Source organism: Boleophthalmus pectinirostris, unplaced genomic scaffold (assembly GCF_026225935.1).
Source record: "Boleophthalmus pectinirostris isolate CB_2022bp ecotype Guang Dong unplaced genomic scaffold, ASM2622593v1 HiC_scaffold_9, whole genome shotgun sequence".
Lineage (NCBI taxonomy): Eukaryota > Metazoa > Chordata > Actinopteri > Gobiiformes > Gobiidae > Boleophthalmus > Boleophthalmus pectinirostris.
Genome location: NW_026571541.1, coordinates 2,464,993 through 2,534,887, shown reverse-complemented (window position 1 = coordinate 2,534,887; position 69,895 = coordinate 2,464,993). Strand labels below are relative to the sequence as shown.

Below are 69,895 nucleotides of genomic sequence, written 5' to 3'. Positions count from 1 at the left end.
TTTTCAGGGTCAGGGAATCAAATGGTGCTAGTTTCAAAGCTATAAGACCTACCCACATGAACCCTTCGGTGCATAAGTGGGTCAAAAATGACCCAGTTTGGTTGTTTTCTTGCAATTTCATTGTAATATTTGCATGTAATACTCCATGTTCCTCCAAAAAACATGTTTTTTTTTTTAATTATCCTGTTGAAATACTTCAACAATGTGGGTAAAACAAACTATAAACATCACATGAAGTTGGTCAGAAAACTAAAAGAGTTTAAAAGTAGCTAACATAAAATTTGGATGTTGAATGTCAACAAACACATTTAGACACAATATGATAAGCCGGAGACTTCTGGATAAGCGGAAGAAAATGGAATAGAATGGAATAATATAAAGTCTGGCTCCATATTCACTCCTGTATTCACTCCTGTCTATGGGTGTATATATATGGGTGGGATCATATCACAACATCTTCAGGGCCATTGTATTAAGTACATGTGCAATTTGCTTTACTTAGTTTTCTTTAAATAAATGATATCGTGATAGCAGCAGTTGGTCCGATGCACTGACATGTGTCAGTGCAGCAGCTAGTGCCAGAATGATGATGATTCCCAAGCCGTGTTGTTGCATAGACTGTATAAAAGAAGTGGACTAAGTGAGTGTGACCCACAGAGTTCAGCGCTGCTCAAATGAGGCTCGTGATGCTCACGGTTACAGGAGCCAATCTGGAGCTAGACTCTATATTATGAATAGGATTTTTTTGATGGACAAAATAGCGAAAAAAAAAACAACAACAAAAAAAACTAAATCATGTAAAGCGAGTTAATACAAACATTTTAAGACCAAAATGGCTCACTGCAGCAGGTACAGAGAGAGGAGCCACAAGATCCTAATGTAAGTCAACTGGAGCCAGAGTCTGAAGGAGCCGGAAGAGCCTCCTGGAGAACTTCCTGATTGGCACACAGCGGCTACAGCATTGGATCTGTCCACTCGTATATACAGTCTATGGTTGTATGAAAGTGATGATGATAGTGATGATGTATAGAAAATGTCTAATTAAAAAGTTGAGTAATCATATTGTGTCTAAATGTGTGCGTTGACATCCAACATACACATTTTCTGTTAGCTACTTTTAAACTCTTTCAGTTTTCTGACCAACTTCATGTGATGTTTATAGTTTGCTCTCCCCACATTGTTGAAGTATTTCAACAGGATAATTAAAAAAACAAAACATGTTTTTTGGAGGAACATGGAGTATTACATGCAAATATTACAGTGAAATTGCAAGAAAACAACCAAACCGGGTCATTTTTGACCCACTTATGCACTGAAGGGTTCATGTGGGTAGGTCTTATAGCTTTGTAATTAGCACCATTTGATTCCCTGACCCTGAAAATGTGGGTTTAGCAGTTAAAATCAACATTTCAACTTATTCAGAGGCTGAGATATTCCAAAAAGACTTTTTTGGCGGCCATTTTTTTTTTAAATCAATATGGCTGCCATATAGACATCTGGGCAAATGCAAACATAGATTTTCTGACTCCATAAACTATAACCTTTCCAAAAATATATAGTTTAGCAAATCCCCCGGAGGATTTAACCTGTTTTAGCAGGTGGTTAGGTCACTATAACATGTCGCCAGGTGTGCTCAGAGCTCATCCTGAAACATGAAGAGAGACTAGGAGGTCTTAACTATAGCAGGAGGCACTTTACAGTTCAAAATAAGAAAATAAGAGAGGATATGCTTCAAGAACAACAGTACATGTGTAATCCAGACTGTTACACTGTGAAACACCCTCGTGCCATGGTCTTTGGTTGGCTTTGTAATATCACATTTACTCTGATGTCATGATATGTTTCCAAAATCAATGTTCTGCATGTTTCTTTTGTTCTAAAAATGGCACAACATAAGAGTCATCCTCACCACACTGCTGTCCAGTCCAGGTGGAACTCAACACTCTCCACTTCCCTCACTTCAGCATTGACCTGTGAGACTTGACTCCTGCCAACACCTGACTGCAGTCTACACCTGACTGTACACTAGCACTGCAGACTAGAGCCTGTGCCCTATGCCAGTGTGTGTATAGAACACTGTGTGTATAGAACACTGTGTGTATAGAACAGTGTCTGTATAGAACAGTGTGTGTATTGAACAGTGTGTATATAACAGTGTATGTATATAACAGTGTGTGTGTGTATAACTGTGTGTGTATAACAGTGTGTGTGTATAACAGTGTGTGTGTATAACAGTGTGTGTGTGTGTGTGTATAACAGTGTGTGTATATAACAGTGTGTGTGTATAACAGTGTGTGTATATAACAGTGTGTGTGTATATAACAGTGTGTGTGTGTGTGTGTGTGTGTATATAACTGTGTATATATATAACAGTGTGTGTATATAACAGTGTGTGTGTGTATAACAGTGTGTGTATATAACAGTGTGTGTATATAACAGTGTGTGTGTGTATATATATAACAGTGTGTGTGTGTATAAACAGTATACAGTGTGTGTATAACAGTGTGTGTATAAACAGTGTGTGTATAACAGTGTGTGTATATAACAGTGTGTGTATATAACAGTGTGTGTGTGTGTGCAGTGTGTGTATATAACAGTGTGTGTATATGTGTGTATATAACAGTGTGTGTGTGTGTGTGTGTGTGTATAACAGTGTGTGTATATAACAGTGTGTGTGTGTATATAGTGTGTGTGTATATAACAGTGTGTGTGTGTATAACAGTGTGTGTATAACAGTGTGTGTATATAACTGTGTGTGTGTGTGTGTATATATAACAGTGTGTGTGTGTGTATATAACAGTGTGTGTGTGTGTATATAACTGTGTGTGTGTGTGTGTATACAGTGTGTGTGTGTGTATAACAGTGTGTGTGTGTATAACAGTGTGTATATAACAGTGTGTGTGTATATATAACAGTGTGTGTGTGTGTGTGTATAACAGTGTGTGTGTATGTGTATAACAGTGTGTGTGTGTGTGTATATATATAACAGTGTGTGTGTATAACAGTGTGTGTATATAACAGTGTGTGTGTGTGTGTGTGTGTATATAACAGTGTGTGTGTGTGTGTATAACAGTGTGTGTGTGTGTATAAACAGTGTGTGTGTGTGTATATAACAGTGTGTGTGTATATGTGTAACAGTGTGTGTATATAACAGTGTGTGTATGTGTGTGTGTATAACAGTGTGTGTGTGTGTGTGTATAACAGTGTGTGTATATAACAGTGTGTGTGTGTGTGTATATAACAGTGTGTGTGTGTGTATATAATAACAGTGTGTGTGTGTGTGTGTATAACAGTGTGTGTATATAACAGTGTGTGTGTGTGTGTGTATAACAGCGTGTGTATCAGTGTGTGTGTGTGTGTGTATATAACAGTGTGTGTGTGTATAACAGTGTGTGTATATGTGTGTGTGTGTGTGTGTATAACAGTGTGTGTATATAACAGTGTGTGTGTGTGTATAACAGTGTGTGTGTGTGTATAACAGTGTGTGTAACAGTGTGTGTGTATATAACAGTGTGTGTGTATAACAGTGTGTGTGTGTGTATATAACAGTGTGTGTGTGTATAACAGTGTGTGTGTGTGTGTGTGTATATAACAGTGTGTGTGTGTGTGTGATATATATAACAGTGTGTGTGTGTGTGTGTGTATAACAGTGTGTGTGTGTGTGTATATAACAGTGTGTGTGTGTGTGTGTATATAACAGTGTGTGTATATAACAGTGTGTGTGTGTGTGTGTGTGTATATAACAGTGTGTGTGTGTGTGTGTGTATATACAGTGTGTGTGTGTGTGTGTGTATAACAGTGTGTGTGTGTGTGTATAACAGTGCAGTGTGTGTATATAACAGTGTGTGTGTGTGTGTGTATATAACAGTGTGTGTGTATATAACAGTGTGTGTGTGTGTGTGTATAACAGTGTGTGTATATAACAGTGTGTGTGTGTGTGTGTATAACAGTGTGTGTGTGTGTGTGTGTGTGTGTATATAACAGTGTGTGTGTGTATAACAGTGTGTGTGTGTATAACAGTGTGTGTGTATATAACAGTGTGTGTGTGTGTGTGTGTATAACAGTGTGTGTGTATATGTGTAACAGTGTGTGTGTGTATATATACAGTGTGTGTGTATATAACAGTGTGTGTGTGTGTGTGTGTGTATAACAGTGTGTGTGTGTGTATATACAGTGTGTGTGTATATAACAGTGTGTGTGTGTGTGTGTATAACAGTGTGTGTGTATAACAGTGTGTGTAACAGTGTGTGTGTGTGTGTGTGTGTGATAACAGTGTGTGTGTATAGTGTGTGTGTATAACAGTGTGTGTGTATAACAGTGTGTGTGTATAACAGTGTGTGTGTGTGTGTATAACAGTGTGTGTATAACAGTGTGTGTGTGTGTGTATAACAGTGTGTGTATATAACAGTGTGTGTGTGTGTGTGTGTATAACAGTGTGTGTATATAACAGTGTGTGTGTATAACAGTGTGTGTATATAACAGTGTGTGTGTGTGTGTATAACAGTGTGTGTGTGTGTATATAACAGTGTGTGTGTGTGTGTGTATAACAGTGTGTGTATATAACAGTGTGTGTGTGTGTGTGTGTGTGTGTATATGTGTGTACAGTGTGTGTCAGTGTGTGTATATAACAGTGTGTGTGTGTGTGTATAACAGTGTGTGTGTATAACAGTGTGTGTATAACAGTGTGTGTGTATAGTGTGTGTATAACAGTGTGTGTGTGTATAACAGTGTGTGTATATAACAGTGTGTGTGTATAACAGTGTGTGTGTATAACTGTGTGTATAAACAGTGTGTGTGTATAACAGTGTGTGTATATAACAGTGTGTGTGTGTGTGTGTGTGTGTATAACAGTGTGTGTATATAACAGTGTGTATGTAACAGTGTGTGTGTATAACAGTGTGTGTATATAACAGTGTGTGTGTATAACAGTGTGTGTGTGTATAACAGTGTGTGTATGTGTGTGTGTATAACAGTGTGTGTATATAACAGTGTGTGTGTATAACAGTGTGTGTGTGTATATAACAGTGTGTGTGTGTGTGTGTGTGTATAACTGTGTATATATATAACAGTGTGTGTATATAACAGTGTGTGTGTATAACAGTGTGTGTGTATATAACAGTGTGTGTGTGTGTGTGTATATGTGTGTGTATAACAGTGTGTGTATGTGTGTATATAACAGTGTGTGTGTATATAACAGTGTGTGTGTGTATATAACAGTGTGTGTATATAACAGTGTGTGTGTGTGTGTGTATAACAGTGTGTGTGTGTGTATAACAGTGTGTGTATATAACAGTGTGTGTGTATATAACAGTGTGTGTGTGTGTGTGTATAACAGTGTGTGTATATAACAGTGTGTGTGTGTATAACAGTGTGTGTGTGTATAACAGTGTGTGTATATAACAGTGTGTGTGTGTGTATATAACAGTGTGTGTGTGTATAACAGTGTGTGTGTGTGTGTATAACAGTGTGTGTGTATATAACAGTGTGTGTGTGTGTGTGTATATAACAGTGTGTGTGTGTATAACAGTGTGTGTGTGTGTGTGTGTATAACAGTGTGTGTGTATATAACAGTGTGTGTGTGTGTGTATAACAGTGTGTGTGTATAACAGTGTGTGTGTATAACAGTGTGTGTATATAACAGTGTGTGTGTGTATAACAGTGTGTGTGTGTATAACAGTGTGTGTATATAACAGTGTGTGTGTGTATATAACAGTGTGTGTATATAACAGTGTGTGTGTGTGTATAACAGTGTGTGTATATAACAGTGTGTGTGTGTGTGTATAACAGTGTGTGTATATAACAGTGTGTGTGTGTATAACAGTGTGTGTATATAACAGTGTGTGTGTGTGTGTGTGTGTATAACAGTGTGTGTATATAACAGTGTGTGTGTATAACAGTGTGTGTATAGGCAGCCTTTACACAGAGGGGGAGGGAACCTGCAGCTCGCGCACTTCCGTACGCACCCACGTGAGTCCGCTCCCCCCACAGAGTCTTGTCGGGGGTCCTCTCAGCGCAGCGGACCAGGAGCAGTTGCGTCGGACAGAGCATCTCGTGGGCGCATGGCTGGAGAAGGAGCGGCAGGCCGCGCGGAGTGGGCGGCAGAGAAGGCGGACGTGACGGTGTCGCTGGCGCTGCTCTCGGTGGTGGTGTTACTCAGTGATGCGCTTCGGCGGATGCTGGCCAGGGTCCTCGCGCACAGCGGACTTGAGGTGCACGCGGCGGAGTTCGTATCCACGCTGCAGCTGTGCTGCTGCACGCACGAGCTGCGCGTGCTCTCGGACGTAGGGAAGATCGAGCGCCGCCTCGCGCACACCCTGACGTACGTCGCGGCCGTGGTGCACGGGCTCACGTTCAAAGGCGCTGTCGGGAATCCGGCGTGCACGCTCGTGCACACGTATCGCCAGAGGCTCGTGCCCGGCGCAGCTCTATGGGAGATCGCGTGCCAGTTCGCAGCTGCTGCAGCCGCGCGCGCCCTGATGCCCCTCGCGTGGAGCTTGGGCATGTCCAGTCTGCACGTTCGGCACCGGGCGCGCGAGTTCCAGTGCACGAGCCCCGTAGATTCTCCGCTCATCGCTACTGCAGTGGAAACTGCGTGCGCATGCGCGGTGCAAACGGCCATCACGCAAACGCGTAGCCTGGAGGAAAAATATCGCGTGCACGCTGTGGCAGCAGTCGTCACCACCGCAGTGTACGCAGGTGACGCGCACTACTGTCACGTACATGCATGTTTGTCCTGCCGTGACAATAATAGTGTGTGTGTGTGTGTGTTGTGTGTGTGTGTGTGTGCGTGTGTGTGTGTGTGTGCGCGTGTTTGTGTGTGTGTGTGTGCGCGTGTTTGTGTGTGTGTGTGTGGGTGTGTGTGTGCTCGCAGGGGGCCCGAGCACAGGAGCCGTGTTTAACCCCGCGCTGGCCTTCTCCACACAGTTCCGCTGTGAGGGCCGCTCGCTCCCGGAGTACTGCCTGGTGTACTGGCTGGGCCCGGTGCTCGGTGCGTATACTGTCCATGTGCGCACACGTGCACGCGCTCTCTCCTGTTCAGTGTGATGACTTCTTCTGTGTGTGCAGGGATGCTGGGCTCCGTGCTGCTCTGTGATTGGCTAGAAGGATGGAGACTGGTGCGCAGGAGGTGAAGAGGGCTCTGGAGGTGCAGGTTCCTGGGAGAAGCGTCAGGGGCCACTGGAATCTCACTGGAATGAGGCAGATACCACGGGGTGTGAGCCCATGTTCTACAGAGGGACCAATGGTTTTGATTCACACGTCAGTGAAACTTGTGCAGATAGGAAGATAGACAGAAATATGTTGTGTGTAGCAGTGGGGCCCCACACAGCCCCATAAAGGCCCCTGAGTACAGGTTGATTTTCAGGAGACACGTGGGGCTCCAGGAGCTGATTTCAGATCATTCAGACATTCTTCATTTCTGACCTCTAACAAAGACAGTGACTCCATTGTTCCAAGCACAGATGTTTCATCTCATTCACATTTTTGAAGAAGGTCTAATAAGTATTTTTTGCTCTGCATGGACTTTGTTGTTATTCTTTGTAAGACAAATAAATTAGTATCTGGGGTTCATGTGTTGCATCCAGTGGTGGTCCAGGTCAAACAGACTGAGGCTGCATTTGAGTTTCAAAAGTGTGCAAAGGCAGTCGTGTTAAATTAAGTGTCATTATTTACCCCATCTCAAATGAGGGTGCAACTCTTTATAATAAATGAAGTTGAATTCTCACGTTTGGTCCAGTGGACCCAGGCCTGGTGGCGCCCTCATGAGGTCAGTGGGAGCTGGTGTAAAATACTTACTGATGACTTCTGCTGTAATACCTCCATCTTCTGTCATGTTCAAGTATTGAATTTAACCTGGTTTATTCTTAATATCATATCTAGGTTTGATCACATGAAACAAAAACATTTCTGACAGTATTTCAACTTTAGTTAAATTACACATGAAAGTGGTGCCATTATTCAACCCCACAGTGAACACAGTGAATCTTACAAAACAAGTGCTTTTTATTTAAATTTCCATACAAACTCGAACAGAATTTATTCAGGCAGACTCAAAATTGTCCTCAAATACAAAACATTCACATGGAGCACTCAGGTCAGAGGTCCAGTGGGCCGGCCCTCAGAGCTCGCCTGGGCTCAGTGATCCACATCTGCATCCTCAAACTGCCCCACCTCTGCCTCCACCTCCATGCCATCTGCAACACAGCACACATGTCACAAACCTCCCGCGCACCTGCCAGTCCTACCTGTCATATCTGCCCCATACACCTGTTACTCCTCTTACATCTTTTTCACAAAGTTATCACTCAACCTGTCTGTCCAAGATTTTTCTAGAATCTAGATTCTTCTAGAATTTTCAATCTCTACTGAACTCTGGTGGAAGATGTACTCAATTTTGTTGCTTGAGTAAAAGTACAGATACTGGAACAACAAAAATCATTGCATAAAAGCAAGAGTACATTTTAAACAAGTGCTTTAATACTTTAAGAAAAAGTATTTATTCTGAGATCCAGTGACGTGCAGTGATTCTGACAAAGATTTGTGCTGAATTTTGTTAAAAAATTAAATAAATAAATAAATACACACATACACACACACTTTTTTTTTTTTTTTCCTTCGCAGTTTTTATTTGTACTTTTCAGTCCTGTTAAAAAACTGTAGTAGAGTAGAAAGTACAGATACCTGATCTCAAATTCTCAAATGTGGTGAACTTTAAAATCTACTGAAGTTAAATAAATAAACACAGTACTTTAATACTTTTATTTTGTTATGTCCACTGCTGACTGAACTAAATGTAAAAAAGGTAACTAAACTAAGAAAAACTAAGGTAAAGGTAACTAAAGGTAGCTTGAATGTTAATGAAACTAAACACAAGTTTGGGTCTGTTTTTGAGGACATAACATTAAAGCTCATCAGAGTCCATTTTGTGGAATACAAGAGCATTAAACAGACCTTCAAACTGGCCGGTGGACTCATCTGTGCGGACCCCTGCCATGTGGTACTGTTGTGCCACAGACTGGGCGAGCATGCCCTCCAGTCTGTCCAGTGTGGCCTGTCCCTCTGGTGTCAGCGCAGACAGACCCTCCTCACACGTGTAGAAGGAGGGCACGTCCCCCTGGCCCTGCTCTGGACACACACAAACACACAGCACAGTTAAACAAGACATGAGACAGTGAGACACATGGGGACAGAGACAGACAGACAGGAGGATACAGGGACATATGGGTAGGGCTGAACTACTTCTGAATCAATGTTTAATGGCATGTGAGGTTCAAAGTTCAATCTCTTTACAAGACTCAGTTCACGGTATATTTTTGAGCATTTGAGAGAAGACTCAAATCTGAACGGCTAAGCTACTACTGGAATCCTCTGTGCTTCAGAACACGTTTCTACAATCATCATCAACCCCATGACCAAACTTAAAATCCTTAACTCACTCTGTCCAACACTGTCTAACAGAACACCATTCCTCTACTGAGTGAGTTCAAGTTTAGAATATATTTTTCCTATGGTTCCTGGAGGTTTGCCAATCAAAGTGTTTAATTGTGAGTACGTGAATTATTGTAACCCTAAACCTGGTGGATTTTCAGAAAGGTCAGACCCATTATATAGACTAGTGTGGACATTAACAGTAGATTTAGACTCACCTGCCTCTGAGACCCAAACCCAAATGGGAACGGAGAACAAAAACATGACAGTATGAATATGAGAAAACAGATGCCCCCCGCCCTATTTTCACTGGCCCCATCCCATTCTCACCCGCCTCCTCCACATCGTACTCATCGCCCTCAAAGTCCTCATCCGAGTCCTGGTCGTCGGGGTCCGGGTGCAGCGCCTGGCATTCGCACATGGCACTGAACATGGGCTCCACTGCACAGACAGACACTTTTAAATCACCAAAAACCAACAGGACTGTGAACGTTTAGCTAGATCTGACTATGTTGCACTAGCTTTTATATAAGATACATTTGAGTCACATTGAAATTTTACACCAACAATTAGAAAGGCGGAGTTCAGATCAGAGACTTAAGTACAATCCTGCTTGTTCATTGGCAGCTGAACAAAGTTTTGAGCTTTTGGCATTTAGTTTGGATTATTTTACTAACAATATTATTGGATTTCCCATATTTGACAAAATAGAGATGATGGTGAAGGAGCAACTAATGATTATTGATGAATCTATACGTAAAAAGTATTTGGCTCATAGTTTTCCGTTTTCTACCCTGGCTCAAGTCAGACTGATGTGTGTGTTCTACACATTATCCATCTGGACGCCTCTCGCTCAAAGTGATCAGGAAAAGGCAAAACGTCATGATGACTGTTTGAATCTTATCTGTTTTGGTTCGTGTAGGCGATTAGGCTTTGGTTTCCCCACAAACCCCAATACTGTGGCATGACGGACATGGAGTTTATACATCCATCTTGCTGTGCAATGTTACACACATTATGTGATCTCTTAACAGGTTTCTTTTCCTTGTTTGTAATAAAAATTCCACCCCTCATGCACACATGCTCACACACTCACATGCACTCTTGTCTGAGGGCACAAATCGGATCTCTGTGATGGCCTTGACCTCTTCACTGTCGCTATCGTCATCATCGTCTGCAGGCATTTCCGATTCATTTTCTTCTGAAACAAAAAGTGCAAAGTTCAAGGTGAAGCTAAGCAGTTATTCTATATTGTGATGTGTGAGCTACTGTGTCCAAGTCATTTCCCTTGTGGATCAATGAAGTTTCTCTAAAGGGCCGTTCACACCACGGCATCAAAGCGTCCAGTTTCAATGTAAAGTCTATGTGGACGCGCGACTAGAGCGTCCTGCGTTTTTGCGGCGCGTCTTCAGCGTCAGCGCGCCGCGTCAACCAATCAGGGACAAGTATCCAGAGACGCAGCGACGTTATTATCAGGAAGCAAGACCCGAGAACCAGAACGAGAACCACAAACATGAGCGGAGAATAAGTATATACGCCACAATCACCAAGCCGATCGCGAGGAATACACCAGGAACGGACCAGGACCAAACCAGGACTAGACCGGGACTAAACAAGGACTAGACCGAGACTAGACCGAGACTAAACAAGGACTAGACCGGGACTAGACCGTGATTAGACCAGGACCAGACCGGTATTAGACCAGGACCAGACCGGTATTAGACCAGGACCAGACCGGTATTAGACCAGGACCAGACCGGTATTAGACCAGGACTAGACCGGTATTAGACCAGGACTAGACCGGGACTGATCCAGTGTCATTAGCGGAGTAGAAATATATATACGCCCCAGTCGTCGACCCGATCTCCTCCGCTGATGTTTTATGTCATAAAAACACTTATCAGTCTGGTCTGACATTGTTTCGGGAAAAGAGCGGGACCGGGCTCTTATTTCCAGGGCAATGGACGCGCGTCAAGTATTTTTGTCCCGTTCGTCCACGACGTCAAAGATACGCGTCGGGGGCGTCTGAACTCAAATGCAAAGGCGTCCAAATAGAGGCGTCAAGGCGTTATTTGACGGTTTGGTGTGAACGGCCCTTAAGAGTCTAAAGCAAAGCTAACTGTGTGAGCTTCCTGTAGAGTAGTTCTTAAACACGTCTCACCGTTGAGGTTGCCATTGACCATCACATAGAGGTGTTCTTGGGGGTAGGCGCTCACGTCTCTGGAGATGGCGTGCAGGCCAATGGAGGGGTACTCCAGAGAGAAGCCAAGGCCGGAGCCGTCAAACCACGACAGGCGCCTGCAGGGGCGACAGGGACAAGTTTGGCTGATGTATTGGGACTAAACCAAGTCCAAGTGTCTCAACAACTTTATGGTGTTTAGTGCACTGCAATGCTCTGATGAGAGTTTACACTAATTTCACTAAAACAGTCAAAATAATTCATTTAAAATTTTACAAAAAAAGATCTTGCCAAGAGTATTACTTTACTTCCTGATTTCTAAGCGGGGTACAGATAGGACAGTTCCATAACTGTTACCAACCAGGACGTTATCAAGAGCCCAAACATGTCGAAATTACACTATGAATATGATTGGACAAATAAAAAGAATGAATGTTTACATGGGTCAGAAAAATACATTCCTTTTGCATAAATTGATTTAAAAAAAAACCCAAAAAAACCCAAACAAACTATGATTTAATTATTGACCACAGGTGCTATCCAACTAAACCAAATGAGAATTAGAAAAAGCACGAACACGTGTCCTGTGCACTTTAAACTCGCTCTGTGGTGCATGTATTTGATTCATGTCAAATCCTTCTTATGAATCATTACTGAGTCTAATCTGAGTCACTCACGCTTCTGCTATGTAAAGGGTCCCGCAGCCGAGCCGCTGTCCGCCCAGCACCGCCGTGGTGTCGCTCTGTTCGTGCCGCACACCCTCGGTGGGTGGAGGAAGGTGTCTGAGCACCACCATCGTGACCGGGACTCACACCGGGACTCACACCGGGGCTGTGATGGGAGTTCAGGAGACCGCAGGCTCCGTGACCTGTTTGGAGGTAAACGCGGGCGGATAGATGAGCTGTGGCGTGGAAGTGTACACCGAAGCCAGTCCCGGAGCAGACACCGGCACACTGGGGTACAGATGATGAATGTGACGGTTTGGTGGATGGAAAAGACAAACTAAAGCTCCATGTGAAAAGCTTTCAAACTAGGGTCGCGGTGGCGGCCTGGAACTTCCGCATACGTAATATCCGAGAGCGAAATTCCATTTCCTGTGTTTTGAATAACTTGACTTTTCCTCCCTTTAAAATAATTTTTGTTTTAAATTGTTAGTTGCTATGGCAACAGTCTTTTCATTATTCTGAAACCCATGGATAGTTCATAGTCAGTTCCATCTTTAGTATTGATACTGACATTATATATTTGTAACACATTATCATTTTCATCCAACTGTCACGGTGCTTTCATGTATTGTTTTTACTGCCTATATAGTGGTTAATAATAAAATATGCATTCATAATTATAGGTTTATTCATTGGCACAATTCATCAGTCAAACAGAATAAAAACAAACATATTCCAGACAACAATTAAACATAATCTTTATTTCTTTGATTGCACACTTTTAATGTCTGTGAAAACACATCTCTATAATAGAATAAAGCAGTGTTATAGATACTCTTCAGAATCCATCTGTACAAACCCCTGTGCCCATTCCCATGTGTTACAACTCCAGAATTTCATCATTTTGGTACTGCTAAGGAACTACATGGTACAGCTAATTAGTAAAAAATAGTATAAACATGTTGTAGGGATGGAAGTCACTGAGCACAAAATGCACACACCATCTCCACAGTGAATCGTCCATATGTAGAGTATGACAGCAGATCAGACTTGTATACAACAGTTAGTGCAGTAACACGTGTGCTGTGTACACACAGACATGACGGGCCCCACACACATGGGCCCGAGTCCCCGGCCCCAAACAGAAACGCTCCTAGGGCCTGTTCTGTAACACACAAACTTAATTCCATGTGGCACTACAACAGTTTAAAGGAGACATATGATGCTTCATTTGAATCTCTCCTGTTTGCTAAAATGGTTAAACAAAGTATAGTAGTTGTGTTTTGTATTATTTTAATATACATTAAATAACTATACAATTGGAAAAAGTAAAGTGCTTAAAAATAAACCAGTAAATCAGACAGTTGTATCCCCAAATTAGCATATATATATATATATATATATATATATATATATATATATATATATATATATATATATAATATTTCTATAATATATATATATTAAATTTCTTAAATATGGATTGGTTATACCACCATCGTCTTATCAAAAGTGAGTGCTGATTTAAGTATATGTAGTCAATTGAAAATGAACTTGGTGAATCATCATTTACAGCAGGTTGGATACCCTCTGCTGGCATAGACATACTGGCAGCCCAGCTATTAGCAACATTATGCTAAGACATGAGTCTCCAGACAATGGATACCTGGAATATTTCACTGCTCTGATAAAAAAAAAAAAAAAAAAAAGCCCTGGAATGCCGCTGAAACTCATAATACCTATTTGGAATATACACAGCTGGGAATATGAATTGAACTGACTTATTACAACAATGCTACTCACCACAGACAGTGGATCAAAGAGTTGAACCAAGTAAACACGCGATCCATCTGACAATATTCTGTTATTTGACACATCAGAGACATGTACAGCATGTTTAAGAACATGTAGGAACATGTTTAACCTACAGTTCAGCATTAGCCATGTTTACAAGTTTACATAGTTCATTCTCTGAGGCCAGAATTTGGAACGTTCCAGTGGGTAATATCCCAGTTACCAGTGGCCTGGAATGCATTAGTCAAGGCCATTTAAGGTGTAATCAAAACAATAAAAAACTAACTAAGAATACATTTGTGATTAAAAAATATACTGTAACATGGATGGTTTAGCTTAATGTCTCCTTTAAAATCACAGAAGACACACACACAGAGTTTTCAGTGGTGTCAAGACTGGGCATAGCCATGGTGTTTGGGGCCCTTGTGTTTGCGGCCCCTTGGTCTGCCTGTCCTCCCTGTGCTGTGGCCCTGCTCCTCCTCACCAGGGGCCAGGCGCTGGGCTCTCTTTCTCAGAGGCCCCTCCTCCTCCTCCTCTGACGTGTCGGGGTCGGTGGGGGGACAGTGCCGGGACCTCTGCCGATGCCTTCTCTTCTTCCGGTGCCTGGCCTGGGGTCTCTTCCGTCTGCTCTCCTCCTCCTCACCACAGTCCTCCTCTGAGTCTCTGGAGAGTACAGAGACTGACACAACAAGAGGAGGGGACCTTATTACTCAAATTAAGACGAAATCAACCTTTGACTAGAAGACAAACCTTTAGAAAGATTTGCCATTAAAGACACTGGCTGCCAATGAAAAGATCTGATTTTCCAAGTACCACAATATCTACAACAGGACTATTCCAGATTTAAACCAGGGCTAAACTAAGACATGTCTAAAACAAGGGCAAAAAGAACCCTTAAGCTAAAGAGATCAGCTGATACTCCATTAGTTTCAGTAGTTTTCAGTATAAATACTAAAACTAGTATCAAATGAGATACTCATTTGAGCAGGTACTGATCCTAAAAAAGTCCCATTCACAGGACAGAAATGGACCTTTCCTGAGTAGCTTTAGAATGATCTGTACGACCAAGAGACAGAATTATCTTAAACTGAGGGATGACATAGATATATGGACAGATGGGAATATAAAAGAAAGTACTAACATTTAATGCTGGTACTTTCTATTGTGTAAAGAATTATCATGTATAGGAATTGACATGAAATCGAGTTTGAAATTTTTGCATTGTGACATCACTAATTAGTTCACATAATCAAAATCTGTGATTTTAGTCATAGATTCAGAAATTGCTTAAGTTTTTTCAACAATGTTTTGTCATATAAAAATATGATTCGGCATATTGGTTGATGAAAGACTGTAAGTGCATTGCAAACTGTCACTCTAATCCGACGTTTAGCATTTGCATCAAAAATGGGTGTGAGTGTGAGAGTGCTGCTGACCATCACTGTAGTCACTGGACACTGGCTCTGGGCGCCTCCTCACACTCTTGACAGCAGGAGGTGCTCCACTGTCTGAGCTAGAGTTCTCACAGTAGTTGACCTGCTGCTGCTGACCTCTGCGCAGAGCCCTCCTGGAGCTGTCCTCTCCACTGTCACTCCCACTGGAGCACCCTGCAACACAACAGGGAACGTTCACCCATACACTGCACTGTGGGCACAGCACTGGGCGCTGTGTCAGGACTCACAGACTTTTGCACTAGTATTGTTCCAAATTCATAACATAAAAGAGACAGACATAAATATTTATAATTATTTTTAAATAATTCTTCCCATAAAGACTTCCCCCCCTCACTCTCCCCTTTAGTCCTCAGGTTCTGTCCAGTTTAGGTCAGTTCTGTCTGAAACACGGTTGTGGCTGGAGTTTAGGTCAGTTCTGTCTGAAACACGGTTGTGGGTGGAGTTTAGGTGTTTAGTCCCACTTTAAGTGCAGAAATATCACTTTACGTACATGCTTTTAACACAATTACACTGTAAGTTTGTTTGTTTTATCATTTAAGTGTTACAATAGATCGGATACTATAGATTCTATATTCTTGTTTTATTATGATATTATTTTGAACATCTCGTAGCTTATCTACAGTATATAAGCCACGTGTTCTTGTAAAGGTTTAAATGTGAGATGAGGTGTTTTGGTGAGGAGCATACCCATGTGCTCCGGGCTGTCCAGCTCACGTGTCCTCTTCCTGGACTGTCCTCGAGACTTGGCCAGTCTCCTAACGGCCCTGTCCCCGCTCAGACTGTCCCCGCTCAGACTGTCCCCGCTGCACATCTCACTGTCCACTTCCTCCTCCTCCACCCCCCAGGCAGCCAGCTCCTCCTCTTCCTCCGAGCTGAAACACAACACATCATCTGCACTAGGACACAAGAGTGGACCATGTGAACTTCTATTGTTGATGGAAAAAACATGTACAAGTTCAATATTTTGACAGAGCTCTGAAATACTGGGAGAGTAAAGTCTGGTCTTGGGTTGCCAAAAATGGATTTCCAGATAGCAGTCACTAATAAACCTAGTATCAGAACTAGTTCCTCATTTGAAGTATTGAAATCATGCTATGTCTGAACTAGTATAATTTAAGTCTGTATTACACTTCTGTGGGTTTTAGCTGCTAGCATGTACAATATTTATAACACCATGTTACCTGTTATTGTTTTGAAAATACTATTTTCACTCAAAAAACATGAACATGAATGCTCCCCTCCCTTTGCTCTAAGGGTCACGAGAGCTCTTCACAACATAATTTTGATAATTAAACTACTGCACGTCGCATCAGGTTTGTCAAGATGCTGTGTAAAGTTTTCTATCATGTTTTTATATATTCATGGAGAAATGTTGTGTGGGAGCATGGGTGATGTAGGCTTGTGTTTGGAACAATGCACAGAATCTTACAGCCTATAGTAAGGAGGATACAAATAGGGCCCAGGAGAGTTCGTTAAAATACACAAACATGCATGGATGACCCAGAGGCGGACTCGTCCATCACCCTGGCTGAAGTCACTGAGGTGGTTGGCAAGCTCCTTGGTGGCAAGGCTCCAGGGGTGGACGAGATCCATCCTGAGTATCTTAAGTCTCTGGATGTTGTGGGGCTGTCTTGGCTGACATGCCTCTTCAGCATCGCGTGGCGGTCGGGGACAGTACCTCTGGACTGGCAAACCGGGGTGGTGGTCCCTCTGTATAAGAAGGGGGACTGGAGGGTGTGTTCCAATTACAGGGGAATCACACTCCTCAGCCTTCCCGGTAAGGTCTATGCCAGGGTACTGGAGAGGAGAATCCGCCCAATAGTTGAACCTCGGATTCAGGAGGAGCAGTGTGGTTTTCGTCCTGGCCGTGGAACACTGGACCAGCTCTACACTCTCCATCGGGTGCTAGAGGGTTCATGGGAGTTTGCCCAACCAGTCCACATGTGCTTTGTAGACTTGGAGAAGGCATTCGACCGTGTCCCTCGTGGTGTCCTGTGGGAGGTGCTCTGGGAGTATGGGGTCCGGGGCCCTTTGCTAAGGGCTGTCCGGTCCCTGTATGACCGGAGCAGGAGCTGTGTTCACATTGCCGGCAGTAAGTCAGACCTGTTCCCGGTGCATGTTGGACTCTGCCAGGGCTGCCCTTTGTCACCGGTTCTGTTCATTGTTTTTATGGACAGAATTTCTAGGCGCAGTCAGGGGTCGGAGGGGGTCCGGTTTGGGGACCACAGGATCTCATCTCTGCTGTTTGCAGATGATGTTGTCCTGTTGGCTTCATCGAACCAGGACCTGCAATGTGCACTGGGACGGTTTGCAGCCGAGTGTGAAGCGGCTGGGATGAAGATCAGCTCCTCCAAATCCGAGGCCATGGTTCTCGACCGGAAAAAGGTGGTTTGCCCTCTCTGGGTGGGTGGAGAGTCCCTGCCCCAAGTGGAAGAGTTCAAGTATCTCGGGGTCTTGTTCACGAGTGAGGGGAGGAAGGAGCGTGAGATTGACAGGCGGATCGGTGCAGCTTCAGCAGTGATGCGGTCGCTGTATCGGACCGTTGTGGTGAAGAGGAGCTGAGCCGAAAGGCAAAGCTCTCGATTTACCGGTCAGTCTTCCTTCCCACCCTCACCTATGGTCATGAGCTCTGGGTAATGACCGAAAGGATGAGATCGCGGATACAAGCGGCCGAAATGAGTTTCCTCCGCAGGGTGGCTGGGCGCTCCCTTAGAGATAGGGTGAGGAGCTCAGTCACACGGGAGGAGCTCGGAGTAGAGCCGCTGCTCCTTCACATTGAGAGAAGCCAGTTGAGATGGCTCGGGCATCTTTTCCAGATGCCTCCTGGACGCCTCCCTCGGGAGGTGTTCTGGACATGTTCCACTGGGAGGAGGCCCCGGGGAAGACCCAGGACACGCTGGAGGGACTATGTTTCTCAGCTGGCCTGGGAACGCCTTGGGGTTCCCCCAGAAGAGCTGGAGGAAGTGTGCGTGGAAAGGGAAGTCTGGGAGTCCCTGCTTAGACTGCTGCCTCCGCGACCCGGCCCCGGATAAGCGGAAGAAAATGGAATGGAATGGAATGCATGGATGACATCTAAAACCTCTTCAGGCATGTATTTGATGAAAAAAAAAAAAAAAGATTTTGCATAATTCCCCCTCTTTAATCAAAAGGCATTATAAAAATATATTATTTTGTCTTGAATGCTATTGTCAGAGCTGTTGTCTAAAAGTGCTTTTTTTTTTCTCCAAGAAGTACAGCAATACAATAGATTCAACAAAAATAATAATTGTTATATTACCATTTGACTAAACGGGGGTATTATGCAAAATAGATTTTTTTTCATGGATACATGCCTGAAGGGCTTTTAGATGTCATCCATGTATGTCTGCATATTTTAACAAACTCTCCTGGACCCTCCTTATGATTAGCTGTAAGATTCTGTACAAGGCTCCACCCACAACCCAGTACAACCCAGCCTGCATCACCCAAGCTCCCACATGACATGCTCCAGAAATTAATGTCAACTGAGATTATTGTTGACTTCACCCACATATACACCACCCGCCTCACCCCCATATACACCACCCACCTCACACACATATACACCACCCACCTCACACACATATACACCACCCACCACCCGCCTCACACACATATACACCACCCGCCTCACCCCCATATACACCACCCACCTCACACACATATACACCACCCACCACCCGCCTCACACACATATACACCACCCGCCTCACACACATATACACCACCCACCTCACCCACATATACACCACCCACCACCTGCCTCACACACATATACACCACCCGCCTCACACACATATACACCACCCGCCTCACCCCCCATATACACCACCCGCCTCACCCCCATATACACCACCCACCTCACACACATATACACACCCACCTCACACACATATACACCACCCACCTCACACACAATACACCACCCCCTCACACACATATACACACCCACCTCACACACATATACACCACCCACCTCACACACATATACACCACCCACCTCACCCACATATACACCACCCACCACCCACCTCAGACACATATACACCACCCACCTCACACACATATACACCACCCACCTCACACACATATACACCACCCACCACCCACCTCAGACACATATACACCACCCACCTCACACACATATACACCACCCACCACTCACACACATATACACCACCACACCACCTCACACACATACACACCACCCTACACACATATACCACCACCCGCCTCACACACATATACACCACCCACCTCACACACATATACACCACCCACCTCACACACATATACACCACCCGCCTCACCCCCCATATACACCACCCACCTCACACACATATACACCACCCGCCTCACCCACATATACACACCCACGCCTCACACACATATACACCACCCACCTCACACATATACACCACCCACCTCACCACCATATACACACCCGCACTCACACACATATACACCACCCCCGCCTCACCCCCCATATACACCACCCGCCTCACCCCATATACACCACCCGCCTCACCCCATATACACCACCCACCTCACACACATATACACCACCCACCTCACACACATATACACCACCCACCTCACACACATATACACCACCCGCCTCACCCACATATACACCACCCACCACCCACCTCAGACACATATACACCACCCACCTCACCCACATATACACCACCCACCTCACACACATATACACCACCCACCTCACACACATATACACCACCCACCTCACCCACATATACACCACCCGCCTCACCCCCATATACACCACCCGCCTCACCCCCATATACACCACCCGCCTCACACACATATACACACCACCCGCCTCACCCACATATACACCACCCGCCTCACACACATATACACCACCACCCGCCTCACACACATATACACCACCCGCCTCACCCACATATACACCACCCGCCTCACCCACATATACACCACCCGCCTCACCCACATATACACCACCCACCACCCGCCTCACACACATATACACCACCTGCCTCACACACACATATACACCACCCACCACCCGCCTCACACACATATACACCACACCCGCCTCACCCACATATACACCACCACCCGCCTCACCCACATATACACCACCCACCACCCACCTCACACACATATACACCACCCACCACCCGCCTCACCCACATATACACCACCCACCACCCGCCTCACACACATATACACCACCTGCCTCACACACACATATACACCACCCGCCTCACACACATATACACCACCTGCCTCACACACACATATACACCACCCACCACCCGCCTCACACACATATACACCACCTGCCTCACACACACATATACACCACCCACCACCCGCCTCACACACATATACACCACCTGCCTCACACACACATATACACCACCCACCACCCGCCTCACACACATATACACCACCCACCACCCGCCTCACACACATATACACACCACCTGCCTCACCCACATATACACCACCCACCTCAGACACATATACACCACCCGCCTCACCCACATATACACCACCCACCACCCGCCTCACACACATATACACCACCCACCTCACCCCCATATACACCACCCACCACCCGCCTCACACACATATACACCACCCGCCTCACCCACATATACACCACCCACCACCCACCTCAGACACATATACACCACCCGCCTCACCCACATATACACCACCCACCACCCGCCTCACACACATATACACCACCCACCTCACCCCCATATACACCACCCGCCTCACACACATATACACCACCCACCTCACACACATATACACCACCCACCTCACCCACATATACACCACCCGCCTCACCCCCATATACACCACCCGCCTCACACACATATACACCACCCACCTCACACACATATACACCACCCACCTCACACACATATACACCACCCACCACCCACCTCACACACATATACACCACCCACCTCACACACATATACACCACCCACCTCACCCACATATACACCACCCGCCTCACACACATATACACCACCCTCCTCACACACATATACACCACCCTCCTCACCCACATATACACCACCCTCCTCACACACATATACACCACCCTCCTCACACACATATACACCACCCGCCTCACCCACATATACACCACCCGCCTCACACACATATACACCACCCGCCTCACCCACATATACACCACCCACCACCCGCCTCACACCACATACACCACCTGCCTCACACACACATATACACCACCCACCACCCGCCTCACACACATATACACCACCCGCCTCACACCCACATATACACCACCCACCACCCGCCTCACACACATATACACCACCCGCTTCACACACATATACACCACCCGCCTCACACACATATACACCACCTGCCTCACCCACATATACACAACCCGCCTCACCCACATATACACCACCCACCACCCGCCTCACACACATATACACCACCTGCCTCACACACACATATACACCACCCACCACCCGCCTCACACACATATACACCACCACACCACCCGCCTCACACACATATACACCACCTGCCTCACCCACATATACACAACCCGCCTCACCCACATATACACCACCCACCACCCGCCTCACACACATATACACCACCTGTCTCACACACACATATACACCACCCACCACCCGCCTCACACACATATACACCACCCACCTCACAAGCAAGTCTATCACAATTGTGAATGGTGCAAGGACTTTTCCTTTAATCTTATTATTTTTTAATATAGAAGATTCAAAGTGACAACATGATTAAAATTAAAGCCGCCAGTGGCGTCAAACGGCCCTCGCCCACAAACGCCGCGCCCTGCAAACGCTGCGCCCTACAAACACCAAGCCCTGCAAACGCTGTGCCTCACACTAACCCTAATATCTGTAAACCCCAACCCCCCAAGTCTAACTCCTAGCCCAAGCCCAAACTCTAGGCCCAACCCTAAACTTAAACCTAACCCTAGTCATAGCTCTAACCCTAGCCCATATCCTAACCTTAACTCCTCATCTAATCCTGCCATTTATCTAAATTTCTGCATGTGTTTATTAAAAAAAATATATTAAAAAAAATCAAAGATGGCAGACTTCCGGTTTGGCCACCCAGGCCAACACATCATCCACCAGAAAATTTACATAGTGCACCTTTAAATGTTTTTAAATGTCTTTGCACCCCTGCTGTGTCAGAAATATATGTTTTGCTTCTAGTCAATCATAGAATGTAATTCACAAATTTGGTACAAATCCGATAATGTTGACTTTTCATGTGTATGGTAGGGGACGCTATAGTGTTCACTTTCCATATGCTTTATAGAGGATTATATTTAGGCCAAGATCATGCATTAGTGATTCAAATTTCAGCACAATCGGACTAAGCCTGTGCAAATGAGAGTGAATCTTGTTACTGAGAATTATCCAAAATTTTGATTGAAATTGCGAACAAATTTTCATATGTTCTTATGGAAATTCAACTTTTTGAATTTGAATTGAATTAAATATTCAAAAACATGATACAAAACTGTACACAACAACTTGACAAACCTGCTGTGATGAGCAGTAGCTTCATATGTGATGCATGCTGTGATAATGCTCTGAAGAGGGAGTGACTTAGCATGAAGAGCAAAGGGAAAGAAATAAATGGTGCATGTGTGTGTGTGGGGGCAGGTACCTGTGCTGGTGTGGGGGGTGGGGGGCTGTACCTGTGGCTGAGCAGGTACTCATCTTCCTCACTGTCCACTGCCGTGCTGTCACTCTCTAGGTCATTAAGTCGTCGTCTCCTCTTCTTCCTCACACGACCAGCGGGCCAGCGGACCGGCCTCTGGGGGTCCGGCCTCTGGGGGTCCGGCCTCTGGGGGTCACGTCTCTGGGGGTCACGTCTCTGGGGGTCAGGCCTGTGTGACAGCCCTGAGAGCCCGATCTCGTCTGACACCGAGCTTATGGCTCTGCTGCATCTTCCTGCAGCCAACAACACCACAAGGTTAAAAGGCACAACTTAAAGAGGGGATTTGGCTTCTAGGGAACAACACATAACATATTTAGACCACCACGTTATTCATTCTTTTATTGTATTTAAAATGCTATAGTTACTGGAAACAATGTATTAACAAGTTTTATAAGTTTCACTTTTGTTTTGGACAACCTGACTCCCCCTTCAGAGTGACATCATCCTGCTAACTTAACTACTGCACATCACATCAGGTTTATTAAGTTGTTGTGTAGTGTTGTGAATTGTATTGTGGGAGCATGAGTGATGTAGGTTTGTGGTCAGAACACTGCACAGGATCTTACAGAAATATAGTTCTGCGTCGACTCAACGAGCACTGCCGCGGTCGCCTTGTCACCGTCGATTTTTATTTATGGATCTGCATCGAGGTCTGTGCACCGTGAAGTAATTCACTGCCAAAACGCTAGGGGGCGACGATATATGTCCATTCATATATACAGTCTATGCGTGTAACCTGCAGACGTATAATCTCTGAAAAGTTCCATCTCCGACACGATAAAAGCACAGAACAGACTCATTATTACATTATCCTTCTGTCACAGAAAGAACACTTCACTGAGTCGTGTCCTTTTAAAGTCCGACAGAAGCTGACCGCGTCAGGACACAATAGCGATCTGTTTTTTGAGCGCTTAGTTTATGTAAGTTAGCCATGCAGTTTTAAGTTTTGTTTCTGTAAAACGTAAACACATATGCGCAAAGCTGCATACTGAAAGAAAGGAAAGCCGAGTACAGGAAATGTCTACAGAGGCCCAATCACAGCTCTTATCGTCTGCGTCGCTTCTCCTGCAGTCTGCGTCGTTTCGACGCGTAGTTAGAAAATTTCGGAGGTGCACGTCGGTCAACGCAGAGGCTCTGCGTAGGGGGTACGCGTCGATGCACTCGCTGCGTCGTGACGCAGACGATTTGACGCTGGACCGTAAATTGGCCTTCACTGTAAGAAAGATTCACATAGGGCCTCGGAGACATTGCAAACATTCATGAATGACATCTAAAACCTCTTCAGACAGGTTTTCGATGACAACACAACATTATAACTTGCTCTTTAAAGTGCATATCACAGGTTTTCATCATGATTTTATCATTTTATGAAATGATAGAATGGTCTATTTTCTAACTTTTTTCCACAAATAAACCACACCGGACTGTAAAGGAAATACAACAGTGTGATGGGTGAGTGGTTTTGTTTGTTTGTGGCGTTCACGGTGACTCTGGGCTTTGTTCAGTTGTGGCGTGTAAGGAGGGTGCTGTCTGGGACCAACGGATTGTCGGCGTGTTCGCAGTGACTCAGTTGTTCACTTGTGTCTAGAAGTGGCACATTGCACTCGCTTTTTTGGTTCATTCCTTCGTTCCGTTCCTCATCGGCGTGGAGTGATGAGTGTGTCTGTGGGTGTGTTTCGCTGTGCAGTCGCTGTCTGCTCCGTGTGTGTTTGCGTGTTCTGTGGGTGGTGCGGCTTTGTACTTTACTTAAGTCGTGCTGGGACACCTGAGTGGATTCGTGTATAGGGCGCTCTGGATTGTGGGGCGCACAGTCGTTTTTTGATGGGGTTGGAGGTTTAAGAGGCCACCCTATGGTCCAGAAAATACGGTACCACTCTCTATATCATCGCTCAACTCACCGCTCAGGTCTCTGTTGTCCTTAATGGCCTCATTTATGGCATCATCAAAGTCATCAAACCTACAAGACATCAGCACAAGAAGTCAGTATTAGCCACTATTAAAAAGACTGAGGTCTACTCCCATGCTAGACTGGACCGACGTGGTCTGGGCAGAAGTCCATCAACCCAGCAGTTCAGTTCCAGCTCTGAACACTGCATGCTACTGTTGTGTCCTTGGGCAAGAGACTTCACGCCCAAAGCCTACAGTTGGCAGGGAAACGAGATGTCAAAATAATTTGGTAATTGTAACCATTCAGGTCACAATGCAGCTGTTAGAAGTAAAATATCATAAACGCTCAAAATGCCCTGTTCCACCTCGCGATGTCATGTAGTGGAACTTTTCAAGTGAACAGCTCCTTTTATCTTTTGTTCAGTAGAGATTGGCAATATAAGGGCTGAAATGATCCAAATGATTCTAGTGAAGGTGTGTTGGGTTTACACACTTGTGGTGAGGTGATTTCACTGTTGTATGTTCACTGTGCCAATCATTTTGAATAATTGTAAAACTGTGGATTATGGATATTGTGACATCCCTAATGGCAGTGGATGCTTACCAGCACCCAGTGCGGAGAAGGAATGACAAAAGCATGAAATCATAAAGTCTCTGAGTGTCTGAGTAAGATGCTCAGAGACTGGGTGGAATAGGGCCACCTGTAGCTGATGAGCTTCCTGGTTCTGGTGGAACGTCTCCCCAGGCGACTCCTCCGGGCGTCCTTCTTCTTTATGTTCTTCTCTTCCACTTTGTGTTCCTCCTACAAACACACAGAAGCATGTCACTCAACATAAAGCAAAGCAGAAAAGTGCTCATTCAGTGACCAGACTATTGACAATTTGCAGCTGATGTCATAAAAGGTCCCAGGGGATGTAAAGCTATAGGCACTGCTTTCTCTGAGGCTTTGTTAGACTTTGATCTGAGCTTTATTTGAACACAATCTGACCACAAAGCTGAGCTGATTTGTGTGGTTAAACATGTTAAATTACAGTGTACAGGGGGGAGCAGGTGAACACAACAGAAAAGGCCTTGTTCTTACTCTGCTCTGGTGATTCAGTTGGTGATGAAATGATTCATTCCCTCAAAATATTTCCTCTAGAAGGTCTTCTGCCACATTTGCTGCCACATAAAAAAGCCCGCTGCTTCTACAATGTCTATACCATAACTGGCTTCTTAGCCTGCCTCTTGCACAGTCTCCATAGATGCAGGAAAAACAAACAGCTCATTTCACATAATCCAGCAGTCCCTTACTTGTGTCCCGATAACTGAACAAGGTGCACTTCTTAGTTGGTTAAAATCCCATGATATGATGTTAAAAACTGAGCTAAAAAACTAAGTTTCAAAAACTTTGTGTATGAGCCATGTAGCCACAAAAACAGGTAACCGTAGGAATTAAATCCTAACAGGAATCTAATTCTAATCCTAAAATAATCCTAACTGTGGTAACAGTTGAACATTCCACCATACAGATACATGTAGAACACCTCCAGAGTGACGTCACTGCACAATGTCAATTGTTGTAGGCCAATGTGGTTGAAAGGAAAAAACAGGGATGTAAAAGCAGCTACTTATAAATACTCATGTTACTGTAATACTGTAGCAGAGTTTGCACTTTTTTGAGTACATTTTTAAACCTTTCCTTGTACTGAGTTACTGTGTACACACGTCTCAATCGCCTGCTCTGATTGACCATAGCTCGAAGAATATGCAGATTGTGGTTTTAAACTAATTAATTCAACAACCATTTAATTATCGAGTTTTATATATAAAAAAAGGCTGATCTAATGCAACAAAAATGTACTTTTTAGCTGTAGTTTTAACAGTACATTTTAATCTTATTTTTTACTACAAAAGTACACATTTTCAATACAATCCTCTGATTGGACAGAAGACATGTTTGACTGCTTGTCTACATTTTGGAGACCCATACGAGGCATCCTTTAGACATACACACATATGTACAGGTCTATGTGTCTCACCGGTATGATGTTCTCCAGACTGATGCCCACGTACACCAGGCGCTCCCTCCTGAACACACACACGGCTCAGGTCAGATATGAAGGAGCTACAGGAGTGGCTGGAGCTTTGGGTGAAGGCTTACCGTCGGTCAGCCAGCTCCTGCCTCTTCAGGGCACAGTCCAGAGTGGTCAGCTGCTCCTCCAGACGCTCACACAGCTGCTTCTGAGGAGAATACACACGTACTCAGTAGTCAGCTCCAAAGCTCCATCAGCTCCATGTGCGTTTTAAAAGACATTTTAACAATTGAAAGGCAAAGCTCCAGATTTTCCGCTCAATCTACGTTCCTACTCTCACCTATGGTAATGAGCTTTGGGTAATGACTGAAAGAGCAAGATCGTCGATACAAGCGGTCGAAATCTGTTTCCTCCGCAAGGTGGCTGGGTGCTCCCTTAGAGATAGGGTGAGGCTCAGTCACACAGGAGGAGCTTGGAGTAGAGCTGTTGCTCCTCCACGTTAAGAGCAGCCAGCTGAGGCTCAGGCATCTGTTCTAGATGCCTCCTGGACGCCTCCCTGGGGAGGTAATCTGGGCATGTTCCACCGGGAGGAGACCCCAGGAAAGACCCAGGACAGGCTGGACAGACTACATCTCTGGGCTGACTTGGGAACGCCTTGGGTTCCCCAGGAGGAGCAGGACGACGTGTGTATGGAGAGGGAAGTCTGGACCTACCAGCTCAGACTACTGTCCCCGCAACCCAGCTCCAGATAAAGTGGAAGAAAATGGATGGATGGATTTTAACAGCCTGATGGTTCATTTTAAAGCCCTTTTTAAAGACCATGCTATCACATAATGATCAGTGTGCATCCCACTAATGAAACTACTGCACATTGCATCCGGTTTGTCAAGTTGTGGTGTATTGTTTGGTTTCATGCTTCAGCACATTTATGAAAAATGGCCATGTGGGAGCATAGGTGATGAGGGTTTGTGCACGAAGCCTTGTACAGACTGATACTGTTAACCATAAGGAGGACTTGAATAGGACCCCGGTCTAGGTCATTAGAGGCAGGGATGACAGATAAAACTCCTTCAGCCATGTTTTTGATGAGGTAACAATGTTATAACATGGGACAAAGCTCCAAAAAGTTGATTTTGCATGATAATGCCATCTTTAAGCCAATCAGGATAAAGAGCTACCGGTAGTACAGAAAGAATATAGAACACATGGATACAATCTAGTTGCAACGTCAGACTCACATGTTGACAGGGAGGACAGAACCACTCTCCCTCTGGTACCAACATGAGTGGAGGGCGCAGACAGGCCGTGTGGTAGCCAACGTCACACGCGTCACACAGCAGGATCTGAGGAGCACACACACACACGTACACACACGTACGCACATGTACGCACATGTACGCGCATGTACGCGCATGTACGCGCATGTACGCACATGTACGCGCATGTACGCGCATGTACGCACATGTACGCACATGTACGCACATGTACGAGCATGTACAACTGAATTGAAGTCCCTATTTGAATGGATGCAATTAGCAAATCTTAAAGACTGCATTTTCTGAAGTACCATCATTTCCTTCACAAACAACAAAATCTTCTGTCTGATTCTGCATAAAACCACTAACCCTGTAGTTTAGATCTGTACAAACATTCTGAAATGTGACTCTTCAGCATTCAGTTTGTTCATAGTCTTTTTGTTAATGTAAGTGTTGAAAATGTGAACTTTGAACAGAATCCTATAATTAAAACATAAATCATAGATCTAATTGAAATGCTTGACTGAAAAATCACAATGTGATATCTTTCCAAAATAGGGCAGTCCTACTTTAGGCATTTATGTATTGTCGGTAAAATCACAGGTGTACCAGCTCAGGATGGTTGGCCAGTCCACAGTGTGTGCATGCGTCTGCCGTGCTGGACTCTGCCTCTCCCTCCTCCACCGGCTCCTCTGGCTGCTCCCTGTACTCCTCCTGGGGCTCCTGCTTCACTTTGGCTTTTTTGGACCACTTTGGACGCCCCTGAGAAAAAGACTTTGGGTTAGGGCTGGACTACTTTACATATTATAGTTTGTCTTTTTTTCCTTTCCGGTTTTCCTATTGATGTTGTTTTTATTTTATTTTATTTTGATGAAGTTTTTCATTTTACCTTTTGGTGGGACATGTACAGCAGTATGTTACCTAGCAACCATTTGTAAACAAGTTCCAAAACCTTATTTGATTTTTAATATTTGGCTTTTCAAGTACCACCAGATCTTCAGATCTTAACCTGAACTTTATCAAGCCTAAACATGGTCTAAAATTAATTCAACAGATTCCTGTAGTTAGCCTTACCCTCCGTCTCCTGGTCTGCACAGCACACCCTGGGGGATGGACTGGACTGGAACTCTGTCCCACAATCTTCCTCTGGCTCTCCACAGCCTTGGAGCTGGGCCTGAGATCACATTCAAACACTTTACTTCTTTACTGGTGATTCTCTTCAAACAAAACACTAACGCTCATCTATATACTTGAAGAGGTGCATTTGCAAGAAAAAGCTCATTGAAAACCGAAAAACTGCACAACAATTTGCCTTTGTCTGTGTATTTTAGTATTTCTATTGACTTATTTGTATTTATGCTGTATTTTATGAAATGTACTGATGTTGTGTTTTCTTTGTGCAGCACTTTGGAGACTTTGTGTTGGTCAAATGTTCTATATAAATAAGGAATCAACATTGAGCAAACCAAAACAAACATGTTGATGGAGGTAGGTGCAGAGGGAGGCACCTTGTGCATTTGTGGACAGGGAAGATTGTTTTTCTCTCAGTTGGATGTAACAAAAGTTAGATTTTTCGGTTTGTTCCACTGTTGTAATGCTTCAACCAATCACTCAAATATTAGTTGCAATGTTTAGTCTTTTCTCAAGCTGTTTCAGGTTGATAAACATGTAGAACTCAATTCCGGGTGCTGCACATACCTATCAGGTGAGACCCAGGTTATCTGACAAAGGCTATTTGCCACCTGCCAATCTGCCACCTGAGTGTGTGATGCAGTTTTTTATATTTTCATTTTGGATGCTGCGTCCTGTGTCAAACCCACCTGCAGATCCTGGCAGACCTCCTCAGCGGGGCCTCCCCCTCCCCTCCCTCGGGCTGCTGCTGCTTGGCACTTCTGGCACGCAGCTTGTTCTGGCGGTGCGGTGGGATTTTGATTTTGAGCCGGATGCCTTCTTTCTGAAGCTCAGATGAAGCTTCCTCCATAGGCGTGTCCGAGACTACAGAGCCATTGAGTTCCGCTTTGTCCTCCTTTTGGTCTGGAGTACTCTGTGTTCCTGCACCATCCTTCTCTAAAGTATCTGTACACTCGCTCCTGTCATCTTTCTCTACCATTAATTCTACATTCTCTTCCTCCTTAGAGAAATGAGGAGGCTCTGAGGACAGCACTGGAGCTTGGCAGTTGATTTTGACAGCATGTGTCTTCTGAACCAGCACAGACTCCCTCCTGGCCTCCCTTTGCTCCTGTGCGCACCGGTCAGTAGGCTGCTGAGACTGTCTCTCAGTCTCATGAAGGTTTCGGATGACGCCCACATGTTCTACGGGGGCCCCAGACTCTCTCGCATGGGGCATAGTGAGAGGAGCACTCCCATTGGTCAGCTCGGGCCCGGAGGAGCTTGGACAGTCTGTGGATTGGATGACAGAAGGGTTGACCACAATGATGCTGCACTTGCTGTTGTTGTTCAGGAGGAGGTTGCTATGATAGTCTTGAGACAGTTTGAGCTCTCTCTTCTTCAGGGGGATGGTGGCCTGCTGGCTGCTGCTCTTCACGGGGCCAGGATGTATCTCCGGTCTGAGCGCTCCGGGTGCTCTGAGGACGGACACGGTGTTCTGACTCAGAGTGGTCACTGCAGTGATGGTGCGCACATGATGATCAAACACAGGGGGCTTGCACTCGTTCGGCTTCTCTGTCTCTGCCAGCACAGGGCACGGCTGCTGGAGCTCTGTGCACACACACACAAACACACACTCACAGGTCAAGGGACAGGGCTATAGAGTTGTAAGTTGACTTAAGATACAGATTTGGACAACATTTTCTGACTCCTACTCTTACATCTAGTAATATATTGTAAGGTGTGAGTTAAGGTAGTGGTTACATTTTCCACTTTGAGTCTACAAGTGACAAAAATATGAAATTATTTGAACACTGATTTTTGTTTCTTGCACCGTTTCTTGCACCAGTTAAGAATAAATCACCATTAGAATTGTTATCAGTAAATGCATTATTAGATTAGAGGATGCATCTAGAAATAAAGATACAGTAGATCATGACTATGAAATTTGAAATGCACTCTCTCAATCAAGTGTAAATTATATAGTTGTTTAAATTTATGGTTTTAAAATACTACTTTTTGATTGTTAAATTAAATTGCATTTTGAGAAGCTCAGCAGTGCTGGGCCTGGTTAGTGCTTGAATGGGAGACCACTGGGAATTCCAGGTGCCACAGAGAGGCAGCAGTGGCTCTAGTGGACACTGTAATTGTAACACATAGGCAAAACATTTGAGTAAGTGATGGGTGGTGGGAGGAGCCGATGGTGCAGATTGTCTGTTTCGCTTCTGTCAGTCTGCCCCAGGGCACCTGGCACCTGTAACTGTTACTATGCGTACAGAACAAATGAATAATGCACACACTTGTAAACTTTGAGGGTTTTGAAAAGTGCTGTATCAGACTAATGCATTGGTATTATTATAAGAATCTCACTACACCAAACTGCTCTTATGCACTGAGCCTCACAAAGCTCACAATGTACTATAGGTGGTGTGAGAAGTACTGTGGAACAGAAGTACCTTTGGGAAATGGCTCTTGTTTGATGTAGTCACCTGGTTTTGTTTCTGAACTGCAGTGGTTCTTCTCTGTGGGAGGAAAGGAGGACAATGACATCACAACACACAAACAGTACGGAATCTTGTAGGTTCTGCAAACGCATAAGATGTTCACTTTTCTATAAAAATACATTTCTACATTAAAAAGAGCTCAGCAAATAGACATGTAGGTGTGAAGCCTACCCAAAGTGGCAGTGCAGTCATGGTGTGTCTGCTCTGGTTTTGTCTCCACCTGGGCCTTCAGGAGCTTCAGGGCATCCTCCAGATCCTTCCGAGACCTGTGTGTGGTAAAATATCACATGCCTGAGTCTGAAGATCTCTGCTGACTTTATCTAATAAACTGTGGAGTAGGGCAGCTACAGTTTTCAACCAAACTATTACTGTACTACTGTGGTATGGAAAAACAGTGAGGTACCAAAAATATATAGGTTTTTATGCCTGGTGGGTCCTGAGACAGGACTGTAGAAAGTTAGCAAGCATTCCCAAGAAATACATGATACTAGTTTTGCTCAGTAATATTTCTATGGAATTCTGATCATGTTTTATGGCTTTAGACAAAGATGAAAACAAGAAAAGACAGAAATACAACTATTCGAGTACAGGCACTATAAACCAGGCATGCCATAATTTAGGCCATTTAGGCTGGGCACCTTTCTGCACCAAGGAGGGGGCAGGATGTTGCATCTGTGTTCAGATGGTAACAGACCTGTCACAATAGTGCAATATATATGGCTAAAATAGACAATAAACGCTAATACTGACATTAATTTATGCCAATTACACAATAATACTAAAGCAGAATTATCCACAAAAATCTATTCTATAAGTGCACAATACAAAAAACACAAGCTGCTATAAATAAAAAGCAGAATCAAATACTTTTTAAGTTTAATAATAAATCATAGGAGGTATTTATTCAACTCAAATCTAATCCAATGCCAAAAAATAACCACAAATTCTCAACAAACTTAAACAAAAAAAAACAACAAATATTATAATATCCCATAAAATGATTATCTCATGTACCATACATGGGGCATCCATATTTGATATAATAATTATCATGACCTAGATTTTACATATCCTGCACTGAACGTATTGTGTTTTTACCACACTTGGACTTGTAAAGAGGAGGAATAGTGAATATATTAGGATGGTGCTCCTGAGGACATAGGAGGCCTAAAGGAAAGCCAAAGATAAAATCTGGCTGGCTGAAGAAAAGGTCTAAATGGGAGAACATACTTATCTCTAGCATGAAGAAGGCTGTGGAGAGTGTTTACCTGACCGTGGGTTACCTGACCATAAGTTACCTGACGATGCATCTCCAAGTGGAGCCGTCCAAGTCGTCCTGCTCCTCCGTGTACAGGCGGATGTTGTGCTCGTGGTCCAACTGCAGCCAGTACAGGTGGCCCTGGCGATCTCGACCAATTGGCTGCAATCTCATGCTCTCTGGCTCCTCCTCATTCACTGACATTTTCAACCTCAGATTGTCATCAAACTGGCACTCGCACAAGTACTGCAAAGGGGTATTAGAGAGGGGACAAGGTCAGAGCTGTGTGCTGAGAGGAGTACTAACTATGATTGTACACAAGCATTACAAAAGAGGTGCCAGATTATTGAAAATGTGATCAAACTAAAAAAAAAAAGACAGAAATCGTCAGTGTGATCTTTCAAACTGAGGTATATATTTTGAACAATGCACAGTTCTCAAACAAGACAATTGAAGAGGATATCAGATGGTTTCCTAAAATATTGTCTGATTAATGTCATTGAAAGAACCCACAATTTGAAAAATAAACATTTTGTCAAGATCATCCACCCCTAAGGAAACAAGTATCAACAGGTATGAGCACATTAAAGACTCTGTTACATTATTTTCACATCTGCTGTAATGTTTCCTCATTGCAAAAATACCTGGAATAGTGTTTTGTTTCATTCACATTGACCCTGTATATTTAGGCTGAGTTCTTCTCTCAAACTGAAAACATTCCTCATGCTGTCATTAAGTGGTAATACAGGAAATGTTACAGTGTGTTTTCAGCTCTGGATTTGCCTCACTTTCAAGTTACAGCTATTGTTTTAGCCTCATTGAAACTGCTTCACTCCACACCAGCAGATATTAGAGACTTTCTATCGATCTAATCCACGATTACTCAAGCATGTGTGAATGAAACAAACACTACTCCAGGTATGCTTTTGAGGAGATAACTGTATTATTACACAGCTAAAAGCTGAGTTTGTTTTGCACAATATAAAACTTTTAAAGCAAGAATAGGCCTATTTTTGTTGTGTATGTACAGCTGCAGTATGTTTGGGAACATACTTTGAGTATTCCAGACTTGCACTCCATGGTCATCTCCTGGTAGCCCCTTTGTTCTAGCTCCCACGCCCAGGTGCTGTTGAGCTCTTGGCAGAACTACAGAAAAGAAATGACCAAATACACCAGTAGGTTAAATGCATGTGCTGACTGAGCCCTGACAGTGCAGCCTGTACGATGTTCACACACACTAGAGGAGCAGACCAGGCTCACCTTTGCCAGGTTCTTCTCCCAGCGCTCAGCAGACACCATCTTACCCAGCTTCCTGAGCAGCTTCACGTGGAGCTCCACCAGGGGTCTGGGAACTGGGAGAGAAAACAGCCAACATCAAGACAATAATTCATGTTGTTTTGTAATACACATTTTATGTTATTGAAAATTCACATTTTTTTTACTGGCTTATTTTACAAGCTGGTCATTTATGAGAATTAACTAAAAAAAAAGCATGGCAAAAGAAAACTGAATTCTGTCAACTGCACAAAGGTTTTTTAAGAGGGAATACCTCTCGTCCAAGTAGCTTCTTCAGTTCTACTTTTAACCTTGAGCCTAACAGTGCCACATGATATTACTGAGGGCATTACAGAGCTGAAAAGATTATGCTATAAAAACAGAAACACATAGGTAACTATCATAGCCAGGGATGCCCACGTTTAATCCAAGGAGTTCAATGAGAGACAGAAAGTGAGAAGAGCTCGAGGCTAAAGGCCTAGGCCATCTCATCTCTCCATTCATTGTGCTTGTGAGGCAGTAGCGCAGGCCTACACCTGGACTCTTACGGCGCATCAAACAGCTGAACCTAAGGGTTGAGACATGGCAGCCTACGTGCTCTTTCACTTTGACAGAAGGTGGACAGAGTACTATTCGTTTTTAGAACTAGTCTCACTGAAAAGTACGATGGCTAATTTGTGTCTCCAGCCTGGAGAGTTCAGGCGTGTCGACAGCTAACTCCATCCGCTGCCTGTATGGGGGCCCCGCACGCACAGTCCCTCATCATCATCAGTGAAGATGAAGAGGTGATGCTGACCGGGGTAACGGTGGCCCTTCTAGGGTTTGTGTCGCAGCGTGTCCACAGCCTCTTGGCCCTAACAGCAATCACACCGCGCTCTAACCTGTCGATGTATCCCGCAAATATGTCTCCATTTGTGGGAAAGACATCTCAGGGAGGTCCAGCGCGGCTCCATACCGCTCGATAAAGGAGCAAACGACCGCAAAGCTTGGACAGAGCGAGGGACCGGAGCTGCTGAGCGCCGCCTCAGCAGCCATGTTTCCAGGCGGAGCGGAACAGGAGGGCCCGCTCATGGATGCGGCTGCGTGCACCAATCAGATGAATGGAGTCAGGATTCAGCAGTGCCAAATCCGCAGCATCATCAAGCTACAGCCACTTCCGCTTGTACAATAAGAAACTCATAATCACAACGCAAAAAGATTCTCAGTGGGTCTGCATGGGTTTATTTCACTCATTCACATACACTGCATACGTTTGTTTTAGAATATAAAATAGAGTCGAACAAATACTGAACTATCTGCTGAACATACAGAACTTCTGCTCAACTGGAAACTCAAATAAAACATCCACAAATTTTATTTTAACCACTTAATGTCATGCCTTTGATTGACTAAAACCTATTAAAGTAGATGGCAGAATTGAAATTAAAATCAAGGATGCAGTTCAGTCTTCTCCGGGTTCATAGGGTCACCATTGCTAATGTTTTCATTCCACAGGTTGTTAAACAATGGAGTAAAACATTGGCACTGCCAACCATCTATTTACTAACATATTAAAACCAACCCATGTAAACCTACTCATTATGGCCTGTAAGGATGGTGAATATGAATCCACCTTGTTTAATGCAATAAAACTGAAAAAATAACAAAAAAACACAGAACAAGCCAATCAAGGGACACGGAGGAGCCCAACAAGCAGAAAATAAAATGCAAAACTAAATCAGTAAAAAAGTATGTTACAAGACATGATGTACATCCTCTAAACATGTGAAAATCTCTCTTCCAAACAGGACTTCATTCTGCTTTAGTTTGCATGCTGCACAGTGGAGAAGCACAACTTCAGGGTGTATGGGTAAGGTCCAGCTAGAATACAAAACAGAACACAAAAACAAGGCTTTAACATGGCTTAAAGTTCATGTGTAGTGTGGCTCAAAAGGCACAACATGACACATGCAGAGCTTTGAGTCAAACCTTTAAATACAGGAGCTGCTCATGTCAGCTGTGGCATATTTTCAATAGCAGTCTGGATTTTATTTCACATCCCTTATTCAAATGGAATGACAATACTATGGAAAATGTTAACCCATCCAAGTACCTGAATTCTTCATCTGATAGTGGTTCAGCATAGCTAATGCTTCCATAGCATCGTTGATAGACTCCCACTCCAGCAGGCCTGAAGCGCTCCGGTCACTTGGGGCAGCACCACCTCAACAGGAATAACAAAATGTCACTAAGCTTAAGTTGTAGAGAAATGAGATGGTAGAAAGTGAAAACAAAGTGTGTTTACTTTTTCCAGTGAACATTTTAACATCCGCAGGATTCTTCACACCGACTTCCTCACACATCTGAAAACACGTAAGAGACTTGTTTCAAATCTGGCAACACAAAGCCTGATAAACATTTGGAATCTTCTTCTCACAAACCTGTGTGAAAACCTCTACAGTGACATCTGGTGGAGCATTAAAGAAGTGTAAGACATTGGTGGGATGCTGAATGCGGTTTTTAGCTGCTTGTTCTGGAGAGGTGAAGCGATTATTTCTTGTGCCGTGGAAATCCTTGTAACTGCTTGTTCCATCTTCCAATTCGTAGCATTGTCCGGGCACAATGGCCTGCTGCTTGGACACACTTTAAAACAGATTGAAAAATAAGAGGGGCATAGAAGAGTGAAAGAGGAGGAAAGTCATTTCTTCTAGCAGTAACCAGTTTTACTCACCACACATTTAACTTTTGTCCAAAAAGGAAAGTGTTGTTGAGATGACTTAAAGCACGGTCCACAGCAAAGCAATCCCCCATTTCAACCATAGCTGCACCAGGCTTACTTTTCATAAATTTCACCTAAAAGCAACAGCAGCAGCAAAGACGCATTAAAGCTTAGTCTGTACTGGTTACAAGAAATGTGTTATAGAAACACAGTTAATACCCTAAACACAAATCAACATTATGGCTTTGGATGAAGTGTTTCTTTGGTTAAAAAGAAATGAAAGATAATAATGAGCATAGCATGATTATTATATACACATGACAAACATGATTACATTACATCATTACTCACCCGCTCAACATTGCCATAAAGGCAAAAAATGTTGAAGACCCTGTCTGCATTTATTTTGGTTGGCTCGAGCCCATAGACTATGACCACAGAAGAATCAGCATGGGCCCCATACTCTCCTGGGGGAGGGGGCGGGGGCCCATAGTTGGGTCCATATGCCCTTCCTCCTCGACCTCTCATTGGAGGGCCCATGCGCCGGCCCTCATAAGGTTGTGATCCATAGCCTTCATCGTAACCATGATATCCTCCTCCTGTAGAGGGACATAGCACTTTAAAAGCAGGATACTGGCTTCCTCCAGTTTCTAGTCTGAATACTACATGCATATTCAGCTTTAAACCAGCACTCACCATACTCTGGGGGGTGGTCTCCCAGAAGTGCTGGCTGCCTCTGACGCTTGTTTGGATTGGCATTTGAGTCATCTGACAAAACATTTATCAAATTAAACAATCTATATGTTGCTCAAAAGAAATATTGCCATGAAAAAGTGAATGTTATGTATTTTCAAAGGCTAATTTTTCTATTGGGGATAAGAGATAATGACTCAAATAAAGTGTTGGATTTTTAGCGTAGACCACTTTTACTCTTTATAAACGCTTAGTGAGTACCAACTCACAGACACTCCCTCGTACACATGTCCAGCACATGTTGTAGAGGAGTGAGACTGGGCCCTCAGCGTGTGTGCCAGTGTTGGTGCTGCTGTGCTGTGTTCTTGGGAAGGCTCAGGTTACTTACTGCAAGCTACAAACACAGCAGTTCCACCACTTGTACTTATTTAGTCCATTTCCACTGACGAGCAAAACCATCTTCACCGAGGAGGAATCTGCCATTATTGAGGCGCTTGGCACCATTTTTTGTGTTTTGTTAGGAAAAGTCCACTTTAGCTTGCATCAGTAGGCTGTAGGGTCACCACACAGAACAATTCAGTTGAGAAGCAGGTTCCTCTTTGACTGCAAATTGCCAAACCTGCATCACATGGAAGGTGTTATACAGGTTTGAGCAGCTTCAGCAGAAAGGGAATACTCACAAAAACTACTTAAACAAGGCAGCTAGTAGTAGCAAGGAAAACTAAACTCCATGTAGGGAAATGACTGTTAAGTGGTGTCTGTCAGTTATGTTCATCAGTTCTGGTGTCTTGTCAGCAATGTTCTGTTGTTCTGATGCCTCATCAGCAGTGTTCTGTTGTCTCATCAGTCCCATTCCATCAGTTTGCCCCAGGGCAATGGTGGTTACAACAGTAGTTTATCAGTGTTGAGTGAATGACTAATGCATTATCAAGTGATTTAGGTGTCTTGAAAGACGCTACTGAAATCCAATAATAAAAAATAAATGAATTAACTGATTAACTAAGTTCTGCTGTCTCATCAGTTCGGGTGTTCTGGTGTTCTGCTGTCTCATCAGTTCGGGTGTTCTGATGTTCTCGTGTCCTGATGTTCTCGTGTCTCATCAGTTCGGGTGTTCTGATGTTCTCGTGTCCTGATGTTCTCGTGTCTCATCAGTTCTGGTGTTCTGATGTTCTCGTGTCTCATCAGTTCTGGTGTTCTGATGTTCTCGTGTCTCATCAGTTCTGGTGTTCTGATGTTCTCGTGTCTCATCAGTTCTGGTGTTCTGATGTTCTCGTGTCTCATCAGTTCTGGTGTTCTGATGTTCTCGTGTCTCATCAGTTCTGGTGTTCTGATGTTCTCGTGTCTCAACAGTTCTGGTGTTCTGATGTTCTCGTGTCTCATCAGTTCTGGTGTTCTGATGTTCTCGTGTCTCATCAGTTCTGGTGTTCTGATGTTCTCGTGTCTCATCAGTTCTGGTGTTCTGATGTTCTCGTGTCTCATCTGTTCTGGTGTTCTGATGTTCTCGTGTCTCATCTGTTCTGGTGTTCTGATGTTCTCGTGTCTCATCTGTTCTGGTGTTCTGATGTTCTCGTGTCTCATCTGTTCTGGTGTTCTGATGTTCTCGTGTCTCATCTGTTCTGGTGTTCTCGTGTCGCATCAGTTCGGGAGTTCTCGTGTCTCATCAGTTCTGATGTTCTCGTGTCTCATCAGTTCGGGAGTTCTCGTGTCTCATCAGTTCGGGTGCTCTCACGTCTCATCAGTTCGGGTGCTCTCACGTCTCATCAGTAGTGTTTGTGTTCTTGTGTCTCATCTGTAGTGTTCGTGTTCTTGTGTCTCATCTGTAGTGTGCTGCTATCCTTTGGCTTTCTTTTGCTTTATTAGTTTAGAATTGTGGAGATCCGATCAGCTGTCTGATGTAATGAGTAGGGGGGCTGCAGTGTAGGTCAGCCCCCCATAAAGTGTGCACTGCCCTGGTGGCTCACATCTAGCCATTCTAGACAGGTTGTGACATGAGTCTGCTTAGTGTTTGTCACGTAATGACTGGACATAAGAGACAACTGGATATAGTTGTTGTCTACAGTCACCATATAAGGAGTGTCCCCCATGCTTCATTAAGGAGTATTTTAGTCATCTGTATAAAATACTTGAGAAAACTACTATTTTGCAGTTTCTCACAGCTGGAAAGACTGTATGCTGCAGCAATATTTTGCCAAACCTTATCCTCCAAGACCCAAATCTCACACTCACAACCTGCAATAACTACCTTTTACCCAAAATATTCAGCAAACATGGCTAAATGGTTGTATTTAGGATTATATAATGTAGGACCAATGAACACACACAAAAGGACTAACAGGTGAGGAAATGATCAACACTGAACAATTCAGCAGTGGGCGACTTGGTTTTGAGTGTTCTACAGTAAAGAATATGCGTGACCAAACATTTGTCTCACAAATCAATTTGGTTGAACAGACTCAACTGTACCCACACAACCCACCCACAGTCAACATGCACTAGAGCACAAGTACATTTGTTAGAACCGTTACCTGGTCCGCCCAAATTAGGGTTTGTGTAGTCCCAAGTGTCTTGATCATTCTTAAACACATTCAGACGAGTAGGCTGAGAACAGAAAAACATAGAACATAATAAGCACAAACTGGGCATGCAGAATTAAGCACAGTGATAACTGCCAGTCACATGTTTTCCTGCCAGTGCTATTTCAACATAAGTCAAGAAAGGCATTGAAAAGATATGAGATCACTACAAGAAATGCAATGGGTTTTAGTTCTTGAAGCCTTGTATATGTGTAATTACGCTGATCTAATCAACATGTTGGCCCAGTTTTAGCTTATCACAAAAGCAGCCCACCTGTGGAGTCTCTGTAAAAAGAAATGTGTTAAGCCATCAAACAATACCTTGGCATACTCAATCTTGAGAGTGCAACAGCCTGAGTAGATATCTGCGCCGTTGAGAGATGCCTTGGCACGTTGGGCGTTTTGCACAGAATCAAATGTAATACTTGGTTAAGGAAGTACCCAAGTAAAGCAGGGACACGTTTTGTGTATTAGCTGTTATAGTGAAAAGGATATTCAACCATGGCCTGGACTCCATTCTTCCGAAATATAACAATTCTTTGAACTGGGCCACAGTTGTTGCAGATGGTGTAGAGAACATCCTGTCAATACAAAGGTAAAAGTTAATGAGAGCATCTCTACTGTGAGGGCGCCATGGAGAAAAGTAAAGGACATTTACTGTAGTGATCGGGTAAATTGGGTTCATGATGGTAAAAAGGAGAACATTGTTGACACTGCGAGAGTCATCTGAGTCCCCAGGCCTGGAGATCTTCTGACTAGTGGAATAGTTAATGAAAGCCGGATGGCCCGCAATGTAAACTTGGTTGTCAGCAGCATATGTTACAGCTGTGGATGATCCATTCATGTCCTCATATTCCACCAAAGCTTGGCGCTTCTTAGGCATCACAACAACATAGCTTTAATGAGAAAACTGTAGTGAATATCAGGCCAAGTTTGACAGCTACTTCATACCAGTCTACCAATAGTTTTGGGTTTGCTACCTTATGGTGCCGAATTCTTGCAGCGCCTCCACCAAATCTGCTTCGGTAACACCATCCACCAGTCCTCGTACGTGCACCACCAGAGAAGGGAGAGGCTTGTGTGGATCCTCATACCCCTGTAAGTCCCACACATTTCACACATTTGATATGAGCATTCAAATGGGTCAAGTCTAAGTTGTACGCTGTGAGGCTAAATGGCAGTTTGGCTGAACCAGCAGGTACCCAGGTCCTCACATATATTATCCAGGTATGGAGGCTCATTTGCATTAAGTGGCCTCATTGAATAATCTGTGGGTATTGCTGGGTTTCAGATGACATCACAGTATTATATAGGACAATATTCATTCATACAGACGAGGCCAGCTAAGATTAATATTGTTAAAATGCAAAATTATGTTGTAATGCTGTGAGCCCTGAAGTCAGTAATTGAAAAATACAGGTTCAACATTTGTGAATTTACCTTTTGTGTATCGGCAAAATACAATGTGAGAAATAGGGAAACCTGGCCCTTCCCCCCCCCATCTGAGAGTATGGAATCATCAGTCTAGAATCTGAAAACCACCATCACCGGTTTGACGGAGCATAGAGACGGATGAGGAGAGTGAAAGCATGCTCCCAACATGTACTCGAGGAAAACGGAACACAGTCTAATCAACTAAAGCTCCAACTAAGAGAAACATTCGACAAAACGTGCAGCGACAACGGTCACGTGATTTGGCTAAAGTTAGCTACATTGCTAAGCTAGCTACATGAGCTAGCTAATGACTAACGCTAGCATAATGCTAAGCTAGCGGCTAGAACAAAGCCAAACATACAAGCCCCGGGTGTGTTCAACCTTTAGACTTGATTTTACTGATTAGCCATTTACAAGAAAATATCTCAAAGAAAACGCGAATGTAATGTATAATGCGTATTTTGTTCGTTACTATGGTATCAAAAGTGTTCAGACAAAATGGGGAGCATTCATTCGCGAACCTGAAAATAGAATGATCGTGAGCGCTCGACAAATAGCATTTAAAGTGATAGTTTTTGCGCTGCAGTGGTGTGCAGTGTTAATGGAGTGGTTTCACCCGCACAGGCACTCACAGTGGCCATTCCGTCGGTTTTCTGCCTCTTTGTTGCCCTGCCGTCTTCGCTGTAGTAACGGCTTGCTGCAGTAGCCATGATGTCCTGGTTCAAAAGGAGCCGGAGCGCGTAGGTCTCCAGACGGTTCACCCCACCCAGGACCGGCCCACACCGGGGGCCTCTCCAGGCCCGCCCACGCTCACGGCACACGGCCTCGGATTGGCCCTAGTTAAGGCCACTCAGGGCCGTTATCACTAGAGGAAGCCTCAGTGCAGACTGTTCCGATAAACGCGAACTCTTCGTGAGGCTTTGGTACACATTTAACAAGAACTATAAACAAAGACGCTTTGTGCCGAACACACTTCTGGAGCATCATAAAATGTAGCAAAGACTAAATGATTACTGTCCAAATCTAAACTCCATTAACGAGAAAGGGATATCACAACTCATTCTCACAAACGTGTGTGAATAACATGCAAGCCAAGTTACTGCAATTGTGCTTTAATTGTTCACATTTTACAACACAAATTAAACACTAGAGGTGATGTGAGTGGTAGTCCCATCAACACAGGTCTGTGAACCCATTTATAAACAAAGAAAAAGACAACTGAAATTCAAAATATTTATTCGAAAATAAAACTGCCACCAATTTTACACAAGCATGAGAAATCAAATCTATGCATTGTTGCCTTAAAAGAGTCAACTGGTAATAGCACACTTGAAGTCCAAAGCGAAGTTGGCATCCACTCAGGAGAAATTGAACCCTTAACAGCAGGAATGTGACAAATGCACACAAAAATGGGACATATACAGTCTCAATTAAAACAAAATCTTGGAGGTTTTAAGCCCTATTCTATAAAAGCATTGCTGACATACCAACAGCTCCATTGCAAAGCAAATGTTAAAACTCAATGAAACATGCAATATTACCTTGGACTTTCTCACAGCCACACTACTCAGTAGGACAGTCAATCTACATACCAATCTCCTTTAAATCAGACAAGTACACAGAGGAGCCCTCAGAGTCATCAGTGCATTGGGACTACGTGTAGGGCTGTAATAGATAGAATACACTATAGGGCTGAGGGTCTGTTTACAAGCAGAAAAACACTCCTTAGTCATCAGCTGGCGTGGCGCTTCTGGCAGGGCTTGCCGACCTGGAACGACTGAAATGGAGATGAACAGTTAGAGAAAGACCAATAAGGAACAAGAATCCTGTACTTGCCTCATGACAGAGTTTAGCTCTCACTGCTCAGGTGTTAGCACCGGCAGCATTAAAGTACTAAAGGTCTACCACCATGTTATATGTTCAGTAAACATTTCACAGTCTAAACATGCCGGGTGATGTGGTTTGAAAGGGTTTGCCCTGTTTAGATCCATGAATGCAGAATGAGGGACTGCACTTGGTACAGAAGAGGTATTAGTAACGCTCACTGCTGTTGCATTTTGTCGAGATCTGTACTTGATCTAGTGTATAGTTGCATTAAGCACCCATGTGCCCAGTTAACACAGGGATACATTGTTGAAACATTGTGATAACAGTGTTGACACTCACAGCTCACAGGCCTGCTTTAAACTGCATAGGAGTCTCACACACACAGTCACCTTTCACAAGCACACATTCTGCACATGCGTGATGCCTGGTCTACTGTCTAAATACGCCAATAACTGTTATCCATCAACATGTTTTCAGGGGGTTGATTTTTGGTTACCTTTGGAGACAGTAGCAGAAACAACAAGTACAGAGAAGCGAAGGATGATAGGACTGAAGGACGGATGACTACAACTCGGAGAGACACCGCGCAGGGTCTTGAAGACTGATCTCTCGTCAGCTCTCTCTTTGACTGTCAGAAGCTAAGAGGCTGCAGAACTCTGGTAGGTAGTGGGGCTCTGGTAGGTAGGGTTATGGATTTAAAGTGCTGTAGCTCTGATCTGTGTGGATCAGCCCCCAGTACGTCTGAAGGCTGGCTGACTCTAGAAGAACGACTCTATGTGTGCGCCGGTCGAACACACTTGGCTACGGGGAGGTGGCTGCTCAGGTCAGCGCTAAGTCACCCTCCCGCAGGACGCACACACGGACAAGGGCCTGGGATCAGCTGCAGTGTCAATGCAGTGCTCAGGTCCCACCATAGGCTTTAAAGAAAATATGAAAAATAAACAAAACTGTACTGCAAAAATGATTTTTATTCTAACGCTTTGTCTGAATTACAATATTCGTGAAACCGATTGCTACAGTCAGGCATGTTTGATGAGCACTTAAAAATAGGCGTACAGCAATCTATTCTGACTAGTTTCAGTCTCTAAGCAATGTCACCGATTAGAGCCGATCGTAAAAAAGATTATCAGAGCCCATCTTGTTCGACTCTTTACCTGCGTTTGGAGAAACAGCACAGTGTCACATATAGACCTAAAGGTCAGGCAGGGCTCTGCACCACTTCTACTGTCTAAAGCCTGAATCTGCTGCAGAGGACCACACGCACAGCTTTCTGTTGCAAGGGTTCAACAAGGATCTCCAGTCCATCCCAGTCACGTGGGAAGTTAGGCCTTGACTGTGGTTATGGCATCTCACTAATGCAAGGCCTAGCAAGTGCACTACTGCATTGTAAAGAGGGATAGTGGAAGGACAGTTTACCTGTTCCTCTTGTGAGATGAGCGAGAACGAGAGCGGGAGCGAGACACAGAGCGTCCCCTGGGGGCGGAGCCTGATCGAGACCTAGAACGACTTAAGCAGAAACAGACAGACATTGGCACCATAAAGAAAGACCAGCACATGAATACTACAGTTTGGCTTGGAGCCATATGGGGGCTTCAGATGATCCACCTACCTTCTGACCGGAGTCCTGGATTTGGAGCGTGCAGGGGAGCCAGACCTGGAGACAAAATATACACTTTTTACCTAATTAATTCAAAAACATTTATGATCCAACTCTGAACTGCCAAGCCCACATGTTTAGACATTCGAATAAGACTACAAAGAGTCATTTATTATTTGATTCAAATTCAACTAAGGACATGGTAACTTTATGTCCAGTTTATGTTCTTTTTCTAAGGGCAACTTTGTGAGATTGTGTGCATCTCAACATCTCTGTGCTCACCTGCTTCTGCGCCGGGAGTAAGAAGGAGAGCGACGGCGGCTCCTGGAATCAAAGACAATGTTAAAACTCGTCTTCTGACATAATAATGTACATACAGCACCTCTAAAGAAATTAATTTCCTTGTGGGTCAATAAAGTTTGTCCAAGTCTAAGACAACCAAACCATTTTACTGAGTGGTGTTAAGATACAATTGTCGTCACAGCTGCCCTGGGGTAGCTATTGGACTGTGCACACCACATTAATTGTAGGCACAGTGTGTAAAGTGCCCTGCAGGTGGAGCTAAACACATACCTGCTGTAACTGCGGCTGCGAGACCGGGAACGGTAGCGGCGGCCATGAGAACGCGAGCGGGACCTAGAGCGAGACCGGGACCTGAAAAACACACACTGTAAACCTCCAGCTCCCAAACTAAAGCTTAAGTGCCTTGTGCATAGAATACTAAATGATACCAGTGAGCACATAGACTAAGTGGTTGTTTGTCATTAGGATGAGTTGATACAGACCTGCTGCGGCGCCCTCCTCCTCCACCTCCTCCTCCCCTCTTGCTGAAGCGGTAGCAGTCATAGGCGTAATGGCCTCTGTCCCCGCACTGATAGCACCGATCATTAGGATCAAACTGGCGGCGGCTAGGACGCCCACGGCCCTTCCTGGAGAGGCCTGTAGACATCTCTACCCGAACACGAGAGCCACACAGCACCCTGAGGAAAGACAAACATGTAAATCCAACTGCAACTTTCCCAATTATAGAAAAACAACAAGCTCCACTTACTTTCCATCCATGCCTTTAACAGCATCTTCAGCGTCCCTGGTGTCTTCAAACTCTACAAAGGCAAAGCCGGGAGGGTTCCGGGCCACCCACACACTCCTCAGGGGCCCATAATAACTGAAGGCTCTCTCCAGCTCTCCTTTGGCTGCACCGTTGCCCAAATCACCCACATAAACTTTGCAATCAGGGGCCCGAGAAGAACTCCGGGAAGATGAGTAGTACGACATGGCCCAGGTCTGTTGATAAAGAACAAGCCATTTTTGTCAGTGAGAGTTCAGTTTGGGTCAAAACAAGTGAGAGACGAAGCGCCGCCACAGTGCAGTACTGCAACCACTGAGCGCGCCAAACGTACGCACCACTAAAGAAACATTAGATCAGCCTGACAAACAGTACACAGGACGCGCAGCACAGCAGTTACACAACGGGTCATACGGCACATGTATGGTCGTACAGCGGTGTCCAGACGGTCTCAACAGCACAAACACAGGCGAGCGGAAGCGGGTGAAGAATATAAGGCACGACGTTAGAATAAAACTAAACGAGATTCCGACCCCTACGATTCAGTAGAATCTGATATTTGGGTTTCAAATAAACAGATAGTTTTATGTAACGAGTCCTCTGTCATTTCACTCCTGAGGTACAGGACATGTCCTGCAGAAAAGCCGCAAACGGCCTCCTCCATTACAGTCAAACAATGGCGTCAGCACGCCGTAGCTTAGCCCTAATGAGCCTTACCTTGTTCCGCTCTTTTTCACGTCGCTCCCACGCGGATTGGGTTGTTTCAAATGGGTCCTAAGAAGGAATAATATGTTCTTGTTGTTGTTAAACTAACGCCAAATAGCAAACACAGTAGAAGTAGAGCGAGAAGAACCTGAGCAGAAGAAGACTCCGCGCTGCGGCCTGTGCGTGTCCTGCTTAGACCTCCGTGTGTGCGGCTCTGCGCATGCGCGGAGGAGAGAGGGGGCACTTCCTTTAAACGGAGTACACAGTACAGAGAGTACACAGTACAGAGTACACAGAACACAATACACAGCACAGACTACACAGACAGTACATAGTACAGAATACAGGCCACGATCTATTCAAATACAGGCTTACACCATGGATGTACTACGCTTATAAAGACTAACAGTGTGTGAGTGCAGATTTTCTTACGGTTCATAACAACATCATTCAATTTGCTGTATATGCCTACAACATGTCCAGGAGCATTCATGCCTCCGTTTAAAGACCGTGAACATATGGGCCACTGAAGATACAGGTCCTATGGTTTGTTTCTTTAGTCAAACACACACACACGTGGTCAGCTGGAATCAACCATCGGAAAAGTCCTCATTATTGCACCAGAGGTTTTTGGCTCTTGAAAGTGTCTTATTTTGTTGTAAAGAGAGCTGTAATAGGCAATGTTCCTGTAACCTCCGTGTCACCAGTAAAAGCACATTCACAGGTCAAACAGAATGACTTTATTTTCACAAAATAGGTCAAATGTACCATCCATGCAGCACTGTATATCATGTCAAAGTCACACCTTATAAAAACATTTGTTTGTAAGAATTAAAGTGAAGTCAATGAAAGCCAGCAGCTCACAGCATGTTCAGACACTTCTTGTTTTAGAATCATATGGCACTTCTCTTTACAGCAAACACTGCTTTGAAATGTCCTCCACAGTATCTAAGTGCTAAACACCTCTCCCAGCTGATAATGTTCGACCCTGATACACGATTTATAACAAACACCTGTAATAAATAGAAAAGGCACAATTCAACTTTGTACTTTGTAAACAGCACTTTCCATACAGGAAAACAGCAAGCAAAAGAGTCTCTAAGGCACACAGCAGCCAGGCAGGGGGGGCAGAGAGGGTTTCCTCAGCTCAAGTCGGTCTTTCTTTTGAGAAGAGGATGGAGCTCTGAAACACAAGAGACAACTTTAAATGAATTTAGAAGTTTGTAGAAGTTTTGTCCGGAGCACAGTGGCTCAGTGGTTAGGGCAGTGGTCCCCAACTTTGATTCCCACTCAAATAAAGTTCAGTCATTGTGTCCTTAGACACTTGAATGTAGTGTGTGCATGAATGATTGGTGGTGGTGGGAGGGGCCGAGGGTGCAGATTGCCAGTCACACTTCAGTCTATCTGTTCTGCCCCAGGGCAGCTGTGGCTACAATAGTACAGAGAGTGCCTTTCATAAGATCACTCTGAAGCTTGAAGCACACTACACTTCTTATGGCAAAAAACTACCTGAAATAACAGTAGAGCAACTATGGCTGCCAGGTTCAATTGTCCAACATCAGTCTTTTGAAACTATTAGGACCCTTTCTTGTTATAAGTTATAATGTTGTTTCCCCATCACAAACATACACAGACTTGTGTTTTGTTCATTCATGTTTAAAACACAAACTTTGCATATTTTATATTTTGAGTTTTGCTCTCAAACAGAAAACACACCTTGTGTCCATCTTGTGATCACAGAAAGTGTTCCACTGTGTTTTTAAACTCTATGCCCTCATCTCGTAATCAGGGCTACAGAAATAGCTTTAAGTGACATTTATTGTCCTAACTTTTAAGCCATTTTAAGTTAAACTGGACCCACCAAAACCCAACAGTCCCACAGGTTACAGACTGTGCATCATTAGTAGACTAGTAGGCTCATATAGCAACATTACTCAAACATGAATGAAACAAAACACAACTCCAGGTATGTTTTTGAGGAGTTAACAGCATTCTAACATGGCTTAAAGAGTCTACTTCTGTGTAATATACTTTTAAGTGTTCTATCAGTAATCATCAGAGGGAGTTTAAACAGACATGACACATGAGAAAAGACTCTTCTGAATGTGTTGTACCTTTCATCTCGGTTGGCTGTTCTGCACTGCCCTCTGCTGGGGTGCTTCTGGCCTCACAGTTGTTGGTGTTTTTGGCTTTGAGTCCATCCACAGCATCAGTCTTAACCAAACAGAGAGTCTGCAGCAGCCCCATGGAGTCGAAGTCTTCCCCCGCACACTCGCCCCGCCTTCGGAGCATCTCCAGCACCTAACCAAACAAGAAAACCCAATGTCTACTCATCACAGGACAGGTAGGAGACTTATTCTAGGATGTTTTTCATGCAACTACAGACATGTTCAAAATTGTTGGTTTCCCTCTGGTAATGGACAAAAAACCAACAATAGTCACTGAAATAACTTGAAACTAAGAAAAGCAATAATAAAAAAAAAAATATATATATATATATATATATATATATACACTGAAAAATAACCAATGAAAATCAGACACTACCTTTGAATTGTTGTTTAACAGAATAATAATAAAAAATAATAAAAAATAATGAAACTGGCCTGCCCCTCCTTGAACCGTCACCTTATCGTGGTGGAGGGGTTTGAGTACCCGAATGATCCCGGGAGCTATGTTGTCGGGGGCTTCATGCCCCTGGTAGGGTCACCCAAGGCAAACAGGTCCGGGGGGACGGGTCAGACGAAGAACGGTTCAGAAGCCCTACATGATGAGTACAGCACAGAGGCCAGTTACGTCGCCCGGATTGGCGTCACCGGGGCCTCACCCTGGAGCCAGGCCTGGGGTGGGTGCTCGTCAGCGAGCGCCTGGTGGCCGGGCCTTCCCCCACGGGGCCCGGCCGGGCTTAGCCCGAAGAAGCGACATGGGGCCGCCCTCACGTGGGCCCACCGCCCGCGGGAGGAGCCATATGGGGCCGGTGCAGAGAGATCTGGGCGGCAGTCGACGGCGGGGGCCTCGACGACCGGATCTCCGGACATGGAGACTAGCTCTGGGGACATGGAATGTCACCTCGCTGGGGGGGAAGGAGCCTGAGCTGGTGCGGGAGATTGTGCGTGGAGGTGAGGCCGACTATATCTATTCGGTAACGCTCAGTTTGGGCTCTGGAACCCAACTCCTTGAGAGGGGCTGGACTCTCCATTTCTCTGGCGTTGGCCGCAGGGAGCGGCGGTGAGCTGGTGTGGGCCTGCTCATTGCCCCACAGCTCAGCCGCTGTGTGTTGGAGTTCACCCCGGTGAACGAGAGGGTCACGTCCCTGCGCCTTCGGGTCGGGGACAGGTCTCTCACTGTGGTGTCGGCCTACGGGCCGAACAGCAGTGCTGAGTACCCGGCCTTCATGGAGTCCTTGGAAGGGGTACTAGACAGTGCACCGACCGGGGACTCCGTTGTTCTCCTGGGGGACTTCAACGCCCACGTGGGCAACGACAGTGACACTTGGAGAGGGGTGATTGGGAGGAACGGCCTCCCTGATCTGAACCCGAGCGGTGTTTTGTTATTGGACTTCTGTGCTAGTCACAGTTTGTCCATAACGAACACCATGTTCGAGCACAAGGGTGTCCATAAGTGCACGTGGCACCAGGACACCCTAGGCCGGAGGTCGATGATCGAATTTGTAGTCGTGTCATCTGATCTCCGGCCGCGTGTCTTGGACACTCGGGTGAAGAGAGGGGCTGAGCTGTCAACTGATCACCACCTGGTTGTGAGTTGGGTTCGCTGGCGGAGGAGGAAGCCGGAAAGACCTGGCAGGCCCAAGCGTGTAGTGAGGGTCTGTTGGGAACATCTGGTGGAGCCCTCTGTCAGAGGGACCTTCAACTCGCACCTCCGGGAGGACTTCCCCCGGATTCCGGGGGAGGCCGGAGATATGGAGTCCGAGTGGGCTTCATTCTCGGCCTCTATTGTCAATGCAGCTGCTCGGAGCTGTGGGCGTAAGGTCTGTGGTGCCTGTCGCGGCGGCAATCCCCGAACCTGGTGGTGGACACCGGAAGTAAGGGATGCTGTCAAGCTGAAGAAGGAGTCCTATCGGGCCTTGCTGGCTCGGGGGACTCCTGAGACAGCTGACGGGTACCGGCGGGCCAAGCGTGCTGCAGCCCGTGCGGTCGCGGAGGCAAAAACTCGGAGCTGGGAGGAGTTCGGGGAGGCCATGGAGAAGGACTATCGGACGGCCTCAAAGAAATTCTGGCAAACTGTCCGGCGCCTCAGGAGGGGAAAGCAGTTCTTCACCAACACTGTTTACAGTGCGGGGGGAGAGCTGCTGACCTCGACTGGGGACGTTGTCCGGTGGTGGAAGGAATACTTTGAGGATCTCCTCAATCCCAACGTCACGTCTTCCGAGGAGGAGGCCGAGGCTGGGGACTCGGAGGCGGACTCATCCATCACCCTGGCCGAAGTCACTGAGGTGGTTGGCAAGCTCCTTGGTGGCAAGGCTCCGGGGTAGGATGAGATCCGCCCTGAGTACCTGAAGTCTCTGGATGTTGTGGGGCTGTCTTGGCTGACACGCCTCTTCAACATCGCGTGGCGGTCGGGGACCGTACCTCTGGACTGGCAAACCGGGGTGGTGGTCCCTCTGTATAAGAAGGGGGACCGGAGGGTGTGTTCCAACTATAGGGGGATCACACTTCTCAGCCTTCCCGGTAAGGTCTATGCCAGGGTACTGGAGAGGAGAATTGGCCGATAGTCGAACCTCGGATTCAGGAGGAGCAGTGTGGTTTTGGTCCTGGCCGTGGAACACTGGACCAGCTCTACACTCTCCATCGGGTGCTCGAGGGTTAATGGGAGTTTGCCCAACCAGTCCACATGTGTTTTGTGGATCTGGAGAAGGCATTCGACCGTGTCCCTCGTGGTGTCCTGTGGGGGGTGCTCTGGGAGTATGGGGTCCGGGGCCCTTTGCTAAGGGCTGTCCGGTCCCTGTATGACCGGAGCAGGAGCTGTGTTCGCATTGCCGGCAGTAAGTCAGACCTGTTCCCGGTGCGTGTTGGACTCCGCCAGGGCTGCCCTTTGTCACCGGTTCTGTTCATTGTGTTTATAGACAGAATTTCTAGGCGCAGTCAGGGGCCGGAGGGGGTCCGGTTTGGGGACCACAGGATTTCATCTCTGCTGTTTGCGGACGATGTTGTTCTGTTGGCTTCATCGAGCCAGGACCTGCAATGTGCACTGGGGCGGTTTGCAGCCGAGTGTGAAGCGGCTGGGATGAAGATCAGCTCTTCTAAGTCTGAGGCCATGGTTCTCGACCGGAAAAAGGTGGCTTGCCCTCTCCGGGTGGGTGGGGAGTCTTTGCCTCAAGTGGAGGAGTTCAAGTATCTCGGGGTCTTGTTCACGAGTGAGGGAAAGACGGAACGTGAGATTGACAGGCGGATCAGTGCAGCTTCGGCAGTGATGCGGTCGCTGTATCGGACCATTGTGGTGAAGAGGGAGCTGAGCCGAAAGGCGAAGCTCTCGATTTACCGGTCAGTCTTCGTTCCTACTCTCACCTATGGTCATGAGCTCTGGGTAGTGACCAAAAGGACGAGATTGCGGATACAAGCGCTTGAAATGGGTTTCCTCCGCAGGGTGGCTGGGCGTGTCTGGGGTGAAGGAAGTCTGGGAGTCCCTGCTTAGGCTGCTGCCCCCGCGACCCGGCCCCGGATAAGCAGACGAAAATGGATGGATGGATGGATGGACAAAAATGATGGTGCCCTTAGAAAAGATTGTAAATACTAAAACATAAACTGTCTGTTTAAAGGGGGACATGTGTCATTGTGATGTTTGGAAACATGATGGACACAACACTGAACATGGACCAGAGAAAGAGAAGAAGAGAACTGTGTCAGGAGACTAGAAAGAAAATAATAGACAAGCAGGTTAAAGATAAAGACAATAAGACCATCTCCAAGCAGCTTGATGTTCCTGTGATTACAGTTACACGTGTTCTTCAGAGGTTTAAGGTCCACAGGACTAAAGCCAACTTCCCTGGCCGTGGCAAAAGAGGGAAATTGATGACAAATTGAAGAGATGGATCATACAAATGGAACCAAAGAGCTCAGAACAACCTCCAAAGAAATTAAAAGTGAACTTGAAGGGCAAAGTACATCAGTGTCAGATCACACCATCCATCACTGTTTGAACCAAAGTGGACTTCATGTGACGACACCGCTGTTGAGAAAATCATAAAAAAGGAGACTGGAATTTGTCACAATGCATATTAACAAGTCAAAAAGCGTCTGGGAGAATGTCCTTTGGACAGATTAATTTAATTAATTAATTAAATAAATAATTAATCATTGCATTTATATAGCACCTTTCAAGATACCCAAAGCACTTTACAGTTCATTATTCATTCACTCAACACTCAGTGGTAGTAAGATAATACTCTTTGACAAGACACATCAGCTCTATGTTCACAGACGCAAAAATGAAGCAGACCAAGAAAAGAACACTGTTCCTACTGTGAAACATGGAGGAGACTTGGTTTTGTTCTGGGGCTGTTTTGCTGCATCTGGCACAGGGTGTCTTGACAGGGCACAATGAAATCTCAAAACTATCAAGGTATTTTGGAACAAAATGTGTTGCCTAGTGTCAGAAAGCTTGGTCTCAGTTGTAGATCATGGTTCTTCCAACAGGATAATAACCCAAAACACACAACTAAAAACACACAAGAATGACTAAGAACAAAACACTGGACTGTTCTGGAGTGTTCTTCTGTGAGCCCAGATCTCAATTCTACTGAACATCTGTGAAAGGAGCTGAAACACGCTGTCTGGAGAAGGAACCCTTCAAACCTGAGACAACTAGAGCAGTTTACTTACAAGAGATGGATCAAAAAAACAGAGCAGAAGTCTCATTGACAGTTACAGAAATCATATGTTTGCAGAGATTTCCTCAAAAGGTTGTTTTCTTCAGGCCAGTTTCATTATTTTGTTTTTTCTAATGATTCTGTTGAACCACAGGTGAAAAACAATGTTTGATTTTTGTTGGACAATTTTCAGTAAATTTTTATTTATTATTGCTTTTATTATTTTCAGGTTATTTCAGTGATGATTGTTGATTTTTTTTTTTCATTGCCAAGAGGGTATAAACAATTTTGAACACGTCTGTATATTCACATGAATAGAAGGTTTAGTTTAGTTTAGAGATCTTGTCCTTATTTTGGACTTTATTTTTGAGTGTGTTCAACACTCCTTTGAGATCGCAGATAGAGGTCCAAATGAGTTTCCTCCCACAGGAGCTCGCAATAGAGCTGCTGCTCCTCCACTCTGGACTCTGCCTCTGAACGCCTACTTGGGGAGGTGTTCATGTCCCAATGGGGAGAGGTCCCAGGGATGACCCAGGACATGCTGTTGCTTGTAACACTGACATATTATTGCCCATTCAAAGTATGGCATTAAAGGCCCTGTACCCAATTTCCTGTATTTGGGCACAATGTCACAATAACACAACTGAAGTGTGATATATTGCTGAAGTAAAAAAAAAGATAAACAATTATACTGAAACAACCCATGAAGCAGAATTATCCCAAAAGAAGTATTCTAAATAAACAATATTGTAAAACATGAAAGACTGCAATAAATAGATAAGAGAATGCAACACTTAAAAGGCCCATATTACTGTATTTTACCCGACTGATGTTATAATAATCACAAACATACACGGAGTTGTGTTTTGTTTCATTCATGCACATTTAACACACAAATCCTGCATATTTAGTTTGTTTCTCAAACTGAAACCTTTACCTTGTGATGTCATGCAGTAATAAAGGAGGTTTTTAAACTCCATACACCTTCACTAGAATCACTTGGACCATTTCAGCCCTGGAATTGCCAATTTCTACTGAACTAAAGGTAAAAGGAGCTGTTCACTTGAAAACTACCACTACATGACTTCATAAAGTAAAGCAAAGTCTCTCTACAAGCTTTGGAAACATAGACAGACTCATAACAAAGGGTTACTCAAACACAACTCCAGATATCATTTTAATGAGGCAACAGCATTATAACAAGGCTTAAGGTTCACAATTTAGCATTATATAAGACCTTTAAGTGGTCATTTTGTATCTAAAATGAGATGTTTCTAATTCAACCTTCTAAAGCTAAAATCATATGTGAGTACAGAAAAATAACCAAAATCTTCCCATGAATAAAAAAAATATTGTTCCAGCTTTCATATATTGAATGATAAGTTGATACAGTACCGTAATTATCATCACAGGTCTATCTCCTCAGAAACAAGCAAGTGGCACACCTCCAGCAGAAAAGTTATGCAATGCACCTTTAAAGAAATGCTTCTTGGACATACCTTGATGTATTTGTAGGACTTCAGTTCACTGATGTTCTCTTCCAGAAAAAGTATGCATAGAGAGAGGTCATCCCAGTGGCCAGCAGAGGTGGGCAGGACACTCACGGTGGGCAGGGATTGGTAGGTTTCCAGGAAGCGGGCGTATCGCTGGCAAAAGAGAGGGCGGAGACTGGAGTAGATCACCACAGGCATCAGAGCCACAAAGACGATGAGGTTCACCATACTGAGAGACACAAAACAGAACAGATTGAATCACACAGCAGCCCATTAAGACAACAGTGTACCAGAGTCTGTTTATAAAGACATTATACCTTTGTTTGTTTTTTAATTAGAATCACTGTCCTCATATGTTTTCTGTTGTTCTCCAATATGAAAGAATTGGAGAAGATTTGCACATTCACAAGTGAATGACTTACACATGACTTTAGTTTAATACAGCAGCTGAGGCACAGGCACAACAAGAGGAGCTATTGAAAACCAAAATGTGGCTAAATGAAACAAGTCTAAGAGTAAAAACTCTCTGAGAAAATGACTTCATTAAGTAAGGGTTATTGTAACTGTCTGTGTATACAGGTAGGATCCATCACAAAAGAAGATGAAATTCTGTCAACTGCGCACAAGCTTTAGTACTGTTACACTGTCAAATATATGAATCAATCTGAAGTCAAAGAATGGTGTCTAACAAGTAGTAATACAGGACCAGTACTATAAGCCACTTTTTTCACACACTTTGGGGTGCAAAATTTATTTTCAGACTTCCAGAGTTCCAGAGGACACAGGCTGACAGTTTTACTGTCGTTTTACTGCCGTGTTACAGGCACTGCTCGAAAGAAGCATGTACCGGTATTTCATGAAAAATATATCTGTGTACCATCTTTCTGCATAAATATCTCCAGTGACAATGTCAACACCTGCGGCTTACAGACAAGTGCGGCTTATATATGTATATATATATATATATATATATATATATATATATATATATATATATATATGTATATATATGTGTGTATGTGTGTGTGTGTGTGTGTGTGTGTGTGCGTGCGTGTATATATTTTATATTTATTATATTCACGTGTGCTCAATAGTTTGGAAACTCTCCTGACAGAGTGTGAATGTGTCCACTGTGTATGTCCCTGCCCTCTCACCTGAGCAGGGAGAAGACCCCCACAGCGATGAGTTTGCACTGCACCTTCTCTGGCACGCTGAGGTCTGACAGGAGCAGGCCCACCCGTAGCGAGCACCCAAACTCGTCTGTGACAGAGGCCAGGCGCAGGTAGTAGCTCAGGTATACACAGGTGCACAGCAGGGTGAGCAGGGTGAGAGCGCGGCACAGCAGGTAGTACAGCAGCAGGCTCCGCCCACTGCGCTTTGTCATCAAGAAGCGCTCCACCAGGGGGTAATTAAAACTTCCCTCACTCAGGTCACTGCAGAGGACACACAAAGGACATAGATACACCGATCTCTCCTCCCACCAAGTTTAAGTTTAAGTACTTTGTACAGTATTGATACTAGTACTAGTATTGATACCTGCTCAAATGAGTATTTGGTTTCAATACTACTGTAGTTTTAGCATTATTATCATTAGTATTAAAGATTTAAAGTATCAAAACTCAGTTTTGATACTTTCATTCTTCTGGTGTTGTTATGATTTGCAGTAGGCATGGATATAACTTGCAAATATAGTATTTATAGTATTTAAAGAACAGATGCATTCTTGTGGCTTTAATTCTCTGTTAAACGTTTCTTTTTTTTTTTTCACAAGCTCTTCAAGTGCCTTGAAGGCAAAAAAGCACTTTATAAAAATGTGGCTATTTTCTATTTGACCATACATGGCACCTCTGTTTCCAATGAGGCATTTAGGCGGTAGAGCTCCCTCTGCTGTCAGCAACGGGAATGAACAATCAGGAAGGAAACAAATGTCGTCCTCCTGCTAACACAGCCATGCATTTGTTGTGAACAAAATTTGACCACAGAATCTAGTGATGGTTTATGGGCCATAAAAACTGCACAGGAAAAATATGGAGTTTCATCTATGACACGACAATCCGAGTCTCATTTTTGAGAGCTGAAAGATGACAAGTAGTACAAAAGAAGAAGTACAAAACTAGAACTAAAATTATTTTACCTTTTCTGAAACATAGAACATAGTTGGATCCATTGACTTTCACATCTTTGTTCTGCGTAGGGTTGTCAAAAGTATCACAAATAAGATCCTCATCAATACTAAAATTAGTGTCAAAACTAGATCCTCATTTGAGCAAAAAAATCCCATTCACAGGACAGAAATGAACCTTTCCTGAATGACTATGAAACCTACCTGGACCACTGAGGCATTACAGATACAAGGCCACATGGGAATAGAAAAAGCAGTACTATTATTTAATGTTGAAAATCACATTCTGTGTAAAGAAAGCGAGTTTTTATTATCATGATTGTACAGGAATCTGTATCGAGTATCGAGTCTGTTCCGTAGAATGAAAAATGGCTGACATGTTTTTAGGGTGTAGGGGGTACCTGGTGGAGGAGCTGAGGTGCTTGGCTAGAGTAACGGCGCGGTTGTAGCAGCGGTCCAGTTCCTCCATGATGAAGGCCAGGTCAGACTGCAGGAGGGGGGCAGCTGAGAACCTCCAGAACAGAGCCGGGATGTACATGAGCACGGCCACTAGGAGGAGCACGTACGGGAAGAACTGCAACACAAGTGCACAGGACATTTATTAGGAAAAGAAGTAGTGGAAAACAAAAGTGCAGTTTCTCATATTATAAAGCCTTTGTGCACAGAGGCATGATGTCATACTCCCTCCATACTCCTATCGCTGAGTTCTAGATGACGTCATAACATTCTATAGGCCAATATTATTAAATACAGATGGGTGGCTGCTAAAATTATGGTACCTTAAAGGTTGTATGGAAGATTTTTTTTGTTTCAAATTGTCAATGATAGCATTATAGAGATGCAGTAGCCTTGTAATTATGATGACCAAAAAAAAAAAACAGAATGAAAATTCATCATCTCTGGACGTGGTGGGGCTAAACATTTGCCAAAAGATAACGACACTGCCTCGTTATCTGTTAGCTGACAGGCTGTCAATCAAACTCCCTACGTTTCTAGCTAACTGACTTGCCTGCGCGCTGCCATTACGTGGTTTACATACACCTGTCACGCAGTCCACAGACGCACAGACGCTGTTTACTCCACCAACGCAACAGTTCTTAGCGGCTTTTTTGACCTATATCTTCCTCGCAGTTAACACAAAGTTTGTTGCAATGGCGACAAGAATCCAGGAGCAGTTAGCCATAAAAGAAAGTCCGTTTTTGAGGTCGCTGAAAGAAGAAGACAAGGGGAAAAGCAGCGAAGCCAAACTAAGGTGATTCTTGAAGATTCATTCAAGCGATGGCACGACTGAAGCAGACGCAGGGTCTAAAGACTGACGCATTGGTCGCCAAATTTCTTCTGGACAGGAAACTTCTGCATATTATGAAAACGTACTTTATTTCCAAGAGCTAGACAAACGTTTTTCAGGACACGAATGAGATACCCTATGTCTGAAAACGTAATTTTCAATGCAAAGAAAGAGTCCGCTTGCTGCTGCGTGTTGTAGTAGTAGCTTCATTCGCACTGAATCTCCGCGCACCCCTCTCTGCTCCTCTCCCCGCTCCCTGTTTCGCTCTTCCCGCTGCTCCTCACTTCTTTTCCACGCACCCACTCCCCCCACTCCTCACCTTTTCGCCTTGCCTAACCAACACTGTAGTTAGTTGTTTACAAGTCATGTGCAGCGATGAGGACTTGTTTTCTAGAAACAAACCTGTTTCTGGCGTAAGGAGGAGGCGTTTCTACGTAGGGAGCTGTGGGGGAGGGGGGGATGGTTTCACGCATGCGCAACATTTGAAAAAGGACAAACAGTCGCTGGATTTCTCGTTCCTTGGAAAATCCTTTATACAACCTTTAACTTAATTTTTTTTGTTTTTTGCACCACCTTTTGAGGCAAACTCTGCAATCAAATGATTTCTTGAACGGTTCAGAAGGCCTTTATGATGATGACCACACAGAGGCCAGTTACGTCGCCCGGGAATGGCGTCACTGGAGCCAAGCCTGGGGTGGGTGCTCGACGGTGAGCGCCTGGTGGCTGGACCTTCCCCCACAGGACCCGACCGGGCACAGCCCAAACGAGCAACATGGGGCCGCCCTTCCGTGGACCCACCACCTGCAGGAGCCATTAGGGGCCAGTGCTGAGAGATCTGGGCAGTAGTCGAAGGCAGGGGCCTCAACAACAGGATCTCAGAACATGGACACTGGTCTTATTGTCTTTATCTTTAACCTGCTTGTCTATTATTTTCTTTCTAGTCTCCTGACACTGTTCTCTTCTTATCTTTCTCTGCTCCATGTTCAATGTCTCCATCATGTCTCCAAACAGCACAATGACACATGTCCCCCTTTAAACAGACAAACTGACTGAGGACAAGTTTGAAGAACCTGTGATGCAGATTAGAGACACACCAAAGTTTAACTTTTTTAATTAATTTAATTTAACTTTTTTTATTGTCAAGTATTTACAATCTTTTCTAGGGGAACATGATTTTTGTCCAGGCCAGTTTCATTAGATTGTTTTTTAAAATAACTGTTGAACAAGAATTCAAAAGCAGTGTCTGATTTTCTTTGGTTATTTTTCAGAAAACTTTTATTTATTATTGTTTTTCTTTGTATTAGTTACTTCTGTGACCATTGTTGATTTTTCGTTCATTACCAGAGGGATACCAACAATTTTAAACACGTCTGTAAGAGTGTATGCAGTACCTTGTGTAGCCACAGGGGGAGTGTGTGGGTGTGCACAGCAGCCCAGCAGTAGGAGTCCACGTACATGGCCTGTCTCCACGAGAAGTTAGAAGGAGAGAAGCAGCTGATCTGTGTCCCTGTCAGAGAAACAGACCAGAGTGAAGAAGAGAGACCAGTGCACCTGCCCTACTCCTGGCACCATGGCATGTTTTTCATCAACACTACGATAATAATTTGAATATTTGTGTATGACTATCAGCTAGTTTTTGAAAACAGGAATGATGTTGAAATCACATTCTGTTGTCTAAAGGAGTGTTTTTCTTTGTATCATTGTGGTATCAGAGTCGGTATTGTGTCTATTCTGTAGTATTGAAATCGAGTTGGAAATGCTGGTATGGTGACAACACTAGTATGAGCTGGTATCCTTTGGTTGGGAGCCAGCAGGCGCACTGACCGACAGACACCTCCTGAGCAAAGGCGAGAGAGATGAGCAGCAGGGGGAGCCCCACAGCCACACATGTCACCAGTTTGTCTGTGGCCAGCTCCGTGCGGACGTTCCGATACCGCGCCGGGTTTGGATCCTTCAGCAGGAAGTCACTGAACACGTACTCTGTGGCAACATGAGCGATGGCCATCTCACACACCTGAAACCACCAAGCACAAATACAAAACTGTTTCAGTCAGTACGTCTTTATTTCTATAGCGCTTTTCACAGACATTTTTTGTCCCCAAAGACGCTTTACAGAGCATTATTCGTTCAGTCTATACCTGATGATGGTAAGCTACTATTGTAGCCACAGCTGCCCTGGGGCAGACTGACAGAAGCACAGCTGCCATGCCAATCAACGCCATCGGTCCCTCCATCCATCCATCACTCACTCACTCACTCACACACCACTCCCATACTAGGCAATGTGGGTGAAGTGTCTTGCCCAAGGACACACAATGATTGAATTGATTGTATTTAACTGAGCATGACTATCAACATAGCATGTTTTGGGTTGATCGGGGAAACCGGAGCACCCAGAGGAAACCCATCCAGACACGGGGAGAAACATGCAAACTCCACACAGAGTTGCAACTAACCACTAACTAACTTGATCTGGCTTAAAGTCATCTGCCTTTATTAACAGATTAGTCACTGATTCATTAGAGTCACTGATACGGCAAAGAAGATCATCTAGAGCAGAGGAGTCACACTCAAATTCAGAGGCCACAATTAAAAACTGGGACTAAGTCATGGGCCAAACTAAATATTTATTGAAAAATTTCAACAACATCTGCATGTTTTCTCTTCTTTCAAGATATGTAATGTTAATTTTTTTCTTATTTAAATAAATGTTTAATTAACAATAGTTTTACTTAAACACTGAATCCAGAACAAGCAGAATATAAAATAATAATAACATTTTAATTAAAGAATGTCTCTATAGTCTATCTGTAGCTGACGGGCAGCTCTAATACAGATTTGATTTGATCTCGTGGGACAAACATAAGACATATGGAATATATAATATGTAGAAGAAATATGCTACTGTATAAGACGTTTTGTATGAAGATGTAAGATGTGCTGTCAAAAGCATCAGTTCATTTGGAGAATAAACCATTACAAAGCCACAAAAAAGGCACAGTATTATTTATTTATTTTTATCTTAATCTAATTAAATTAGCAAACTAAAACAGTAATAATTAATTGACTAATCGTGACTATAAGAAATAAGTCATAATAGTTCATTTTCATGAATACATTTTATTTGTAAATATTCTCTATTTCTGCCTTCAGTTGCCATATTTCAATATAATGTAATTAACGTCTCCAGAGAAATAATCACCGACCAGTCCACTACTAACATAATCATTAGTTGTGGCCCTATTACAAAAAAACACAGACCTGAGCAGCAGCTCCGGGAGTTAGGGGGGGTTATTTTCAGAGCACAGCTGTCCAGGGGAATGTGCGAACACTGGGCATGGTCAGACCTGTCTGAGCCCCCCCCCCCCTTCCCACCACCAATATGACTGAGAACCAAAGCACATCCAGACTGTGGACCATCTGAAACTAGGACTAAACACTTGAAAAGTTCATGTAACACTATTTTGTATCTATCTCTGTTAAAATGTTGTTTTCTCATCACAAACACACCTGGAGTTGTGTTTTGTTTCATTCACACATGTTTAACACACAAACCCTGTATATTACAGCAGAGTTCTTCTCTCAAGCACAAAACTGTTCCACCTTGTGATGTATGTGATAATACAGGAAGTGTTCCACTGCATTTTTAAACTCCATACATTTAAACTAGAATCATTTGGATGATTTCAGTTCTGGAAATGCCAATGTCTACTAAAGAAAAACAAGTAAAAGGACCTGTTCACTTGAAAACTACCACTTCATGACATCACAACATGGAACGGAGCATTTGAGCTTTGGAAAGGTAGACAGACTAATAACAAAGGATTCCTCAAACATGAATGAAAGAAAACACAACTCCAGGAATGTTTTTGAGGATGTAACAGCATTATAACATGCTTTCACAAGAGTCTATGTTTTTCTGTATTTGTGCACATACGTTAGAGATATGTTTTGTATGTGATTGTGGCTTCTTTTTGGAACATTTGATTCCAGGGTATCATATTTTCCTAAAAAGTTTCATTACAGAGAGACATGTGGGGCATGGCAGGACTTGACTGTGTCTAAAACAGAACCAAATCAGGGCTAAAAAGGAGGAAAAAAAGACAGTTTGGACACACAAATATCGGCGGTTTACATTATCAATATTGATACTGGACACAAAACCACAAAGTTCCACTAAGTCCCAACAATCTCAAACACACTATTTGTATGAGTATGAGGTCCAGCCAGAGGGTAGTTCAACCTTTGTTCTCTTTTAGTCCTGGTTTGGTTCTCTCTTAAACCCAGTCAAGACCTGGTTAATGCTTTTCCTGGACTCTTTTACAGCTTCTTTTGCTGTAAAAGAGTCCAGGAAATTAAATTAATGTAAAAAACATTAATTTATTTACAATGTCTTTAGCTTCAGACCAGACTAGATCAGTCTGGGTTGCCTGGCCTGTTGCAGTTTCAGTTTTACCCTGGTTTAATCCTTGTTTAGTCCCAATTTAGTCCTGGTTTAGTTTTGGTTTAATCCCTGTTTAGTCCTGGTTTAGTCCCGGTTTAGTCCTGGTTTAATCCTGGTTTAATCCCGGTTTAGTCCTGGTTTAATCCCTGTTTAGTCCCGGTTTAGTCTTGGTTTAGTGCTGGCTTGTCAAGTATGATATATTGCCTGAGTAAATGTAGGCAATCAAAAAAAATATTGAAACTAATTTATGCTACTGACACAATAAACCTAAAGCAAAATGATCTCCAAAAAACTATTCCAAATGTACTACATGTTTAAAATCCAAACTGCAGTAATTACATAAATAAATAATGAATAAAATACTTAAGTACTTAGTTTGTGTCTATAATGAGTAATAGAAGTTATGTCAAATAAGTTAAATCTTACTGTAGAAAGGAAAAATAACAAAAAGTCCTCTCCTAGTACTACGAAAAAGTACCCACGATAAATACTGACCCCGAAAAGTGATTGTTCCGTCTAACACATACAGAACGATAAATTGAAATGTCGTGATAGGCCTATGGCTTGGTCCCAGTTTAGTCCTAGTTTAGTCCAGGTTTGGTCCTGTTTTAGTCCCTGTTTAGTGCCAGTTGAGTCCCTGTCCCCTGTTGAGTCGGTGGTTGCGAAAGCGCCAGTGTGGCCGGTACAGTCTCTTGGGCACAGGTGAACAGAGCAGTAAACATTTATTACGTTCCTTCAACCGCAGCAGACACTGAACAGCGGGGTTCTGACGCGGGGCATGACTAGGTCCAGACACCGCACACTTCTCTGACCGCGCCGCCGCCGTTGCCGCTGCTGCTGGTGTGAGGAGAAAACGTGCCGGCTTTTGTGTTTTCTTACCTGAACGAGCGGCTAAAACGGACTCGGATCAGCGCGGGTCAAACCATGGACCTGAGGAGAAAGTGAAACTTGTAGAGTGGCGAACAGGCACATATAGTCTATGGTCAGAAGAGCCGAGAGTCACATCACAGACGCGCGAACACACGGAACAAAAACAACTTCAGAATAAACTTCTTCCTGTGCGCCATGCTCCTCTTCCGCCGCCTCAAGACTCGCTCAGCGCACGCCCTGGAGGCAGGTCGTGTCAGGTCGTGTCAGGCGCAGTCATAAGAGCTGTGTTTGTGTGTTTGTGTGCTTGTTTGTTTGTTTGTTTGTTTGTGGCTATTCTCAAATACAGAGGCCGAGCTAAATCCCATTATTATTTTTTGATAGAAAAAAGAGTTGTCTATAAAAGTGTCCGTATATTATGTAATACTAATTCTATTAGTAAACATTTTATTTATTTATTTATTTTTTTACTGCAGAAAAACACTAGATAGATAGGCCTATCCTAAAAGATGCATGAATGACCATTTGAACACATGTAAACCAGTGCACATGCACTTCACACACGGTAAACTCTGAGCTGTGTTCACTGCCCAACTGTGAGCCTGAAGAAGGAGACATGTCACAGACGAGCACATGGTTCAGTAAAGTGACAGACCCAACCAGAGCTTCATGTATAAACAAGAGTGTTCTGCTGTCACTTCCCTTCATTATATTTAAATTATGCACATACACACTTATATACTTATATTATACACTAATATTATACACTGAGATATTTATATTATACACTTATATTATACACTTGTATTAAATCACACATCTAAATCTGAATACTTTGGATTACTTGATATTGTCATGCTTTTTTTTTTTTTTTAAACTACATGAATGTAGCAACCACATCCTGCTAATACTTGTTCTCTGTTTGTTCAAACTGGCTCTTCAGCCCAAGTCTTCATGGATAGGCCATTGTTTGCTGCAGAGTAGCAAAGACTAGGATATCTTAACATAAGATGTTTTGTCTGCTAAAAGACAATAAAACCCCAGTCTTTCCTTAAGCATATGTTCAACAAAGTTATTTAAAAAACAAACTAATGAAACTGGCCTGAACAAAAATTATGGTGACCTTAGAAAAGACTGTAAGTAATTGGACCATAGGGACAAGTTAAACTTCGGTGTGTCTCTAATCTGCATCACAGGTTCTTCAAACTTGTCCTCAATCAGTCTGTCTGTTTAAAGGGTGACACAGTGTCATTGTGCTGTTTGGAAACATTCACACCACATTCACAACACTGAACATGGACCAGAGAAAAAGAAGAGAACTGCATATATATATATATATATATATATATATACACATACAGTCCCTGACAAAAGTCTTGTCGCTTATCCATTTTGTAGAAACAAAAGCTTATAACCTGACTTTAAATTAATCGATTGGTTTTAGAAATGTCTCATATGAAAGCTAAAACCCTCCCAAATTATGCTCAATATACTAAAATAAATTTGCTTCACTGAAGAAAGATTGATCATTTAATGAACACAGAAAGGTCAGATTTTGGCAAGACAAAAGTCTTGTTGCCTACAGAAAACTGAACAAATAATTTACTTCAAATACAAAAATATGTTGCATAACGTCAGTGAATGAAGTAGTGGTGCTGTGAGATCCATATTTAATATCTTGTATGACTTCCATGAGCTTGAAGGACGCATCCATGCGGTTCAACAATGATTCATACAATTTGTTGATGAAGTCATCAGGAATAGCAAAGAAAGCGTCTTACATGCCTCCCAGAGTTCATCAAGATTCTTTGGTTTTGCCTTCCATGCTTCCTCTTTCATTCTACCCCAGACATGCTCAATGATGTTCATGTCTGGTGACTGGGCTGGCCAGTCCTGGAGCACCTTCATCTTCTTCACCTTGAGAAACTTTGATGTAGAGATAGAAGTATGCAATGGAGCACCATCCTGCTGCAAAATTTGACCCCTTTTATAGTTGGGAATGTAAGAGGAGCTAATACTTCTTGATATTTTAGGCTATTGATATTTGCCTTCCACCCTGCAAATGTCTCGCACAGCCCCATACTGGATGGAACCCCAGACCAGGATTTTTCCACCACCAAACTTAACTGTTTTCTGGGTGAATATTGGATCCATGCGGGCTCCAGTAGGTCTCCTGCAATATTTGTGGCAACTGTGATGTAATTCAACCGAGGATTCATCTGAGAAATCCACCTTCTGCCACTTTTCCAGTGTCCATCCTTTTAGCAGGCTGTGGGCCTTGGCAAATGCCACACGGTTTTTTAATTGCCTTTTGTTTAGTGCTGGTTTCTGTGCACTGATTCGACCATGGAGGCCATTTCGAGACAGAATTCTACAAACTGTTGTGGTTGACACAGGGACTTGAGGTGACCAGGCCTGGTGGAGTCTGCTGCAGTGGAAAAGGGGCTGACCTTGGATTTTCGAATCAACAAACGGTCCTCCCGAGCAGTTGTCTTGCGGGTTCTGCCAGACCTGGGCTTGTCAAAAACATCTCCAGTCATTTCAGATCTTTTTCTTATTCTTTGTACTTGACGCTGAGACACATTGAAGGTGTCACCACCTCAGCAGTGGATCTGGTCTTCAGCCTCTTGATAATTAACGCTTTGGTCTCAGGGTGGATCTTAGGCATGTTGTCAGAGGTCAAGTTGCAGTTGATGTGAAGGTCTGGTGTGCTGGGGTTCTTTTTATACACAAACTAATTGATTGATCAGTAACTGATCACAGGTGAGGCTGTAATCTAGGATTGGGTGCATCATATGACAAGGCGACAAGACTTTTGTCTTGCCAAAATCTGACCTTTCTGTGTTCATTAAATGATCAATCTTTCTTCAGTGAAGCAAATTTATTTTAGTATATTGAGCATAATTTGGGAGGGTTTTAGCTTTCATATGAGACATTTCTAAAACCAATCGATTAATTTAAAGTCAGGTTATAAGCTTTTGTTTCTACAAAATGGATAAGCGACAAGACTTTTGTCAGGGACTGTATATATATATATATATATATATATATATATATATATATATATATATATATATATAAAAGTCAAATTTTGACTTAAAGTGACTTTTATTCAAACAGCAAGTTGAGCAAGTGAATCTGGGCTCTGCTGGTGGAACATCTCAAGACAGATAATCCAACAGACACTACATACTGCTGGGTTCCACAGATGCAGGCCAAGAAGGATGCCACTTCTCCAGATAAGACACACAAAAGCCCGTTTAGCCTTTGCAAATGCTCATCTGGACAAAGAAGAAGACTTTTGGTCTTTTGTTTTATGGTCAGACCAAACAAAAATGGAACTGTTTGGCCACAATGATGTATTGATGATTTGGTGTAAAACAGGAGAAGCCTTCAACCCTAAGAACAACATCCCACTGTCAAACATGATGGTGGGAACCTAATGCTTTGGAGATGTTTTTTCAGCCAGTGAGGCAGGGAGTCTAATCACAGTAAACAGCACCATGAACAAAGAGCAACAGATCAAGATTCTCAACAACAATATCAAGCAGCTGCAGAGGAACTTGGACTTGGGCACCAGTGGACATTTCAGCATGACAATGATCCAAAACACACTGCAAAAGTGGTGAAGAAATGGTCATTAGACAATAACATTACCATTTTGAAGTGGCCCAGCCAGAGTCCTGACTTGAATCCAACTGAGAATCTGTGGAGGGAGCAAAAAATCAGGGTGATGGCAAGAAGATCCTCCAATCCGAAAGCTTTGGAGCTCACCGCTATAGATGACTGGGCAAAAATATCAGTGGAGACATTTAAAAAACTGTCTATCTGTCTGTCTGTCGGTCCTCCAGCCTCTTCTTCTGTGTTTTTGTCTTTGCATGCAGGGGTGTAGCACCAAATTTTAGGCCCTAGGTACAAATCATGCTGTCCACGGTTTCCTGTAGTGTTGAGATGTTCTGTCCACACTCTCCTGTAGTGTTGATGTTCTCTCCACGGTCTCCTGTAGTGTTAGACCATAAACAGTATGTTCTGTTGATCCACTCCTGCTTGTGTCCATGTTCCTCGTGATTGTACACATTGTGAATGTGTTGTGTGTGTGCTGTCTCTTGGTCTTGGATTAGATGTTTTTTCCCTGTGAGTTATGTGCTATTGGTGTTTCTGTAATTATAACATTATGAGTCGGTTATACTTGTTCAGGCATGTCGCCTCATTATTCAGACTGACATAAGAAATAAAGTCAGGGGCAGATTACCTGAATACTACTGAAGCAATGGTACTCTAGGCAGAGTAATTAAAATTGCCTTCAGAGGTGTCTCGTGTCCACAGTGGGGTCAATGAGCTAAATGTGGGTTTCAGGGGTTTTAGACAATCTACAATTTAAACCAGGGTCTCCAACCTTTTGTGTTAGAAAACTGTGTTGCACAATTGGACCTGATGCATCACATACTGTCGGCCCCTGCTATGGATAACTGCACATCATGATAGATAGATGGTTACTTTATTATCTCAAAGGAAATTGATATTTAAGACAGCATAAAGTTATAGTGAAGCTTTGAATATCCATATGGCATGTGGTACAAACTCCTCCCAGAATCTATTCCTGGAGTAGGACAGGGACAACAGCCTGTCCACAAAGGGGTGCTGAGGGTTCTCCAGGATGGACAGGAGATTGTTTAGGGCCCTTTTCTCAGCCACAGATGTGAGTGAGTCAAACTCTGCACCCACTACAGATCCTGCCTTCTTCACCAGCTTATCCAAAAGCACAGTGTCTTTCCTGAGACTTCCTCCCCAGAGGTCACAGCGCTGAAGAGAACACTGGGGATGACTGTCTGGCAGAACATCAGCAGGAGCTTCTGGCAGATGTTAAAGGACTTCAGCCTTCTGAGAAAGTACAGCCTGCTCTGTCCCTTTCTGTAGAGCAGGTCTGTATTCTCACACCCATCTAGCCTGTGGTTAAGCTTTAGGCCCAAATACTTACAAATCTCTACAACCTCCACAGTGTCCCAGTCACAGCTGTGGTCTTCTCCTCTTAAAGTCCACCATCATCTCTTTGGTCTTTGTAGTGTTCAGTTGAAGGTGGTTAGCCTTGCACCAAACCACAAAGTCCTCAATGAGCTGCCTGTACCTGCCTGTACTGCTAGCAAGTAATGGATTATTTTTTTCATTTATACCAAAAGAGACACGGACAAGTTCTATACGCAACCGTGTATCACTGATAAAGAAAATAAAAGTGGAGAATGAAGTAAGTACAGAGCAGTGGGTGTGTACCAGTTGTGGTGAAAATGGAAATGTATTGAGAAAATGAGCGAGTAAAGATTGTCCCAAATGCAACATTAGGTCAGTAAATGGTGAGATGGAAACAACTATAACATGATTTAAAACATCTGAAAAGTTCATTTAGCAGAATAGGTCTGATTTAACCTGTGTGTGTGTGTTTTTGTTTTTGTTTTGTTTTTTTCCCCCAAAGAGAAGAGTGTACCCGACCCCTCGTGAGAAGGAACCAAACCAAACCACAGATCACACCACAGTCACACTACAACTCATGACAACGAAAAAAGGAGCTGTTCACATGAAACCCCAAACAACTGGACAAACTTATGTCTATCATAGCCTGTTTAAAAATATATACAGTCTATGGTTTCTACACAAATGTGCTTTAAGCCCCG

At 43.9% G+C, this 69,895-nt stretch overlaps 6 protein-coding genes across 11 annotated transcripts in view; 1 reads left to right on the top strand and 5 right to left on the bottom strand.

The window, feature by feature from the left end:
- Nucleotides 1-7,195, top strand: part of aqp11 (aquaporin 11) — an 8,031-nt gene extending 836 nt beyond the window's left edge. The window contains exons 2-4 of the mRNA XM_020938655.1: nt 5,909-6,696; nt 6,872-6,988; nt 7,066-7,195. Of these exons, the coding sequence (XP_020794314.1) occupies nt 5,909-6,696; nt 6,872-6,988; nt 7,066-7,130 (970 nt within the window). The 3' untranslated portion in view covers nt 7,131-7,195. The remainder of the gene's footprint in view (nt 1-5,908; nt 6,697-6,871; nt 6,989-7,065) is intronic.
- A 786-nt stretch (nt 7,196-7,981) lies between these two features.
- clns1a (chloride channel, nucleotide-sensitive, 1A) lies at nt 7,982-12,689 on the bottom strand. 2 transcript variants are annotated; one of them, XM_020938639.2, is made up of 6 exons: nt 12,283-12,689; nt 11,588-11,724; nt 10,523-10,627; nt 9,757-9,867; nt 8,950-9,123; nt 7,982-8,192 (listed from the first exon to the last, which is right to left on the bottom strand). In XM_020938639.2, the coding sequence occupies exons 1-6, from the start codon at nt 12,399-12,401 to the stop codon at nt 8,134-8,136; spliced, it is 705 nt and encodes a 234-aa protein (XP_020794298.1). In that variant the 5' UTR covers nt 12,402-12,689; the 3' UTR covers nt 7,982-8,133. The 2 variants fall into 2 exon arrangements, with proteins under 2 accessions (XP_020794298.1, XP_020794299.1); XM_020938640.2 differs by having other exon boundaries at nt 10,523-10,624.
- Nucleotides 12,690-13,747: 1,058 nt separating this feature from the next.
- Nucleotides 13,748-35,639, bottom strand: rsf1a (remodeling and spacing factor 1a). Of its 4 annotated transcripts, none has more exons than XM_055147932.1 (18): nt 35,478-35,639; nt 34,582-34,673; nt 34,375-34,467; nt 33,362-33,567; nt 32,235-32,329; nt 32,016-32,081; nt 30,273-31,170; nt 29,527-29,626; nt 29,062-29,214; nt 28,435-28,539; nt 27,325-27,404; nt 27,203-27,251; nt 25,883-25,983; nt 25,193-25,251; nt 23,272-23,527; nt 16,206-16,390; nt 15,501-15,671; nt 13,748-14,743 (listed from the first exon to the last, which is right to left on the bottom strand). In XM_055147932.1, the coding sequence occupies exons 1-18, from the start codon at nt 35,629-35,631 to the stop codon at nt 14,454-14,456; spliced, it is 3,153 nt and encodes a 1,050-aa protein (XP_055003907.1). In that variant the 5' UTR covers nt 35,632-35,639; the 3' UTR covers nt 13,748-14,453. The 4 variants fall into 4 exon arrangements, 3 of the variants coding, with proteins under 3 accessions (XP_055003907.1, XP_055003908.1, XP_055003909.1); XM_055147933.1 differs by lacking the exon at nt 35,478-35,639 and adding an exon at nt 35,393-35,425; XM_055147934.1 differs by lacking the exon at nt 35,478-35,639 and adding an exon at nt 35,252-35,350.
- Nucleotides 35,640-35,794: 155 nt separating this feature from the next.
- On the bottom strand, nt 35,795-42,784 carry LOC110172698 (heterogeneous nuclear ribonucleoprotein L-like). The gene is made up of 13 exons (XM_020938618.2): nt 42,627-42,784; nt 41,541-41,656; nt 41,219-41,456; nt 41,056-41,141; nt 40,882-40,978; nt 40,513-40,585; nt 37,991-38,062; nt 37,646-37,893; nt 37,307-37,428; nt 37,017-37,218; nt 36,881-36,938; nt 36,689-36,799; nt 35,795-36,456 (listed from the first exon to the last, which is right to left on the bottom strand). Exons 1-13 carry the CDS (start codon nt 42,702-42,704, stop codon nt 36,398-36,400), a joined length of 1,560 nt encoding a protein of 519 aa, XP_020794277.1. The 5' UTR covers nt 42,705-42,784; the 3' UTR covers nt 35,795-36,397.
- Nucleotides 42,785-43,213: 429 nt separating this feature from the next.
- Nucleotides 43,214-47,472, bottom strand: srsf7a (serine and arginine rich splicing factor 7a). 2 transcript variants are annotated; one of them, XM_055166937.1, is made up of 10 exons: nt 47,338-47,472; nt 47,202-47,258; nt 46,470-46,702; nt 46,204-46,398; nt 45,992-46,072; nt 45,701-45,742; nt 45,431-45,475; nt 45,238-45,327; nt 44,318-44,738; nt 43,214-43,771 (listed from the first exon to the last, which is right to left on the bottom strand). In XM_055166937.1, exons 3-9 carry the CDS (start codon nt 46,691-46,693, stop codon nt 44,657-44,659), a joined length of 759 nt encoding a protein of 252 aa, XP_055022912.1. In that variant the 5' UTR covers nt 46,694-46,702; nt 47,202-47,258; nt 47,338-47,472; the 3' UTR covers nt 43,214-43,771; nt 44,318-44,656. The 2 variants fall into 2 exon arrangements, with proteins under 2 accessions (XP_055022912.1, XP_055022913.1); XM_055166938.1 differs by lacking the exon at nt 44,318-44,738 and having other exon boundaries at nt 47,202-47,419.
- A 434-nt stretch (nt 47,473-47,906) lies between these two features.
- LOC110172724 (pannexin-1-like) lies at nt 47,907-64,433 on the bottom strand. The gene is made up of 8 exons (XM_020938658.2): nt 64,242-64,433; nt 60,743-60,932; nt 60,310-60,425; nt 58,032-58,204; nt 56,663-56,941; nt 55,515-55,737; nt 49,304-49,490; nt 47,907-48,372 (listed from the first exon to the last, which is right to left on the bottom strand). Exons 2-8 carry the CDS (start codon nt 60,921-60,923, stop codon nt 48,332-48,334), a joined length of 1,200 nt encoding a protein of 399 aa, XP_020794317.2. The 5' UTR covers nt 60,924-60,932; nt 64,242-64,433; the 3' UTR covers nt 47,907-48,331.
- Nucleotides 64,434-69,895: the final 5,462 nt, after the last annotated feature.

Bases quoted from the DNA above. Each gene is read 5' to 3' on its own strand.
- rsf1a (XM_055147932.1), bottom strand. From the start codon at position 35,631: ATGGCTGCTGAGGCGGCGCTCAGCAGCTCCGGTCCCTCGCTCTGTCCA. The intron at 29,627-30,272 runs GTGGGTTTGACA...ATGTGATCTCAG, and splicing joins AGGTCTGCCAGGATCTGCAG to GCCCAGCTCCAAGGCTGTGG. The intron at 25,984-27,202 runs GTGAGACACATA...GTGTGTTTGTAG, and splicing joins GTCTGGAGAACATCATACCG to GAGGAACACAAAGTGGAAGA.
- srsf7a (XM_055166937.1), bottom strand. From the start codon at position 46,693: ATGTCGTACTACTCATCTTCCCGGAGTTCTTCTCGGGCCCCTGATTGC. The intron at 46,399-46,469 runs GTAAGTGGAGCT...GTCTTTCCTCAG, and splicing joins GTTAAAGGCATGGATGGAAA to GGTGCTGTGTGGCTCTCGTG. The intron at 44,739-45,237 runs GTAAACTGTCCT...TTTTCTTTAAAG, and splicing joins TCATCTCACAAGAGGAACAG to CCTATGGTGGGACCTGAGCA.
- LOC110172724 (XM_020938658.2), bottom strand. From the start codon at position 60,923: ATGGCCATCGCTCATGTTGCCACAGAGTACGTGTTCAGTGACTTCCTG. The intron at 58,205-60,309 runs GTACTGCATACA...CTTGTGTTGCAG, and splicing joins TCCCCCTGTGGCTACACAAG to TTCTTCCCGTACGTGCTCCT. The intron at 56,942-58,031 runs GTACCCCCTACA...TGTCCTCTGCAG, and splicing joins CACCTCAGCTCCTCCACCAG to TGACCTGAGTGAGGGAAGTT.
- clns1a (XM_020938639.2), bottom strand. From the start codon at position 12,401: ATGGTGGTGCTCAGACACCTTCCTCCACCCACCGAGGGTGTGCGGCAC. The intron at 9,124-9,756 runs GTGAGAATGGGA...GTGTGTGTCCAG, and splicing joins GTACGATGTGGAGGAGGCGG to AGCAGGGCCAGGGGGACGTG. The intron at 8,193-8,949 runs GTCTGTTTAATG...GCTGTGTTGCAG, and splicing joins GTCCACCGGCCAGTTTGAAG to ATGGCATGGAGGTGGAGGCA.
- LOC110172698 (XM_020938618.2), bottom strand. From the start codon at position 42,704: ATGGCTACTGCAGCAAGCCGTTACTACAGCGAAGACGGCAGGGCAACA. The intron at 41,657-42,626 runs GTGAGTGCCTGT...TGGGACTTACAG, and splicing joins AAACCGACGGAATGGCCACT to GGGTATGAGGATCCACACAA. The intron at 36,457-36,688 runs GTACTTGGATGG...TTTGTATTCTAG, and splicing joins CTATCAGATGAAGAATTCAG to CTGGACCTTACCCATACACC.